Source organism: Coloeus monedula, assembly GCF_965178545.1.
Source record: "Coloeus monedula genome assembly, chromosome: 21".
Classification (NCBI taxonomy): domain Eukaryota; kingdom Metazoa; phylum Chordata; class Aves; order Passeriformes; family Corvidae; genus Coloeus; species Coloeus monedula.
In genome coordinates, this window is record NC_138801.1 from 2,519,210 (window position 1) to 2,575,061 (window position 55,852).

The window sequence follows — 55,852 nt, forward strand, 5'->3', positions numbered from 1 at the left end:
CCTTTATATTAAAGAATTACTTTAGGCTTTACACCCTCTCTTCCTGCTCACCCCCCTGCCTTTTCCCAGGAAGTTGGCACAAACTGATAATGAGTTCTAGTTTCTGAAACAAATGCAGGATTCCAGAAAGGATGAATCAAGAGTTTGACTGAGCAGAGGAAATCCTGCATTCCCACAGCCATGTGTGCACACATGTGGAACCCCTCTCCCTGGAACTGCAGAGCTCCTCCAAGTAATGGAAGCTCTGAAAGTAATCACATGAGCTGCAGCACACACTAATGGGCTCTGACACTGCAAGGCAGCCCTTCCTTGAGGGCAATCAGAGTTTTTCCCAACTCCAGGACTTGTCTCCAGCTCTGCTTCAAGCAAGGATGATCAGTACTACCCAAAAAACCCAGTCCACCTTGCCTACAAGGCAGCTTTCTGGACTATTTTGTTACACTGGTTATATAATGGAAAGGAGATAGAGAAGCAAGTTAATCTCATGGGATGAAGAAAAGATCTTTTTAATGTCACCTGTAGCTCTGTGGCATCTTCATACTCATTACAGCAAAGAGAAAATAGATTAGAAGCCATGTCAGAATTCACTGTCAATACGTTTCATTGGAAATGAAAAGGCAGGTTTACTAGTTAATTAAGAACCATATCAAAAGGCAGCTAAAATTACATGGAAAGAAAAACTTGAAATTTCTCTGGCCCCAGAATGACCTCGACTCCTGCCTGCAGCTCCCTTTGTATTCGGTTTAGCCAAACCTCTGTGTGTTTCTTGCCTGGAGAATCAGGAATGTAGCTGAGAGTGCCAGGAAGCATAATAACAGTGGTTGGCATAATAAATGAATGCAGAGTTAAAACTCCTAGCATGGAGAGAGTTTAAATAATTGTACGTTCAATGATTTTATCTCCTTGTGCAAGAATCAGGAGGTAAAATAAAACCTGATACTGCTAGAATGAAATAGTGTCTTCTGACAATTCCAGTGTGGTAAAAGCTGGTGAGTGCTGAGCATTCGTGTTTTAATTATTGGACACACATAAATCATTTATTACACATTGATTTGTTTTTTAAGAATGTTTTGGTAGTGTGAAAATAGCTGGTAATTAACTCATGATTAGATAGATTTACCCCCTTAGCAAAGCAGGGGGAACATCTGAAAGCTTGTGTTTATCAACCATTTCACTTTTAATTCTAAAAAAGTCCAAAGCTCATAGGTTCCTGCTAAAGACATGGAGATACTCACGTGGAAAGTCATTTAAAAATTGTCAGAATTCTCCCTGTCTGGAAGAAACAAAAGTAAAGGTTTCAGATTCATAAGAATTTGGATTGTTCCAGTGATTTTTATTCTGTTCCTAAGCTGTATTCAGAGGAACAGCTAATTGGATACTAGGAGTTCATTATTTGTTCAGAAAAGCAATATTGGTAGAAATAGCTGAATCCTGGCCACAGCAGAAGCTGTTGGTTTGACAGTTTTGCAAAATATACCACAACATCAAATCCAAATTCTCCAGCGATCTTAAACCCAGCGGCTGCTGATCCCCACCACTGCTGTGGAAAATGCAATTTATCAACTGTGTGAACTCAGCAAGGAAAAAAGACACAGGGAAATGTCAACAGTGTTTTTATTCATTCAAAAATGGAATGTTTTTTCCATGAGATGGCTGCTACTGGTACTGGTTTCAGCTACTGTTTGCCCTGCAGTAAAGATCACTGTTCTCTCAGAGTGTATTTGGTTGTTCTGGATGGGGATATTTGGGGAAAATCTGACATTACTGCCTTTTGTGAGTTCACTTTCTGAAGCTGGAGGTGTGAGGTGGCAGCCTCTACATTTCTGCATCCTGGAAGAATTATTATTTCTACTTCTGTAACAATTTTCAGCCAAGGATTTCAAATCCCCTACTAGCCACAGATGGATTAAACTTCCACCTGGCAGGTACGGAAATATTACTATCCATTGTTTTAAGAAAGGGAGGTTTTTGAGGAAACAGAACCCACATTTTCCAGCTTCCTATCTTCTGCTTTATTCCAAGATCATCCTTCTGGGAGCAGGTTCAAAATTAAGCATTTTGGGTAAAATCCCAGGTTCACTGAGGGCAAGGGCCAGACTTCTACTGGCTTGCCTTGGTCAAGGTTTCACCCAAAGACTTGAAAGCTTGTCAGATGAGAAGTTGTTTTATTTACTGCACTTTTACAATGAAACTCTTAATAAAGAGACTTTCCTCTAAAAACAAGCAAGGAGGAACGGAAATGAGCTGCTTTGTAATCAGCCAAGTCAAAGCAGCAAATGAACCTGGCTGGTTTGAGTTTCTCATTCGGATGCTATTCAATGCCGCTGTTATTTCTGAGCACGATGGTGCAGCCAAGTCTGGAAATGGAGGGATTTGGAAAACAGCAGGAAGAAATTCCATATCCCCTACCTGTCCTGTGAAATGTTACAGGAGACCCGTGGATAATTATTACAGGGCTGTGCTCATGGCAATCTGGGGCTGCAGCAGGGGACAGAGGGTTAAGCTCAAGTTATTTCGAAAAATAGATTTCACTTTATTTTCCTGTTTCCTACTTTGCAGACTTACATTCTGAGGCTTTACTACTTAATCCCTGCTGTAGTAATAAAAATTTTTAATCCTGTGTTTAAAATATGAGATTTACTTGTCAAAATCTGGATATACAGCAGGAATTATAATCGCTATTCAGCAAAGCAATTCCCCTCAAGTTCAGGCTGGTGTTTGGGAGAGCCTGTCAGGTGCTTTGTGTCAGCACTGGAGGAAAGTGCAGACTGCAGAGGTCACAGCAGCTTTCCCTGCATGCTGGGGACACAAGTTCACATGCATTTCATAGGTACCAGCTCAGATTTCCCATTTTTCTCTGGTTTTGTGTTTTCATCCCTCTATTCTTGCTGGGGTGTTAATGGCAAATTTTGCTCCCTCAGCCAGCACCTGCCAGGCAATTACTACCTGGCAATTAATGGGTAAAGCATTCATCCAGCACAGAAATGAAGAGCAGGTCGCAGACAACATCACAGCCACAGCTGGGCACTGCTCAGCTTCGCACAGAGTCAGGGAATTTTTGGCTCTGATGGCACCAGGAAAGCCTTGGACACCTCAGCAGGAATCACTCCCCTGCACCAGGCACCCTGAGCAGGCCCAGGATGCCCAGACCAGCCAGGCACTGCCCCAAAGAGTCAAGGTTAAACTTCTCCTGAATCAAAGTTTAGATGATGATAAGGAGCAGATGTGGGATCTAACACAGATTAACATCCAATTGCCAGCACTGCCTCTCCAGGAGAGGGAATTCCAGGCTGACCTCACCACTTTAATCATAATCTGGAAATATATTCCTCTCTGGAACAAAATTTATTTTCCTCACCCAATGTTTATTCAGAGCAGATTTGGAACATGCCACACCTACCCATCTTGTATTACAATAATGTGACAAAAAATATGAAATTCCTTATGTTCTAGTGTGGTAAAATTAATGCCAATATCCCAGAGCTGTTTGCAGGATTCCTAGACAGCTCTAAGCTCCCACTCAGGTATACAGATATTGGAATAATTCTGTTTCCAACAAAGGCATCTCCAGGAAAAGGGTGAAGTGCTGATTTATCAGTGGTTATTCTGGATTTTCTTACGTTTGATTGGTTTTGAGACAATAAGATGGGAATATTGTATTTATCCCAGTGCCACCTTTCCCAGTGTTAATCTTCTCCCAACTGGAGAAAAAGAGAAGTTACTCCTTGGATTATTTTTTTCCTTTAAAAGCAAAACCTTCCACTTTGGTAATTGCACCATTCCCTTTGCATTTTTGCAGCTCATCTCCCTTATTAATTAAAAAATTTGGTGCTAGGAAAAGAACATACAATGAGCCAACTTGCGGCAGGGAAGGGTCATTACTCTGGCGTGTTTCCAGAGTACCGGGTTATTTCAGCATTGCTTTGAGATTGTTTCTAACCAGCAGCCCTTTGTCTTGTTCAATGGCAAGAACCCTCTCCTTTCCTGGCTAAAAGAAGGTTTAAATCTCAGTGAGGAAAAGAAAACCTAGGAATAGCGATTATTTTTTCTTAATGGAAAATTATAACTATCAACTAAATCATCCTTCATGCTAGAAATGACAGACTTAAGCACTTTGAAATGATTGATTTTTAAATTATATTATGATTTCATGGTTGAAGCAGTAATACTCTTTGCTTCTCCAGACCCTGTGTATCATCCTATTCCTTACTCAGTGGAGACACCACTAAGTAGCAATTTGGGACATTTATTACTAGAGGTGGAGATAAAATTACATTATTTTAGTTGTAAAATGCCCACGTGTCTCTGCCATATCAGGTCACGTGCACTACCCACGTCTGGTTTTACCCAGGACATGGTGCTGCCCTGCTTTTTACTGTTTTCCTGAGAACTTCTCCAGTGTCCTCTTTCCAACCAGGAAGTGAGGACACAGCTGCTGGATGGGCCACCCAAATCCCACCTGCAGCCAGCCCTGGCTTTCACCCTGTTGGTTAAACCACTGCTTCACTCAGGAAAAGAATCTCCAGGGAACACATCAAAAGCCTTTAAAATACAATCAGCTCTCAGCCAAATATCATCTCACTTGTTTATCCTGACTTGAAAACCTGTGCTGCAGAATCAATGTTGGGCTCCAGCTCCAGCAGCTGGATAAAATAAAGATATTCTCTCTGCCTCATTGGAGCCAGCACAGACTCCCTTCCCGGCACATCTTTGTCCAAACACCGTGACCTAAACTGCAACAAATGGAGCCAACCTTTCCATCAAGAAAGCCTTAATTTATGGTGAGCAAAGAACAACAAATCACAGCCCCTCAGATTTATGACCCCCAGGATCTGAATTGACCATACAGCACAACAACCTTTCCAGCACTCCAGTCATTTCTTTAATAAAGTTGAAAATATCAAATCTGCATACATGCAGAGCCACGCCATCTGAATTTTATGTAAAGTGCACAGTAAGTTTATGGATGGTAGTAACGTATTACTCCTTGTAATTTCATTATGTAAAAAGACACAGTTGGGATCTCTTAGGCCCCTATTTCAACATTTATGAATTAAATAACAGAATGTATGCAAGACTGGAATTGGAGAACAACATCTTCCAACAGGCAGAATTGATGGGGAAGGGTTCTCAGTATTTTATGAGGTTGTAACAAACTCTTTGCTGCCTAATTAGAGAGAATCTGACAGAAAATGAGGGGGAAAAAAACACCCACAAAGAAAAGCAGAAATCTGTCAAGATGGGGAGAAAGCAAAACTTAATGCAAATTTAGGACCTTGGAACAAATCCACCCTGGACTGCAGATAGTTCTAGGATCAGACCTGGGTGCAAACTTGAAGACTTGTGTCTGTCTGCTGGAGAGCTGGGAACCCCCTGTGGGTCAATCCAGAAGCCCTAATGGTTACTCCAGCAGCTCTGTGGATAAGCCTTTGGTGTATCTTGTCAAACTATAAAAATGTGTTCATGCCCTGGGTCTCTTCCTCCCCTCACCCCCACCCCCTGAGATCATGTGTTTAATTTCATTAAAAGTTTAGTAGTTTGCTCACGGTGGTGTACAACCAAGGGAGGAAAAGCCTCGAGTAGATTGTGGGTTTATGATTGTATGCATGGGACATCTCATGCCCTGAGTTAAGTAAACGCTAACCTGTTTGGGCAATACCTTTTGGTCCATAGAAATGCCGTTATTTAGACTATCACAATCAATAAATTGGATTTTGCTTTTGCAAGTGAAAGGACTGTTATTTTTCATACAGTTTGTCAATAGGCTCCAGCTTAGGAGATATATGAAAGATATTCTACATAGCCCAGAGAGTTATGAGCTCTCAGGCAGATGAATTATTTAAGTTCTTTTCACTTCTATAAAAAAATAAATACAGAGATGGCCAAAACAGATGCCATAAATTGTGGGTTTGATGCAGGATTTCCATCTTTCCTTGTCTGGTCTAAAAAGCCTGGGTTCTTTGTGCTGAAAATCCTTTTACCATTTGCATCTGTGCAGTGAAAGACATTATTTTACACTGAAATAGTGTCCTGTGAACTGGACTTACAGGTCAAGACTTACTGCACTTACAGCTCTTGGGTCACCCTGGGAACTGAAGCACCCAAGGACATTTCCTTCCCTCCTGCTTGCTCTCTCCCAGCTCCTGTCCCCAGGAAAAGGCAAGAGGGCACAGTACCTTCCATTTTTTCTGGCATTCCTTTAATTCCTGCCTTTCTGCCAGTCTGGCAATTACCCGCCCCCATGAGCTACTGTAAAGAAATCTCAAAGGAAGCCATAATTAATTGCAAAAACCCCCAAATTATTTGCGAATACAACAAACCCTGTGTGATCTGGACAGAGCACTCCTGTGTTCCCACGGTTTGAAATCTGTCATCCAACCTGCCCCTTCTCTTTGCCCCCAGTAACTCTCCAGCCCTCACACCCCCATTCACCAGAATTTCTGCCCTGCCGTTCCACTCCGACATGATCCATTATTTAATGTGTTCCATACACCTCATCAGCATGTTCAATATGTATATTTTCATTTACAAGTGTGCTCTCAAAAGCCAGGACAGAGAACAAGGCCTCTTTGCTGCCAGATGCTGCGGGGATGCTTAAGCAGGAGGGGAATTCTTACATCCAATCTCATGTATTAGGATATTGGTTCCTTTTCCCCACCAGCACATGCTTGGAGCACTCGAAGCCAGCCAGCACTGCCCTTGCTGTTTCCTTACCCAATCCACTCTAGTTAAATACCTTTTTCATAAGGAGTTTTAAATTATAAGTCTAAATGAGGCCAATAAATTACACTTCATAAAATCCTGTGCACATCATTTCCTCACAGAAAAGGCTCCAAAGAAATATCTTCCATGCCACCACCTATGTTCCCATCCCTTTGCAATATAACATTTATTCTAATATTAAAATGGCAGCTGCTCTATAAATTGTGAATCATTAGCACTCTTCATTGATTTTTCCCTTGCAGCCTGCAACCCTGGGCAGCAACTGCGTGTGAATATCAGTCTATTGGATTGAGATTCATATCCTATTTGAGGGTCAAAGACCAAGACCTTGTGAGCTTGAACTTCTATCAGCCTAAAGCTGATCAATACCTGGAGATGTATTTGATCCTGGCTGCTAGCACAGATTAAGTGGCCATAAATACAATCAAAAATGTGAGGCTGCTGGGGGAGTGGGAGCCCAGCCGCAGAGATGCCAGCTCCAGTGGGATTTCTGGGAGCAGGGACAAGCCTGCGGGGCTGGGTCCTGTAATTTTGGGGACGGGGCTGAAGACTCAGCCCAGCACGCAGCTGGTGGAGGAAGAAAGGAGGATTTGAAGCAGAGACAGAATGCAGCATTGTTTTCCAAGATGTTCCTGTTGGACATGGGACTGCTTCAAGGTCCCACACAGTCCACACCCCAGGTATCCCAGGAGGTGAGGGGACAGCTCCTGGCAAGGATCAAAACCAGCTGCACAACCACTGCTCAGCTTGGCATGAACACCACGGGTGGAGATACAGGGAGGATTAATTGAAAAGCATCAAACAGATCAAATAAGTTCCTTTTCTTCCTGTGTCCCCTCTCCCCCTCTATCTCCAAGTGAAACTTTAAATATATGATGAAAATGACCTATTAAAGAGAAGAGACTCATTCTATTTGAGTATATTAATGGTGATTCTCTGCCAGCTGAGGAAGAAAAAAATCCATAATCATAAGCCTTATTAAAGAACAATATCCTTTGAGGGCTTATTGTTTTTCCCTTTAGAGAGTGCGAAGCCTTGAAAAATAGACATAGAAACAGAGAGAAATAGAGACACTGTGTCGCACTGCTCCAGACACCATGGCACTCAGGGAAATTACCTCCTATTTTTAGGCATGTTTACAACACGCCTATTTGCAGTATTACCTTTGATTCAAAACGCTAATTTAAATTATTCTTTTAAACGCTTGGGAGATCCAGAGGGGAAATAATTAGAAGTGGCAGGAGGTCTGAAAAAGCAAGAGGCTCTCGTCTGCAGAAAGTGGCTGTGAGATGGCATTGAGGGTGTAACTCGGGGCAAGCAGCAAAGGGCAAAAAACCATCCCTTGCCATGTGTGGAGGGACCGGTGGCACCATGGGGGCACCTGCAGGATGCAGCTCCCTCCACCAGCAGCCCTTGGTGCTGATTTTAGGAGAGAAGCCACTGCCTGGCTATAATCAAATACAAGCTGGTGTTTATATTTATGTGGTTTCATGTCCTTGCAGTGTCCTTGGGGGAAGAGACTTCATTATCATAAAGAATATGTTTTTATTCCACTACATAAGTACTACTTATTATAGTCTCATATATTTTCTGACACTACCAAGGGGTCTTTATTGTTGTACATCAAGGTCACTGACAAGTAATATATTCAATCTATTAAGTTATTAGGGAGATAAATAATTTGGATGCAAGCTGAACTCTGAACTTTTACCTTTTCCCCTGACAGCCGGGTAGTTTCTTGGCATTCATACTAATCTCAGCTCTGCTTGAATAGTAATTCCATTAGGGTTATGGCTGCAGCTATACATATGCAATGACCTCAAACACAATTTCTTTATGGACATGGGCAATAGGAATATTAAAATTTTAAGCCAAAGAGGATGTAATGTAACTTTACATTATTTATTGTAGACACAAATCCTTTATAATATTAAGGGATAAAGAATTAATAAAAGAAAGATCCCATAAACAATCCATAAAGTCAAATGTAGTTCTTGATTTAATGCAATTGCTTTTTAGTGTCTTCTGGTTACAGACTTACACTTCATTAAAAAAAATCTAGTCAAGAATCAGGAGCATCCTGGTAACTCAGTGGTCCCTGGGTGGTTTGGAAAGCAGCTTTAACCCTCTGGTTCTGCTTGTGACAATCTACCCAGGGATGGTCACAAAGCAAGGAGAGGGTAAGCTTAATCCACAGTTATTACAGTTATTTTAGTCCCTGAAACCAGGACCTCTGCACCTGCTAAGCAAAGTATCACCCTCTGTGAGACCACACAAGCCAGTTCTTCCTGCTGTCAGGATTGGCTTTAACCTGGCAGCGCCCCAGAGAAAGGCTCTAGAACTTGGGAGTTGCTGTTTCTCCCCACCCAAATATTCTACCAAGTAGTTTCACTCCTGATAAGCCTGGCTGCAGGGACTGGATGCCTCTGAAATTGCAGTGTGGGAATGTCATGCGCCAGATTCAGGGAACAGAAGCATTTTGGAGCATCATCCCTGAACACTGCAGCAAGGACGCTGCTTCCTCCAGGCGGATGTCGCGTGGTCCTGGTATCCTGAGCTTTAACTATGCCAAAATCACATCATATTTAATAGGTGTTGACAACCAACATGTTAAAGCTGCTTTCATGTCAATTCTTTCTAATTTAGACTTCTGATGTCAAGAGAATGTAAACCTTGCTGAAAACACCAGTAATCTGAATAATTAGCTACACTTTGGAGGGAGCTTTTCACTGATGAGAACAGAATGAAAGTGGAGGAAATAAACCAATGAGACATTCCTATTAAATTTTATACTGCAAATACCTGCTGCTGTAACATGTGGGAAGAGAACAGCTATGATTATAAGGTTTTTTTCTGTGTTTATTTGGGACTGGAGCTTAGTTTACATATGAGAGTGTGTTCTAATTACCTCCTGGGCATTCTAGAACTACCACTGTTAACTAACCTGGATTATTTTTCCAGAGAGAGGAATAGCTGTGTGATCCTGCCTCTAATTGTCCAGGGAAATGTTTTATTCCTGCTGCTGAAGACAGAAGTCAAACCCATCTGGGGTGTAACACTGCCACAGTCAGAGTTCAAGCATTTCTTTTCACATTCTCCATTCTCACTTCTTTTTTTCTCCCCTCCTCCCTCATTCATCATCCCCTGCCCACATCCTTTCACCACTCCTCAGTGTCTTCTTCCAACTGGGAAATCTCTCAGGGGCTCAGACCAAGTTGTTCCCCAGGCACCCGCAGCCCCCACCCTGCTGTCCCTGGGGATCTGGGCACAAAACAGCCCCCCCAGCACCCAGCCCATACAGAGCTGCCCAAATTCCCCCCTCAGCCTCAGAAGAGCAGGAGCTTTGCCCACAGGTCATGTTTGTGTATGATGTTTTCACACTGCTATGTGCCAATAAATCAGCTTGATCCAAATTTGAGGGTTTTTCTCAGTTTTCCTTTTTTGTTGTTAGTGCCTCTTGGACATCTGGCCTGCTCCAGCTCTGCCCCAAGCTTCTGTATTGCAATAAGCAAAATTCCCTTTACATCACCACTTTTAAACCAAATCTCTCACACGCGCTATTGAATTAGATTTAATATAACAATTGCTGATCAAATGATTGCCCATGGATGATAATAGTGAATTGGGGGTTACTGAACTTGGGAAAAGAGCCTTTAAGTAGTTAGATTGCGATAGTGAAGCTGTTCTGCCCAGAAGAACTTGTAGTGACCTGTTCTTGAGTGGGCACAAAGCCAAGCAGAGCGAGGAGCTTTGGGACTCCCCCCCAGCAGCTGGTCCCTTCCCCAAATCTGCTGTTCAATAAATTTGTGATGGATGGGTCTGTCAGGTAGGCACAGCCCTAAAGAACACCACTGAAATCTGCGGAATGGCTCTCTGGATGCCCCCAGGAATAGAGTTTGGCCTTTCCAAATGAGCATTCCAGCCTGAGGAGGGGGTCCCTCCAGCCAGGGTGGGCTGGGATGTTCCTGCAGCGTGCTGAGGAGCACAACCCCCCTCTGTTCAGGGAGGGACACATGAGGGTTTAGCTCTGCTGCTGCAAATCAAACGAATGACATGGATTTGTAGCCTATCATCTTGACAGCCTCCTTTAAACTGCTTATTTTAAAACAGGATAAACAGAGGATTAATAACCTTGCAGAACACAGGGAGCCTGGTTCCTCCCAGGGAAGCCTCTGTAACATCCCTCCCCAGAAGCTGGGTGAGGATCTCATCCCTCTCCTGCCCTGCACCCTGGAAATCGTGTCCCCAGGAGTGAGCTGTGTCCCCCTCAGCCTACAAAAATATTTCAGGATATGACACTGATTCAGTTATAGGAATAAGGTTGTACTGAAAGATGATTTTCCTCTGCACTGCTTGATTTAGGGAGGAAGAGATCTGTGTAGTAAATCTAAATATTTTTTTAATCATCAGAATAAGATCATTTCAAGGCCAACCCATGTTCCAACACTGAGGAGCAGTCTGCTACCCCCACCTCTCACTCAAGCTGGATAGAAGTGCTCTTTCAAAACACACTTGCAAGTTAAACTCTGAAAAATTCACAGATCCTTTCCAATAAACACAAACTCACTTGTATTTACAAGTGAGTAGCTGCACCGAGCAGCACAGGGGGGATTTTATCCACGTTCTCATGTCACTCAGTCATTTCAGGGCAGATTTTCCATGCCGTGCTGCTGGACAGCCCCACAGAGCCTGCGGGTGGAAGGGTGAGCAAGGAACACCAGGAAGGTCCCTTTCACACTTCTGCCAGACCTTGCCGACTTGAAAATGCCACATTTGCAGCAAAGCAGCAGCACATCTAATAAATCACATCTGTACACTGCTTTATTCACAGGCACTGACAGTTTAGGATTGACGACACCCAGGGCAACCTAATGTCAAGCACTCCTAATGAAAACTATCCCATTTTGCTCCAGTAGCAGCAGCTGCCAACAGACATAATCTACTGGCATATGGAGAAGGCCATGCTAATCCCTGCAAGGTCATTAACAAGAGGGTGAAAATTACATGCAAAGCACCAGCTGTGGCATCCGCGCTGCCTCACACTTGCTGTAGCAGGGGCAACAGAGGTGAAAAATGCAGCTACATCTCAGCAAGCCAAGAGTTCTGCTAGAGCAGAGCTATTTCCCCCCTTCCTTCCCCAAAGCAGGGGTCAGTGCTGCTGAAATTCTTCCTGTGCAGAGGAGCTTGGGGCCTTTCAAGTGTCACCTGTTTTCACAGTCTGCAGTGACTCGAGGAGAGATGAGCTCCAGGAAGGCTGGAGCACACAGGAGAACAAGGGGGTCTTGGCTCATCTTGTCACGTGGGCAGGAGCCTTGTCCCACATTCCCAACAGCTGCCCTCAGTGGAACAGATGCAAAGAGCATCTTTGCACCCACCTTCCAAGCAAAACCGTGGAGGTGCGGTGCTTGGGGACGTGGTTTAGTGGTGGACTTGGCAGTGCTGGCTTAACAGTTGGGCTTGATGATCTTAAAGAGCTCTTTTTTCCCCACAGAGCACAGAGTTCCCAATGTCCTCCCAGTACTGAAGAGCAGCATTACACAGGGACAAGGGGAAGCAAAGTCTCCAACCTGTCTTTCCTCCAACCCCTAATTCACAAATAAGGCCCCTATCTCTCCAGGCTCACCTCAGGTTTGTACATTTTGATGCTTACATGCACATGAGCTCTGCTTCTGTAATCCCAAACTCACTCCCAAAGAACATCCTACTCCCATATTTACATGGGAATTCAGGATCACAGTTTGTCTTTCCATTAAATCACACAAACATTTTTATAAGCCATAAATCAAAAAGTCTGTTAAAATCCCTCAGCAACAACTACCTAAAACAAATCTTTTCCAATTTAAATCCCAGCCTGCATAACAATCAATCCCATAAACCCCATAATTGTTAACATTACTTTGGGTAATGTTTAAAAACATTAATTTCAAAAAATGTAATAGGAAAAAAGCTCTTTAAATAGGCCAAAAGATAAATGGTCTCCAGCAGCATGACCTTTCCCCGTACCACAGTGACATTGAATCATTTTAAAGTTATTTACATTTTCATTCTTCCCTGGAAAAATGTTGACAAGGCTTTCACCGACCATAATGGATACACAGTAACATCTGTGGGAAGTGTAACTGCATCAAGAGCCCTTCCTGGATTCCTCTTCACACCAACCAGCTTTAATTAATAGAGGAGAGGGAACTCCAGAGCCAGCTGGCTGAGCTGTGGGAGGTGCCACAGCTCCCCAAAACGTAAGAGGGGTTTAACCACCAGTGTCTCCCTGCCTCAAGTCCGTGTGCTTTCAACTCTGCTTTTCCAAGACAAATTTGGCTCATAATCACCATCAGGCTGCAGGCTGGGCTGTGACAGCACAAGAATACCTGATATAAGTCTTGGCTTTTCTTTCCAGTCTGTAATGGAGCATCCCCCCAGCAGCTCCCTGGGCAGAGGCTGTGTTGTGGTGTGCACACACCATCCCCAACATACAAAATGCACTAAAAAGTGCTGCTACAGAGACCTGTTACCTTACCGAGGCATTCCCTGGGGTAGGCTAAAGTCTGCCACCATCCCTGCAACAACTCACAGCAGGAGCAGGGATGGGCTTAAGAATAATGAAGGGAACTCTGGTTTTCCCCTCCTGCATCCTCTGCTGAGCACTTGGGTCTTTAGAAAGCAAAACATCTGCCCTGGTAGAAGCAGGAGGTGACTCCTAAGTGACTCATGTCCCCACAGCTGCAGCAAGCCAGGGATAGTGGGGCCAGACTCAGCCCTGACTCACGAGCCTTCAGCAGCCTTCCTTGATATTCCTGCTGCCTGTTCCAGCCCAGGCATCCCAGCCCTGTCCCTGCAGCCCACTGGACGCAGCTGTACCAAGGCTCCCCATGCTGCAACTCGAGCCCTGCTTGGCCTGTTCTAATATTAATGACAAGTAATGTGTCAGCCCCCAGAGCCACCAAGTGATCATATTCCAACAGTGCAGTGCCCAAAGGGGTGACACAGGCTCACCTGAGCTCCAGGGTCATGCAAGGGACCAGGACAGGTGCCAGGGCACAGGGACACATCCTGTGGCTGCACATCATGGACAGACTGCAAATGTCTGAGCTGCTGCTTCTGTGTTATTTTGGTGACAGCTCCTGCAAACACTCACTGAGGGGTGGCTCAGGACTCGCTGCATCCCTGCACTTGGTCCAAACACTTCAACTCACACACAGGACACAACCCTCATACTGAAGTGGGACAGAAATATCCCACCTGATCAAAGCACGTCAATTAGTGTTCATCTAAGTTAATGAGATGCTTCAACTAACACAAGGGAATTTATTTTGGAACATAATGATTTTCCTGTTGGCAAATCTAGTAATAAAAACCTGCACAAATCTGTATTTCAATGGAGCTGGGCTGCAGCCTGGCTCGGGGTGGTTGTGCTGCCCTGCTGCTGTGGCATGGAAATATCAGCATCCTACAATTAGCATGCAGCTTATTAATCCCTGCAAATAAATGAGCCTGGTCCTCCAGTCCAGAAAAACACTTGGGGGACCAATTCTTTATTTCTGAGTGTATGATTAGTACAAATTAAAAGCAGAATAAGTTATAATTTTGCCACATCAAGCAGGTTCATCAAAACACCCTTAACCCCCAGAGTCAAATCCCAATAAAGGCATAACAAGGGAATGTTTTAACTAGAATGATTAGGATAGTCCAGGAAAATTAATTTTGAAGTTCATGGCAGCCTCCTGTCAGGAACAGGCCACAGTGAGAAGGGAATTTTCAGGAAATGAAAATGAAAAGGCTGTGCTAAGTACTGCTGGTGGCAAGGAACAGGCAGGACCTGGCTCTGCTCCTTCTCAAACACTCTCATAAAAGAACCACATCCTATGAAGCCAATTCGATGTGATACACTCAACAACTGGAGCCCAATTCCCAGATACTGAGCTCTGCTGCCCAAATCCTCCCTCATTTACTAAAGGCTCCCCGTGGCTCTGATTAGGGCTGGTCAGAGCCATCAGAGCAGGTGCTGCTGGAGAGGGGCCCGAGAGGCTGCACATTGACCAACACAAATGGGGCACCGAGGACAACACGGGATGTTCAGCTTCACTTTCCAAAAAGCATTGTTCAAACCAACACTGCTGCCTTCTGCCACCCTGGCTCTGCCCAGCACACACAGCCTTGCTTTGCTCTATCAAGACACCACCTGGGCTGTGGGACCTTCTTCCCACTGCACCCAGGGATGGTTCTGGTGCAGTGATCCCCAGTGCTCAGCCCTTCCTCAGCCCCAAGAAAACACCAGCCCTCCTCTTCTGCACGCACAGACGCAGCTTGGCTTGTCCGTCTATTTGTCAGGACTCTCCTGTCCCCAGAGATGAAGCAGCAGCAGGATTCCCTCCAGGAACAGGAAAGCAGGAATTTCAGCATCCAGTCTCCAGAAAATATTATAACTCCTTTCAAATTATAATGCACATTTGAGAAAACAAAACAAAGCCCAACGAATCCTAACACAGCCAGCAGCACACAGAGGGAAAAACAGCCACAGCTCAGTGTTGTGAAGCCTCAGGAAAAAGGAGCCAGCAAACAAGTCTAGCCTCTCAAACCAGGCTGTGGTAAAGTAAAGGCTCGTTATACAGCAAGCTGAGATCATCTGAGCTTTGGAGTTTTTCGGTTTTTTTTTTTCACTTGAGAAAAGAATCACATGTTGGGAACCAGCCCCTCTATCTGCTTCATTTATGGTCCACACAAATGCCAGGACAGATTCTCAGGAAACACCCAGCACCACGTCCTGAGATGAAATCAACCCCACACCTCATGATTGTGCAACAAGCTCTCCCAAACACAACCAGCACAACTGACCTTCGGTCCAGAGAGAGGGCTCAATCCCAGATGCCACATGGTCAATAGAGAGTGACCCCATGATGGTTGAGGGAAGTGAGAAATCAGCAAGAACACAGCCGTGGATAAGGGGAGCCAGGGGCCATTAAATAACTCCCCTGTGGCCTCACCTGCAGAGCCCTTGGTGAGGCCCATCCCTCTTTCCAGGCAAATTTGAGGAAATCAGCTGTTTCAAGTGGAAACCAACCTCCCACCCCAAACCCTGCCAGCCCTCTGTGGGTGTCTTTGGGAGGGAGGCCCTGTCCCTGCACTTCCTTTCCCTCCTGTGCTTTGCACTTCTGTTCCCTGCCCCTGATTTACCCCACCACGGGCAAGGGGAGCCTGGCCTCGCACCCTGTCCCTGCTGTTAATGAGTATTCCAATGGGCTGTTTCCATAGATTGAGGACAGCCTCCTCCCTCGGCAAAACAGAAGTGATTCCTGAATTAATTTAGATTTCCCGCTGCCTTGTTAGACCAGCTGGATATGGCACGCTTCATCTTCCCTGCAAACAGTGCTGCTGTCCCTGGGGGACACTCAGCACTTTATAAACCTGTCAAGCCCTTAAAGCCGGTGACCGTGAGGCTTCACAACAAAACGTGGGGAGGTTTATGGCCACACACACGCCAGCCAGCCCCAGAGAGGAGCTCCAGCACGGATGGGCTGGGAAGTGAGGGGATGTTGTTTTGTGCTGTGCTTTCATTTAAAAGCGAGCAAGCAAAAAAAAAAAAGAAAGCACTGCATGATTTATTTTAAAGCATCCAAGCTGCTGCAGCCTGCGATGCTGTGAGAGCGTGTGTATATACATGGGAAATGGGAGATCGTCTCCAAAGTCATTTGCATTCATTCCCCTCGCTCCCTCCTCCATGCAGGGAGTGTTTTTAAAAGGCCTTATCCCTCAAACGGCTGAACACCTGCAACTTGTGCAGAAATCTGACTTTTGGGTGCAGAGCACCTGATCGAGCTGTTTTTTATTTAGAAAACATATTGTTCCGCCAGTTTCCCCTTCCAGTGCTGATTTAGTTCTCTACTCTTCTGACAAGCTTCATAAAATATTTTTTTACACAAATAACATCTTTCAGCATCTCTGTGACCTGCTCAGGCCGAGCACTCCCCGAACTCCGGGCAGAGCAGCACAGGCAGTGCCCGGTGATCCCCTGGGATGCTCCCCCTGTTCAGAGCTGTGCCCATCCCTGGAGCGTGGGGACACAGGGATTTGGGCTCCGGGCTCGGCTCTGTCCCTGGAGCCGTGCTCAGCTGCCGGACGCTGGCTGTCTCCCAGCTGGAGGGGCTGCCAGCTCCCGGCCACTCCGCTGTCCCTCGCTGTCCCCACCCGGCCGTTTGCTCAGCCTGACAAGTCGGCATCTGATGGAGTCGCTGCCGTTTGGGTCCCTCAGGGATTATAAGATGACTGCAGCAGGTCCCAGCTATTCTCTGCAGCCCAGCATGTTGTTGCTTCATTAAACGCCAAATTGTTACATTAATTCTAACTGCCCTGTAGAGATGTAGCTGTCAGGAATGATTTACTCGCCTCCAGCTGACTCGGAGCCTTTTTCCAGGCTCTGCAGAGGCGCTGGAAGAGGCCAGGGCCTGGGTGGGAGTGGGATGCAGGACTTGCGTCCAGCCAGATACTGGCAGCCCGTGGCTTTGCCCTCCCTGGAGAGACAGGACGCTCTTCAGACCTCAGTGGAAGAAGAACCAGGGAGCTAAAAAACGTTTGGAGCTTGGTTTTGGCCGAACTGTGGGTGGCTGGTGAGATAAGTCTCCTGTAAACAGGCAGCATCTTTGCTGGAATATTTACTGAAACCAAATCTCTGGGATCTCTCCTTCATCCTACCCAGCAGCTCTGCCTGTGCTGCAGAAGAGGATCCAGAGGTTTTCCTGTCTTGTTCCTGAGGCTCATGATTTGGCCAGGGGGAGGTGAGGTGGGACCTGAGGGCAGTGGGAACACCTTTGCTCAGATGCTCTGATAATTCTGGGAGAAGCCACCAGAGGGGACCTGAGGATGACCTGGCCCTGTCCACCTTCCCTGCTCCCCGTGGATGAGGGGTTTCACCTGGCCCACACCCCCAGAGGGGCATTGAGGTCCCCAAGCTCTGTGCCCAAGCTCTTGGCCCCTTTTTGTCACCCTCTCTCGTGGATCTGACTCGTCCCCTGGGCACGAGGGATTTCATTTCATTGGCCTCGCAAAGGAAATCCGAATAAGAAATAAATAAGTTGCTTCTAGTATTTGATGTAAAATCTAAACATTTCTGTAGGGAACACAAGTTCAGGCACAAAGGTGAATATGCAGTGTGGAAAAAAAAAAAAAAGATTGCTACAGTAGATTCTCCTCATTGAGAAGACAAAAAAATTCCTGCCTCCCTTGTCATGCACTGATGGAAATCACTGGCGGTTGTAAAGCCACCTGCAAACTGAGAAGTGCAAACCTCTTCTTCCTAATTCTGCCTGGGTTTTACAAGCTGTCAGTCAGTTAGACAGCATTAGTTTTATTTGCCTCTTTCAAATTGGTTTTCTTTTTAACAGGAAGAAAGCATTTATATTAATGGAATCCTTGAGCCTCGGCCCTGAAAGGAGAGGCTGAAACGCAATCCCTGAATTTGAGCTCAGGACACTCGGGGAGCTCTTCTCCCTGTTCAGAGCAGCACAAGCGCCGGCAACTTCCAGCCCCGTTCTGCCTTTCAGAGCAAAGCACAAAGGCACGGGGGAGATTTGCATTTCTTCCTTTCTTAAATTCAGCCACCTCCTGGGAATTCCCAGGGGGAAAGGAACAACAGTGCCCCTTATTTACTGGGAGGGAAAGGATGAGGGAAATATTTATAAAACACAGGTTCAATTACTACAGGTTTTAGACTGGGTTTATAACGACAGAATTATCCTAAAATCAACTGCATTTCTGTCTTTCTGTTGTTATTTCTCAATTTTTAGGAAATAAGAGTATTTCAAAGTGTTTTTTTAGTCTTCTATACGAAAATATTATGAATACTTGAACTGCCAAAATATTTTGATGCAAAATACCTGCCCAGATTTGGTGACACACAGAATTCCAGACACAGAATTCTTGAAAATAAAAACTCTTCTTTTCTCTTTAGGTGAAGTTCTGCAACCTGCTTGTTTTAAACCCCGTAGTTTTCTATTTACTCCACAAATTTCAGTAAGAAACGTCCTTGTGATGTAACTCCAGGCTGGCAGCAACAGTTGTCTCTTTATTGCTCACTTCTGGAGAAGGAAGGAGAAGCCGCCAAGCCCAGCTCTGGGCTCAGACTCAGGAGCTCAGAACTGAAAGAGGCAAAGCTTTGCCTGGGGTTTCTCCCATCCCTACCGTGGCTCTTGGAGTGGGTCTCCTGGAGAGAAGAGAGGGAGTTTCTCCTTTGAGTGAGCAATTCCTCCTCAGGCGAGTGAGAACCTCAAAGCTCACATGAGTTTAAAAGCGTCTGTCACCAGATGCTCAAACCAGAGAGCTCAGCACAGCCCTTCAGTGTGACCACGGCCATGTGGATGTGTGTGTTTATCTGGATATATATTTGTGTTTAAATATCTATGTCTATATCTATATATGCATATGTTTGGTCAAACTGACTCCCCTTACGGATTTTCCCCCTTTCTTTCTGATTTCTCTTTGAAATATTTCAACATCTGACTCTGTGTTTCACATTCACAACTTTCTGCTCGCAGACAGACAACATCAGACTCCATTTCCTGTTGCTTTATCAGCCCACTACCTCTGCCACAAATGCTGAAAAATAAAAGTGACCCATCAAAAACATGATCAAAGCCAGAACAATCCTGTTCAGGTCTCCCAAGGACTGCCACCCTCCCACCTCATTTTATTTTGTTTCAAAGCCTTTGCACATCAGTGGGTTTGCTCCCCTATGGAAAGGAAATATTTCAACACTTTGGCATCAAGTTTTAGGAGCTTTTCGTTTCAGGGTTTTTTATTTACTGATATTGATGTGAATTTAGCAAAAGACTGTTCAAAGTTTAGCTGACAAATTTATTTGTTATCTTGAAGTATTTGATCATCAGAGAGAAAGCGAGAATATAAATAAAAGACACTGGACACCCACATAATCTACAGTTAATTCCATAATTTTTACAGATAACAATATACATATTGTCTTGCCTTTCCTCACAATCAGCTTGCACGATATCCGTGGAAACACACAAATGTCTGGAACAAAGGTGTGTCCCCAGGGAAGGGGGGACACTCCAGCAGTGACTGGGGAATGGCTTGTCCTAAACCAGCCCAACCCCCCGAGAAGGTATTTGGCAACAAGACATCAGGGTGATTTTTGAGACACTTTGCAGTAAAACTGATGCGAAGAAATTTGAAGGAAAAGCATAAGATCCACAACCCAGAGCCACCAGTGTCCCTGGGTCAAGAAAATTCACCTCTTGACCTCGTGATAAACGTGGAATTACTTGGTAATAAATACATCTATTCACGGTTTAATGCTTATATGGAAGAGTCAAACTAGCAATCTACAAATTAAAAAGGGGAGAAGCAGAATTAACATATGATTTTCATTTTACAAAGGAAAAGGGCTGTTGATAAATGATTGGCATATTAAAGAACATTTCATTTTAGAAAAGTTAATGTAAATTCAAAATAAAACAAAACATACCGCATCGGTGCGCTTTTAAAAAATCTGCTGGAAGAACAGAGAAGTTTCCTACCATGGGTTTCTGAAGTGATTCACTATGAACATTTCTCCTATAGAAATATAGACATTGTCACACCTTTCACCGTGGATGAGGACTTTATTTTCCCTTAAAAATGTTTCGGTGTGGATGGGTGATGGAGCAAGTCCTTGCTTTGGAGAATGCACTGACAACAGAACGCAAAATACCTCATATCAAATCTGTAAAGCACAAGTCCTGGTGTTTGGTAAAGACACGAGAATCAGTTTGGTTTGGACGCTCCGGGTGCCAACGGTTGCAGTGCCAGGGCCTTTGTCCACCATCCTCTGCCAGGGTCATCTCCGAAATCCCCTCTGCTCCCTCCGTGTCGTCACATTCCTGCCCCGCTCAGCACTCACGGCTCATCCCTCTTTCCTTTCCAAGAGCAGGTGACATTTAACAGCACCGAGTCCTTTCCCTTCCCACTGCCCGGGGGTGGCCCCGTATCAAAACTGAGCATGGTCGACCTCATCCAGCCAGGAGGCCGGGCTGGCCGGGAAATCCGGGTACCCCCCGCTGCTGCCGGTGGAGAGGTCGGAGCTCGGTCCATTCCCGGCCAGGACCCTCATGGACTGGGGCACCCCTTGTCCGCTCTGTCCCATGATGCCCAAGCCGTTGTCTGGGTAAACCAAGCTGGAGATTAAGGGCTGGTGGCCTGGCAGTGCTTGCAGGGACGCTGGGGACTGGGGGATCCCATAGGGGCTGTTGGATCGCAGGTCGTGGTACTGGTCCTGAGCCGGGATCCCGCTGTGATCCAGCGCGAAGCTCCCGTTGGTCCCCGCCTGCCTCCCCAGCGCAGGAGATGCTTCGTTGAGATTGCTGTAAATCCCATTGGAATGGCTCATTTCGGACATGGAGGGCTCATCTGAAAGGGAAACGGACTGGTTTTACTGGGGGAGCCATGGGCAGTGCTGGAGTGGACTGGTTTTACTGGGAGAGCCCCGGTCACAGCTGGCAGCGGCCACCCGGGAACTCCGCAAGCTCCGGGTATAAATAGATTAAAAGGATGGGAGCTGAGCAGCCACGCTCTTCCACTTGTAATTCCTTATTATTCCCATCCTTGTTGAGAGATCTTCATGGGCAGCCACGGGATTATTGTTTTTTCTGAGCACAAACATCTAATACATCTTGGATTTTAAAAATGTGCATGAAAAGTACATGTTAAAATATAAGACCGCGATTTTAAAATAATTCTTTAAAGAGGAAGAGAGTTCAATGTCTCTCCAGATTTTGTTTCTATTTGGTTTTGAGGTTTATTTTGAATTGTGGTATCACTTTTAGGAGCTACCTGAACCATTGCCAGATAAATTCCCTATTGCTCAGGAAAAGAGATAATAAATTATTTATCTGCTCAGGAACAGGCTAATGAAATCACAAGAACATAGAATGTATTTGTATGACTTAAAAACACTCCTCAAAAATGAACAATATTTTTTAAGTTCCCAGCAAAAATTGTTTGTATTCGTTAGGAGCTTTAGGGACAGTGAGAGCTGCTCTGTTGCCTGGGATACAAACCTGTTTGTGGCATCAAGCTCTCAATAATTTTCCGACATTTTTTAGTTATTATTTATAGAATATTCATATTTAATGAGCTGATACACAGTGTGTATAAACAGACTCGAAAATCAAATAGTTTTTAGGAGCAGGGGAGAGGAGCTGAGATGGAAAACTGTGTTTGTATAAATACACAGTTTGTGTAAATACATACACAGGTTGGCATTTCCTTTTCTCTCCCATTCCTAAAAATTATACAAAAATTTGGGATGGAGGTCTGGGCTCCAGACTGTGTAGAACACGTCCCTGCAAATGCCACAGGCACCGACCTCCCCACCCTGCACGGGGCCCTGTCCCTGTTCCTGTGGGTTTGGAGCGTGCGAGATGAGGCTGCACAGGACAAGAGCTGCTCTTGGTCTGTCCTGGGTTTGTCACCAGAAATGTGGGCTCCAAAAAGGGGACAGACTGCTGCAGAAGTCCCCTAATACACAACAATCTCTCTTTTGCAGCACAGGAACAGTTCCCACAGGACTGAGGAGTCCTAGAAAGCAACTGCACAAATAAAACCACCCCTAAATAAGATTTTTAAAAATGTATAAAATCACACACGTTTACCCACAGAAACATTCAGTGGTTCTGGGATTCCTGTTTTTTGTATTTCCAAGAATCCCTTGAAAAGGCCGTGTCTGGGCCGCGGCTCTGACATTGCAGCGCCTGCCCGGGGAGTTCTCCCTTCTCCTCCCGCAGCTTTCCGGGCCCGGCCGGAGGCGGAGCGGAGCTTCCCCCGCCGCTCCTCAGCCCCGGCTGCCCCTCGGTGCCGCGGCTCCGGTTCCCCCGCCGAGGGCCGGGCAGCCGGGACCGCCCCGCGGTGAATCCCGCAGCTCTGCCCCTCTCCCGCCTCGGCCGCTTGGTTTCACCCCCTGTTTTTTTGCCGAAAATTCTGACTGTGGCACCGAAAGGGGGAAAAGAGCCCGGGCACGGCAGCAGCTCTGCGGGGAGGGCACAGACCGCGCTCGGCAAAGCGGGGACCGACCTGTGAAGGAGACCTCGGCGTCGCTGTCGGGCCCCTCCTCCTGGATGCTGTCCTTGTCGGACTTGGATGTCCCCCGGGATCTCTTCATGTTCCTGAAGTACTGCCCCCACCGCTGCCTCCCCGCGTCCTTCTTCAGCCTTTTCTCCTTGGCCCTGCGGTTCTGGAACCAGACCTGCGAGCAGGGCACGCCGGGGAGCTCCGTGGCTGCGGGGCCGGTCCCTGCCCGCCGCCCCCGCCCCCGGCCCTCCCGGACCCCGCTCTCACCTGCACCACACGCATGTCCAGCCCCGTCTCCGACGAAAGCTGCTCCCGGACGTGCCGCGCCGGTTTGGGCGAGTTGTTATAAGCGTTTTTGAGGGTCTCCAGCTGCTTGGCCGTGATGGTGGTGCGGGGCCTCTTGGCCGTGGACTCAGCCTCTGCCGACACGGGGCGAGTTAGGGGTGAAGTGACCACGGAGCGGCCCCGGGGACGCGGGACCCCCGACCCTCCCCAGGCGCTCCCGGAACCCTCCCGCCAGGTGTGTGAGCCTGTCCCGGAGGTCAGGAGAGCCCCGAGCCGCCTCCCTACTGCCCTCGGGGGTGGAAAGGACAGGGCAAGGGGTACCTCTCTGCTTGGCCGTCTCGTAGTCCGCCTTGCAGACCAGCCTGCTGTCCTCCATGAGGTAGAACTCATCGCCGGTGGCCAGCTGCCGTTTGCAGACGATGCAGGCGAAGCAGTGCAGGTGGTAAACGAAGTCCTGGGCCCGGCGCACCACCTGGGTCGGGGGGATGCCCTGCTGGCAGGCGGCACACTTCGTCCCGAAGCGCCTGAGCAGGGGGGACAAGCGGCGGCCGCTGAGCTGGCGGAGGCCGGGGACGGTCCCGGCGCTGTCCGCGGTGCCGCGCCCGGTGCCGCTGTCCCGGTGCTGAACCCCAAAGGCTCCCGCGCTGCCCGCGCTATGACACCCCCCGGGCCGGCCGCCCCCCGTCCCGTCCCCACGCACTTGAAGAAGTCTTCCTTGCAGTAGACGCCGTCCCCGCGGCTGAAGCACTTCTCGGCCAGCTGCGTCTGGCAGTCGGAGCATTTCAGGCACTTGCTGTGCCAGTGGCGGTCCAGGACCTTGAGGATGAACCTGTCCACGATGTGCTGGTTGCAGCCGGCGCACAGCGGGATCTCTGCGGGGAGGCAGCCCCCGTCAGTCCCCGTCGATGGCCCCGCCGCCTCCCCGACCGGCCCGGCCCGGCCCGCCGCCCTCGGGGCTGCTGCCGACCGACGGCGGAGCCCGGGCTGGCCCGGGGAACAGCACGAAAAAAATCATTATTCGTTCAAATTCGTTGTCGCGGCACCGCGGAGAGCAGCGAAACCCCGGGTCAAGCACCCTGCTGGGAAAGCCCCCGGGAGAACCGGGATAAACAAGAAGGGAAGTGATGGAAACGGAATGAACCCCCCAAGCGAGCCGCCGGCAAAGCTGCAATTCTCCCAGGGTCTTTTTCCTTTTCCTAAACTTCCAAAATTCACCTGCGAACAACGGCGGGATACCCGGACGGGGTGGGGAAAAAAACTACCAAAAATTATGAGAATTGCACTGAAAATAAAAACGCGGTAGTTTTGTCCCGTCCCCCTCTAGATACCGACAGAGATTATGCAGGAGGAGATAAGGATACAGACATGGAGAAATAGAGATATAAAACCAAACAGATACAGCAGATAGAGAACGAAATGTACAGATATATAGGCATAAATATATAGATTTCAGTATACAGGTATAGATAGAGATAAGTAGGTAAAAATATGGATATGAGGTACGTGAATAGAGATATATCGGTATAAATAGAGGCGGAGAGATGCATGACACGGCTGTACAGATACAGATGGATACGGACATGAGAGTATCTCTATGTAAAGATAATTATATTTAGAGATACAGAGCTGGATCGCCGTGCACAGGGGTAAGAGGTGGAGGCGATAATCGTTATCCTTAACAATTCACCGCGTTCAGACAAGCAACCCCAACAGCGGCAGCACTAAAGGCAGCGGCCCCTGCCAGGACGGAGCTCCGGCACCGGCACCGGGCACGGTAACACGGCACAGCCCCGCAAGGTCCCGGTCCAGCCCGGTCCGCGGCTCTTACGCTGCATGGCGACCCGCGGCAGCTCCGCTCCCTCAGGCGGGCCGCGGGCTCTGGCGCATCTTCCGCGGGGCGCGGGCGCAGCCCCCGCCGGCCCCAGCCCCGCGCCCGCCGCCGCCGGGCCGGGTGCGGAACCTCCGCGCTCCCCCCCGCCTGTCCCCCCCCAGATCACGACGGCTGCTCTCCCCCGCCTCGGCCGCTGCCACCCCCGCGGCGCCGGGGATTTAATTCGCTAAAGCGGGTTATTTTTAGACGCCGGCCCTCGCTGCCGGTGCCGGTCTGAAGCGCCGGGCAGGGCATCGCGGGGCGCTGTATTTAATCCCCCCCGCCCCCGGGGCCGGCGGCACATCCCCTCCCGCCGCCCCTTCCCGGCTGCGCTCGGCGGGAGGGACGCGGCTCCGGGGCGCCCGGAAACGAACCCCGACGGGGCCGGCGGCGGGCGGGGGTCGCGCCGGGGGAGGCAGCGCCGGCCGCTGCCCCGAGCTCGTTGTGAGCCGCAACCCCGGGATTTGCCCCCGGCCCGGGCAAAGCACCGCACGGTTCGGGCCCCCGGCGGTGCGAACCCCCCGGGACCGGCCCTCGGCCACGGTAAGCACCGCCGGACCCCGCCGAGCCCCGCCGCTCCCTTCCCGCTGCCTCCCCGGGCCCCGACGGACCCGAGGACCGCGGGGCCGTGAACGAGGGTCGTGTCCTGCAGGACAGCGGTGTTCGCGCGTCCTTCGTTCTACCGGGGGTTCGATTTCGGCGGTGTCGCCTCCGCCCCCGGAGTGCAGAAGCAGGTCCCGGTTGCCGGGTCAAACGCGCAGCTGCCGCGGCCGCGATGTGCGCCCCGCGGAGAGCCCACGGGGACAGCCACGGAAAGGCGAACCGGGGTAGGACCGGGGGCACCGGCCCGTTCACGGCGGCTGCGGGGCCGCGCGGTCGGTCCCGCTCACGGGGACACCTCTGTCCCCGCACACCGGCGGGGACCCCGCCCCGGCTCCTCGTTGATTTTTCTCTAAGCCCCGTCGACCGCGTTCGATGTTGGCGAGAACCGGGACAGCCCCGCACCGGGACCGGACCCGCTGCTCCGAATCCGGCTCGGCCTCCCCCGCTGAGACCCGGAACCCGGCCACGCCGGGGAGCGCAGCCCGGCTCCCCCCGCCCCGACAGGGCTGTCCCCCGTTAGTTAAAAGGGAGGAAAAAAACATTTAAAAGAAGAATTAACGGAGTTTTTCTAAAGTCGGGAAAAAGCCGTGTGGGAGCCGGGCAGCGGGGGGCGGGTGGTCTCCGCAGTCGGAGGGAACCGTCGGGCAGTGGGAAGTCCTCGTTTCGTCCCTGTCCTCGTTGCACGGGGAACGGGGCGACCCCGGGGCAGCCGCCGCTTTTCCCCTGGGATCGACGGGGAGCCAAACGGGTGCCTGGAGTGGCCGCGGGGCCGCCAGCGTACGGGGGGCAGCGAGGGGGGCTCTGATATCGGGGAAGAGGCAGGAGAGAGCGAGAGAGAGCGAGGGGCGGGCGGGATGAACCGGGACGGATCCCCCGGTGCCGTCGGGCCGCCTTTCCCCGCAGCCAGCCCCGACCGCGGCTACGACGGTGCCCCCGGAGTGCGGAACCGGCACAAACGGAGCCCACCCGGGCCCGGGGCTCCCAGAACAGCCGCCGGTGCCTCCGCAGGGGGACGCGGAGATCTGCGCGCCTCCCCCTCACCTGGGCTCCGCGGGAAGGGACAGAGCTCCGCTGTCTTCTCCGAACCGGCGCGGACCCGCTCCAGCAGCATCGCGGCCTCCGTGGGCGCCGTCCGAAGTGCGCGGGTGGCTGCGGAGGAGTGGCGGAGCGGCGCGGAGGGGCGCGCAGGGAGCGGCGCGGGGCTGGGCGGAGCGGGGGGGCGCGGGGGGCGGGCCGGGGGCGGCACCGGGCCGCAGCTGGGCCCCGGTTCACCGCCGGGCTCTTTAGCATCACAAAAGCGGCGGGGGGAGCGCTGTCCCCGCCGTCCCACGCGTGGCCGCGCCCGACGCGCGGGCTGGGGCTGCAGCCGCCGCCCTCGGGGGCAAAGCGGCCCCGGGGCCCCCGCGAACCCCCCGGCGGCCGCACGAAGGGGTCGGGGGAGCCGCCGTCTGGGGGACCCTCCCACCGGGCCCGGTCGTCCCCCGGCCGCCCCCGCGCCCGGATTTCGTTTGTCCCCGCGGTGCGGGGCTGCCCCGACACCGCCCGTGGGCGCGGGGGGGGGGCTCTTCCCCCGCCGCTAATTAATTAACAAACGCGGAGAGGTAGTGGGTGTCTGACCCCCGGCCAGCGGCGCGCGGCGGCTGCAGGAGGTTAATTGCCCTGACCGGAGACGGGGCGGACACGGACGGGCTGTGCGTGTGCGGAACACGCGTGTGCGCACGGCGGCGCCGGCGCGGGCACACGCGGGGCTGCGGGTGGGGCTGCGCGGGGTTTTTGCGAGTGCGGGGCTGTGCGGGAGCGCAGGTGGGGCCGGGCCCGTGTCTGGTGCGTGCCTGTACCCGGACCCCTGGCACAGGTTCTGTTCCGTGGCACCTCGCCTTTCTGCGTGTGCGGAGCTGCCGGTGCTGCCACAGGGGCGCGGGGGCCGTGTTTGTCTGCGGAGAGCGCCGTGCGTGTGTGCACCGCTTGCCGCAGGCAGCCGGAGCTGATAATTGTGGTTGTTACTGTGAGCCCGTTAATCCCCCGAATCCCTTTACCTCCTGCTCGCAGGGGATTACAAATTAATAAAAGCAGCTTAGGGGCGGGAGCCTCCAAATACACATATGGTCCTGCCGACGGCAGCACCGGGACTTTCGCCGGCTCCTGGGGGCGGCGGGGGAGCCCCCACCGAGCCCCCGACCTCGAGGCACCCACCCCGGGGTGCCAGACCGCCTTGTCCCCCTCCGGGTCCTGCGGGGCCGAGGGCTGGGTCAGGGCTGTCCCCTGGGATGGTTCCTCTGGCCGGGGACAGGCTGCAGTCTGCGGGACAGCTCAGCCCTGCGTGGTTGGGAAACACTGCAGGGAGACACTTCGGGGACCAGGATTGGGGTCCCCAAACAAAGCACCCAGAAATGCCAGGCTGGAGTTGGGATCCAGATGCTGCCCGAGTGCGACAGGTGCCGTGCTGCAGTGCCACCGGGTGCCACCGGCACCTGGCCCTCCCCAGAACCAGGAACAGCTCCTGGGGGGAGGCTTGGTGACACACATGGTCCCTTTTAAGCTCGGTTTTTAAGTGGATTTTTAGTCTGAGCCTCTAAGGAAGCACTTTAAGCAAACCCGTGTGCGGTGGTGCCGCTTCCCCCGGGCACGGGACAGGGGTGGGGCAGCTGTGCCGGGCAGGAGGGAGGGCAGGGGCTGGGTCCCACTCAGGACCCTGGCACCTGCCAGCCCCGTGGTCCCTCACACTGTGACACCCAGGACCCCACAAACCCCCTGGTGCTGATCTCCCCCTGCACACCCTCCTGTGCCCTCCTGCCCAGGGTGCAGCAGGCACCAGACCTGTCCCTGGATTTCTTCGCTTGGGGTTCTGCCATTAATAAACCCCAACTGTTAATAAAAACCAACCCACCCAAACATTTCTTTCTTCCTGGTTCATTTTCTCTTCCCTCGTTCAAATTCCTTAGCAGCTCCTGAGAAGTCTGGGCTTAAAAATACACCTTCCCAAGATGAAGGATATGGTTTATAATGGACATGTTCATGAGCTGTCCTGGCAACAGAGTTCAGCTAAAGACAATTTGCAAACACAGGTAAAGAGCCCAAATGCATCCACTTTGCCCAAACGTTTGCAGTTTATTTTAAACAAGCACATTAATTTACAATTTAGTACAAAACAGTCACTTTTCCTTCCAAGAGAGGAACGAGACAATAAAAACCCAACCAAACCAGAACAGACTTGGAAATGTCAAGTTAATGACTTCAAATAAATAGAACATTTAAATTACTGAAATGGTATCATCACTATTTTCAACACCTCATGTGCAACAACACACCTGGGACCTTCGTTCCCATCCAGTTCTGTGCAGGAACAGCAGGATGGATACACTGCTGGAAACAGAAAATCAGGAGTTCTCACAAATAACTTCACCAGGTTTCTTTAGCACTTGCAGCTTTTGTCTCTCCTGGCACATTCTACTCCTTTTATTTTAATATTTCCTGTTTGAAAACATCCCGAGAGCAAGGAAAGCTCCATGAATTACAAAGGGCCAAGAAATCCCTCTTGGAGCTGGCTGCCCCCAGCACAGCACGATCCTCCCAGGGAAGTGGCATTGCAGGAACCTCCGTGGACAACACACCACACAAATAAACCCTTCAAGATTGAGGAGATGGGGTTTGGAGGCAATTTTTAAACCAGAAACACTTTCCTGGCAGCATCACCCATCCCCCAGCACAGACTGGCTCATTACAGAGACATAAAATGATATAATTTGTCATTAGAAAATACAGAAAATAAAACCAAGCAAACCAAGTTTACACAAGTGAATTCAAAGTCAAGAAAACCTTCCTAGATGAGGACATTGAAGTGAAAGCCTTGGCTGGTTCACTGGCAAGAGCTGGAGCACCAACACAGGCAAGCAACATCCTAATTTCACACTTTTATACTCTGAAGAGACAAAAATAATCCACTGAAGTTTGAGTGTTGATTCATTTTTGTTGTGTCACAGCAATGTGGAAGTTAAATGTGTGTAGCAAAACCCCTCCATTAATCCAAACCCACACTTGCTTTTTAATGGCAAAATCATCCCTACAACTTTCCAAAGTCTTTTGCTTTCATGTGCAGATGACAAAGAGCAGAATGAGTCAAAGCTAATGAAACCAGGTCTGTGTGTTTGGTAGAATTCTAAACAACAGCAGTAATGACTGAATTTCAACTTGAGAACGTGCAACAATACTGACAGCAGGAATAAACTGGCCCAGTTTTCCAGATCCAACATTGCTGTGCTGGGTTAGGTCTTCCTGGTGTTTGGATTTGCTTTTAAAGCTAAGTGTCCTTGCTGGTGGGCTGGGAACACCTGCCCAGATTAGGCCTCCCAAAAGTTACCTGATTTTCAACACTAAATGTGGAATCTCCAGGTTTTCCTCTGAATGGATTCCTCTCACTGGATTCCAGCCCAAACCCAAGGGCCCTGATGAGCCTGGACTCCCCTTCCCCATGGGCTCACCATCCCTCTCATGCTTGCAGGGTGTTTGCATATCCAAGCCCAGGTGCTCTAACGATAGGGAGTCATAAATTCCTGAAGAGACAAGGCCCAGGATGGCTCCTTGTGCCAGAACTCTGGAACTGTGAGGGTCCTCAAAGAGCACAGACCCAGCACCTCTGCAGGAATGTTGGACTGACACAGTCATGTGAACTGAGATTTTTGCCTCTGACACGTTCACAACACCCCCAGAAAGTTGTTCCTCTACGTGGGTGTTATTTTGATAAACTTAAGCTACAAGGGACAGTGAATCTCTGCAGCTCAGTTCTGTTATTCCAATTGGATGCTGCAGAGACACAGCAGAAATACTCAATTTTGTGAACAACCAACATCTGATTGTGAAAAAATAATCCTGTGGAGTTTTTGTGCTTTTTTGTTGCCAGGCTTCAAACTTTCTCTGCTGGGGCTTATAAGGGAAATCAGAGGAGGACACACCAATGGTAAAATCCAGGGAATTGGCCAGGGACTCCTTATTCCTTCTCGTGTAACAGAGGAGCCAGCAAACATTCAATTAAATTAAAAGTTGCAAATGCAGAATTGAAAGGAAAAGCCTTTTTATATAACATAATTAATCTGGAGAACTCACTGCCATGAGAAAACATTGAGGCCAAAACCTATTAGGATTAACTAAAGATTAGGTAATGGATAACTAGAACATGCTCAATTACATTGGATAGGATTATAAACTTCACTATCCAGGACGTGAATTATCCCCCCCCCAGCCAGGATCACAGCAACTCCTACTCCCAAGGATGATTTTGTAATGTTTTCATGGCTTCTTCTCACTGCTGCCCCAAGGACCCCAGACTGACCTGTAGAGGGAACTGCCACATCCCAGAACGGGGCAGCTCTGGGCCTTACCCATTGGGAACCTTCCTGATCCCAGCAGGGCACTCCAGCAGCAGGGATGGAGGAAGGGCTGTTCTCTGCACTGCACAGACAGCTTTACCCCTGACACTCAGTGAGCTCAGAGCTGGAAATACCAGGGGAAGTGTTAATTGCCCTGTTGTGATGGAGAAATTCGACAGAAGAAACTCAGTGTTTGCAGATTTTTCCATCTGTTCTGCCATGGTAACACAAATCTTGCTGTCCTTCACTAAAAGCATCATTTTCCTTTCCTAGACTTCATCAGGATTGGCTTCCACCTGGGTAACACCATAATTACTTAGCAGTCAGAGTCAGGCTGCTCAGTGCTGCAAAACTCTCATCCTAGTGATGGCACACACAGATCCTTGGCTGGGATGCACCAGAGGATGGATGAACGACTGGAACATGGAATGCTTCCTACTTCAAATATGCCATGTAAATAACTTTTCAGAAAGTCATAGAGGTTTAAAGTGATTTAACCAGAAAGAGAACTCTTGTTTCCTGAAAAAAAAAATCAGAATTCCTGCTTCTCCCAATGAAGTAGCCAAGGTACCACTCAGAGGAACCGTTCAGCACTCGGGGAGGTGAAATCAGCTCTGGATAAATTAAAAAAAAAGTAACACCTGACTTGAAAATACACAAAACAATATCCAATTTCCTTCTCCAGCAGGCACAGTGGATTGCATAATGCAATGTTTACTCTGGAAATGAGTAAAGGATGTTGGTGGGAAGTCATGGAAAAATCTTAATTGACAAATGCAACGCTCCCTTGCGAGGACATTGACGTGGCCTCGGGCACAGCCTGGGGATCTCAAGGCCAGCTCCACCTGTTCAGCTGAACACCTGGGAAATGCCTCGGGAAGAAAGGGGTCTGGAACAAGGAATACTGCATATAAAATCCCTGATCATAAATATTAAAGCTGTGTCTGGGACTGAACAGCCATGTACAACGAGAACTCCTACACCGAGGAACGATAATACTTCACTTTCCAGCGCTTGGATCTCATCCGGAAAAAAAAGTACATGATCATTAAAAACAAGGAGGATGCCACATAGAGGATGACACACAGACTCATGTCTAGGTTGGAAAATCCAATCCCTAGGAAGGACACAGCCTGCCTCGTCCCTTTGAGGTTCACGGATGCGGCCGCGCTTTTCCCGCTACCTTGGACAGCTCCAGGATTTCCCACCGGCTTCTCCAACACCCTGGAGCCTGAATCGACTGGGTTTTCCTTATCCTGGAGCTTATTTTCTCCATTTCCCCCTGGGTTCTTCAGCAGGCTTTTGTCTTTCACCTCTCTTGTGTCTCCTTGCTCGTTGTCACTGGGGTCAGCCTGGCTCTCGGTGTATTTATAGAGAATATTTTCACTGCTGTAGTGGGACTTGAGGAACTGCAGAACTTGGTCTTCATTCCAGCTGTGCAGCCCTTTGATTTCTTCATGACATGCAGGACAAATGTCTGGAGTTGGCCACTGAACTTTGGGAAATTTTGGATCTTCAGTCAAATCACCTAATTGAGAGGAGAAAAATAAAAATAAAAAAACACCAGGAGGAATGAACTGGGAAAGCTGCACCATCAGACACCTCACAGGGAGTCGTTCCCACTTCCAGTGAGGTTGGCATAAAAAGCCACAGCACAATAATGTTTGAATTAAACCAAGACAATCACAAATTTGTGATTTCCCATCAATTTTCTCATCAATTCTGACCCGAAACACGTCAAAGTACAAACACTGAATCACAATTATTTCCCTTTTCTCACAGCAAAAGCTGCAGCATTTCAATCCCAACCCGACTCCTGCAATTGCTGCTTTTAGAAGGCAGGAACACACAGCTGTCTGGGCCCTCGAGGGTTAACCTGAATTATGGTGCAAAACAAGCTGCTCTTTTCACTCAGTGCTCCTTAATCCCCGTTTTCTGCCTGGTTTGCAGGAGCAGCTCCAAGGCCAGACACTCAGATATTTTCATGTTTCTGGGTTGGGAACCATTTCCATCCCAAGCTTGCTTTTCCACAGCTCTGCATCATTACCAGAGCAAACTGTCTGCAGTACTTTAAAAGCCATGTTTAAAATACATTTAAGATGTATTTTTCAGCTAAAAACCAAGTCTTTAAACATGTAACACTGTCTTGAATTAGATCTAATTTTACCATTTCAGATGCTCACAGCTCTGGCCACATTTCTGAGCTGAACACTGTTGCTGGTGTCACCCTTTCATCTGAAACCCAACATGTTAAAATGTGAATGGAGATAATTTTTAGAAAAAAAATCTCCATCTGGTAAAAAAACCTAATGTATTTACCTGATTAGTACACTAACACTTAAAGTATTTCAGAAATAAAGATTCTCATATTATTATTATTATTATTATTATTATTATTATTATTATTTTTAAAGGCAGGAAACTTCCCCATGATTTTGGGTAAAATAGGGCTTCAAAAGACATTTAAAAATAGTTGTCTCCTTGATATTTACGAGCGAGAGAGCACATTTGCTTTTTTATCCTAAAGATCACTCAGCAATCAATTTGTTTCAACAGAAAATGCAGAAACAAAATGTGTTACAGCAAGGTTACAAACAGAAACCTCCCTGTACTTGGTGTTTTCCTGCCAAAGAGGGAAATGCTGTAAATCCTGTGCATTCTGAAGGAACAGGGAATAATTCAATAGGGCAGAGCCATATCCAGCCACCTCCTGACCCAACTCCAAGGCTGCCCCAAGGTGTTCTCATTGACCAAACATCATTTCTCACATGGGGCCACAAATACAGATGCAGCTTTTAAGGGTGAAAATATATCACTGTCCCACTGAGAAATTTTAGCAAACTTAAAAAGCATAATTTAACATTATTATTTATTCCAGTGTGTTTATACTTCTTACTAAAAGGGTATTTTAGCTGGCTGCTGCATCACCTAAATCAATATCCATGTGAGTTTTCCAATACCTTAATGTTCTAAATAAGTGCATTGCTCCACCACTTAGCAACTCCAAGTCCACAGGAGTTGCCTGCTCCTGTGTTCAGCCCAGCAAAAGGAACCAAAATTAGGGGATGCTTTTATTTAATCTCTAATTATTTACTTTTTTTCTCCTCAGAGAAAGGAGGCAAACTGTTTGTACTCACAACAGTATTTAATACTTCATAAATCTTGGGAATTCAGCATGAGCATAATAAGAACACAATGTAGCATATTTAAATTGTAACCAATGCTGCATTACCCAGATCCATAACAGCAGACAGGGATTTAGTGCAAAGAGAAACCAATTTTCTTTAGTGCTTTAGTTACCTGATATCCCCATAACAGAATGGATTAAACACAACCAGTATTTTAACAGCACTTTTGGTCTAACTGCAAACACAGGGATCTGGAGGGGGCACAGATTTCCTTTATACAGTAATTTTATTTTATTCAGCTGCTGATCTGCCAAGAGTTGAGGCTCTTTTATCCTGAGAAAGCCTCTTGTTCAATTGCCATCGTTTTGCAAAACAAAACAAAGGCAGGTTTTAACCCTAAACTGTTACAGGAAGAAATGTAATTATTTTTTATCCACTGCTAAGCAGCTGAACTGCTCTTTTTGGAGAAGGCTTTGATTTGTGCTCCAGAAAGAGCCTCTCACCAAGCAACAGGTGAAATCTCAGAAGCAACCAGCTCTGAGCACGATGTTTTTCATTCTGCAGAAAGGCCCAGCTCTGTCTCAGGTGTTTCTCTGCCCTACCTGCCAGCCTGTTGTTCACCACGTTGTGCTTCTCCCACAGCCACAGAACAGCCTGGTCCAAGCTTTTCACGGAATCCATGGATTCTTTGGCCATCTCCTCAAAGTGCTGAGCACAAGCCTTGCACCCAAAGAAGTGCTGGATGTATCTCCTCATGACCTGCAGCACAATCTGGGGGTTGTCCTCAAGACCTACAAGACAAGTGACAGACACAGCTCCAACAGCAGGAAAGTGAAGTGGGGGAGAAGGAAAGGAAAAGTTGCTCAATTTTTGTTCCATAGACTTGACACCTGACTTCAGAGATCTGAAACAAATGACTTTTGCAATTGAAAGTGGCTGTTTATACCAATACATACAGCACGTTCAGTCTGTACAACTGCGCTCAAAGTTACCCTGAACAACACAATAAAATAAAACTGTTCTCTAAATGAAATTTCTCCTTTCAGAGTATCTTAAAATTTGAGGGGAAAACCAAACTTAGTTAAACGAAAACCAGGCATTATTTTTATCATTATTTGTGAAATTGTTAAAATATGCAAAGTTCACACTTTCTGTATGTCACAACTCCTGTGGAAGTAGAGGCTTTCTCCAAGCTCTTGCCCAATAACTAAATGAATATTTAAGTTGTGCATTCACCACTGCATTCATGCCCAGGCACTGAAGTTATGGTGACCTTGCTACTGAAAAACCAAGAGTCAAACCCTCCTCTGGTGAGTGCTGCACGAGGTGCCTGTGGTGGCTGTTACTCCACAATTGTGAGGAATTAGAGAGCACCACAATCTCATTACAGTTATTAATTCCACGGCTTTTTTGGCAGGCTCTGAATGCACGGAGCAGCTGCTGAGCAACATTTGCACTTCCAAGAGTAAATCAGGAATTCTTCCTAAAATAAACACCAACACGTGATTCTTTCTATAACATTCTCACTTTCACCCTAAAGATAATGCAAAAGGATAATTAATTCAGCAGGAAGATAAGGCCTGCACAGGTTGAGGACTTTGTGGCCTTTATTGTGTCAGCAGGTAGCTCCTTACATCTCTAAGTGGTTTGAAAACCTGATATAATTTGTTGAAATCCTAATGGTTTCATCTCAGTCTCAAAGAATTTCTGATTCATGCTTAATTGACCCAGTAAATTATGTCAAAATGTATTTTAAAATGTACTGTGTGTTACCACGAACACACACTTGTCAAATTAAACACATTTTATGGTGCAGATTGATCAAATTACAGACTCCTGCTGCTGAACACCACGAGTAATTTACTATTGCTTTGTTTTCTTGGGAAAAAAAATCATCCTCAACAAAACCTGCTCAAACTATCAGAGCACTCATCTGTTATAGATATGGGAAATACATCAAGACTGTCATCAACACCTTTATTTAGAACAACAACGGGATATTCTTAAAAACAGCAGCAAAAATAAGTCTTGAAAGCCCAAAAGAAATCCTAAAAAACAAATGATTTCTCCCCAGCCATTCAATATCTGTGATTGAACAGACATGTATAAATAAAAGCTATAAGATTAAAGCAGATTAAATTACTGCATTAAAAGAAAGGCTGGAAAATTATTTTGGAAGTTGAAACGAATTTCAGGCAGAACAGTTTTACCATTTATACGGAAATATGTATTTAGGAAAAAACCCAACAACAAACACAACAGAAGTAACTACCAGCCAATTATGTCTTTGTGGAGAAACAGATTCATACACAAATTTATTATTTATTTAGTTACATCTGTTCTCCTGTGCAATGTTACACCCCTGGAAATTCATTTTGTGGGGAGATCTGCCAAATTCACCAACAGATTTAAAAAGAATCCAGATAATTTATGATAAAATCCACAAGTTTGTCTTATTCCCACCAACACATCCTGTTACCTAATACCACATTTCTTGTAATTAAGTGTGCTCAGGAAATGATTTCTACGATGATTTTACACATCCTTGGTTGTGAGCAGTTCTGTCCCGAGTTCCTTTGGATCCCTCCTGCTGCTCCCACTCCTGGTTCAAATTTCCCCGTTCAGCATTAAAATGTATCAAAAATAGCCCAAAAAATCATTTCATCAAGAAAGCCACAGCAAGTTCACCCAGAGTGCCAGGCCCTCGAGCACAGGGGACGATCAAGAAAAATACATCTGCTTTAGAAAGAAAACAATTGCAAAATGGCTCATTTTGTTTGTTTTTCTTTTATCAGCCCCGAGATGAATCTTCTATTAACATCTGCCATGTATCATCGTGTAATCCTCCTTTTCTCTTTCCTCCCAAACTACTGCAATTCAGGGTAACCCTAATCTTTAAAGTGGACAAGAACCATAAAACCCTACCTGTGGTGGGAAGGATTAGGGAGTACATCATGCTTTTTAGTAGATGGGATTTAAACAAGCAATAAGGAGAGGAAAACCTCCCAAGACATAATCCCACAGTCTCAGACTGACCCAATTCTTTCACCATAAGAAGTGATCATCACATATCTGGCCCGATTTACAGCCAGGGTTAACTGTGCCAAAGAATTCTCAGGTTCTACAATGTATTTTTAACTTCAGGCTCATGCCTGAAACAATTTGAGGTGCAACTTCGTTTAGTTAAATATTAAGAATTTTTTTTAGATTTAATCAGAACACTTTGGGACTAAAAGGGGAAATTTAAGTTATGCAGGATCCTGCTGAACAGCTCAAAATCATCCAGTGCAAACCCCTCAAACTCACCAGGCAGTGAAAGCACTAAATAGAAGAAATTCAATCTACTGCCCCATGAACAACAAACAAAACAAAGAGAGAAATAAAAATCAACAACAGGATGATTTGCTATCAAAAAATGCAAGAGAATTAGTCAGATTTGAAGGATTTTCACCCTGACTGCAAATAATGCTGGACAAATGTATGTATTTATAGTGTGAAATAATAAAATACTTTCTAACATACAATCAACAACTGGTAAATTGAAAATTTCTGAGTTTTATGATGTCCATGTAGAATTCTCATATTCCTTGGAAAAGATATTTAAAAGGCTTTAAATGAAAACTAAATAGAACTGTAACCGAACAAAGCAATGTCCTGGCAGGAATAAAAACATATGAAGGCCAAAATTTTAGCATTAGTAATTCTATTTTCGTTGGGTGAGGAAAATAGATTTTATAACCAGCATGTTTCTTAAACAGGAATCATCACCAGAATATTAACAATCAGCTTCACAAGATGCTGCAAGTCTAAAAATAAGCAATTTTACAGAGTGCTGGCAAAGTAGTAAATCACTGCAGGGATTAATGACAGGTACATTCAGCTGAAAAAAAAACCCCTCAAACAGTCATAACATACAGTATTTAGGAAATAACATTACAGAAGGATCAGCTAATGGCTGTACATCTTTCATAGCTACTGAAGTGAAAGGCTAAACCTCATTTTCCTCAAATTTCACTCCCAGTGCAACCTCAGGTAACCTGAATCATTTTCATCCCTTTTCAGGGAGCTCAAAATTTTTTTGTTTGAAATTCTATTTTTTTTTTTTCTTTTTCTGCTTTTTTACTCCCAGCTTTAGGGCCACTCACTTTATTTAGCACATTTCCAAGGCTTCCTGCTGCAGCCGAGCTCTGACCCCTGCTGGTGCAGCCCTGCAGCCACTCTTCTCCACAAATGGATTTCTTGAGGATTTACACACCAGAAATATTTGCTGCTCACCTGTGTTTATCAAAGCTTTTGGTCTCAGTGCAGCCTGAACAGTGAGGGTATGGAACAGCTTCCAGAAGGAGCAGCTGTAGCCCCTCAGCTCTGGTCTGCTGCCCTGGCAGCCAACCCACTGGACTTTCCTGGTGAGAAATATCCCAGAAATCTGAAAAAAAAAGAGATGCATTTTAAGTATGTGCTGCTCTGGGGCCTAAATGTACCACTGAACACAGCAGCACAGTTGATCCCACATGGGATTGAGGTGATCCAGGGTAAAGATCAATAAATGACTCTGCACTTGTTGCTGATGAATTCATGCTTAAGGCAAACAAACTTTTAAAAATCCTTAAGTCTCAGATACTCTGAAGCATCATCATAAAACTCATCCCTCTTGGACATGTACTATGTGACACAAAATGTTCAGTCACTGACATCAGACCTACTAAAATTAGCCTGACAGAACACACAAAGTAGTTTAACCTATGAGGGTTTTTTTTTAAGAACACAGCACACAAAAATATTCCTGTACACTGACAGAGCTCCAGCTTCCCTGGGCACATTCAAAATTCCCAACTGCTCCACAAGGTTTACATGATTTACAGTGCAAAGCCTTAACTGGCTGTAAAATTCAGTATTATTTCTTCTTAGAACAAACCCACTCCTTATTTGTTGCACCTAAAATCCAGTGCAAGATTTTTGTTTCTGAGACTTCTCTCTCCTCTTCCTAAAACACACAAAGGAGGTTTCCAAATTTCAGGCAGAAACAGGGAAGAAAGACTTGCTAAGTTCTGCACAAAGACAGCCCTATCACAGGGCCTTGCCCAAGTGGGAGGGGATTCCAGCAAGGAAACGGAAGAATATTTGGGGAAACTCTTCAGAAATAATGCACATTGCAGTGAATAAATTCCCCATCACTTAAACTCTGACCTTCAAGAGAATCATGCTGATAGCAGGCACAGCAAAAGCAAGTCAAAAATATCCTCTGGGAATCCTGCATCCCTGGGGATGACATTAGGGAACAAGTATTGCTTGCTCATTATAAAACCCAGCCAGGACTGTGTGTTTCAATTCCTCTCATTTCAATTTCTTCCTGTGGATGTGGTTTTTATTTTCTGCTAATGATTTCACTTTATTTTCATTTTAACCTTCTTATAACTCCATTATGACTGAGGGAGCATCAGTAAGTGATGTCTGAGATTGATATAGAATCTTATCCTTTCCTAATGCCGTGTTTTATGCTGGAACTGGGAACAGCTTACCCGCATTTTGTTGTTGACCAGATCCAGGATAGCATCATAAGGGATTTTGTCTAATGGAAGGCTCACCAGCCACTCCTGCAAGGTCTCTAACAACTTCACCACAGGCTGACGGCCAGGAAAAAGCTGAGAAAAATAAAAAAAAACAAGGAAGAAAATATTTCCAAGTACAAATCTCATTAGCAGCGAGATGCTTTCGGCTTTATCTAGATGTTTTTCCTGTCTGTAAAATGCTTCATTTTGTTTTCTGATGAGCAAATAAATTACTTGTTCTGCTTTCAGTAAAAAGCCATCTCACACCAGCTTTTGTTTATGAAATTCAACAAGTTTTTTGGTGCAAAATGTTAAAAATAAAGCAGGCAGGAATGTTACAGAACAACTTGACATTCTATAGGATTTCATATGAATATAATTCAGTTCACAATGTTGCTCAAAACAGAGTATAACACCTCAGTGAAACAGAGAGGCTGAAATCCTTCTCATTTTTGGAAGATCAATCACAAAAATTAGTTCTTCTTAGTCAGATTTCTGTCAATTTAGGAGTTGTTATCCAGAAGAACATTTTCCCTTTCATATGTGTAAGAGTGATTTCCAAAGTGATCTGGAATCAGGGACTTCCTTAACTTGGAATTTACAGGAGCCACCGCCTGGCAGATGAGTGTGAGGAACTGTAAATCAGTGCTCAGGCCATTATTTCACAGCAGAAATGCTTTGATGAGGGTTGTAATTACTACAGAATTAAGTCCAGTATGATTGCCATCCTTTAGGACCCTTCCAGAAGGAGCAGGATTTCAGTCATGAAAATTCCCCAAGCAGGGAATCAAAGACCTCTGTGCCTTTTGGATTGATCACCACTATAAACAGGAGAAGAGTATAAAAAGGTCTTCTAACAGAAACCCCTGAAAATATGAATGAGAGCTGCAAGAAAAGTGTTAGATGACTTAAAAAATGCAAATAAAGGACAGCAACCCCTGGTGTGAGAGGGCAGGTGGAGATGAGCAGGCACCCAAAGAGAACATTCCCCATTTATCACCAACAGCCAGGGAAGCAAACGACATCAGCTGGCCAGGAGCCATCAGGAAGAACAGAGGATGTTTTAGGGATAATATGATGGAAAGATTACCACCACACTTTCTTAAAGAAATGAGGCCAGCTGGAGATTTCTGACCTCTGATGGCTGCAGGGGGGAGCTGGCTGGGTAAGGAACTGTCTGTCTGATTTTCAGATAAACCCAGATATTTGGAAATGGTTCATATAGGCCTTATTATTCCCTTAAGTGTTATTGATTCACTTTTTAAAAGTAAAACGTAGTGTTAGCTACACAATAAGTAAATATAACAAGTTATTGGTCATTTCAGGAAGCTGGCATTATAAAGCAAAATCATTTAAATTTTTTCCAACTCATATCACATTTTATTACATATATTTTCATGTAAATGTAACATGTAAGCATTTTTAATTTTTAAATACTCAATTATATTCCATATCTCAGTTACTTCTGAATACCTATTTAATTAAAAACAGTACCTGAATTATATTCAAAATTTAGACAGAAGCTAACATCTCTAAGTAGAACACCATTTGCCAAGTATGCATTAATGAAATCTAAAAGTCAAGAATGAAAAACAAAGGTTGGTTTAATCCCACTGGGTTACAATAGCTACTTATCCTGAAAATCTGATAAATGGACTATATTTACAATGTTAGTTCAATATGTTGCAGACTACTTAAGCTTTATTTAATTTTGAGCCCCCTAAGGTGAAATTAAATTGCATTTTAACCCTGTAAGTATGTCAGAACAGCAAACAATACCTCAAAAATAGCCTTTAAATAAACCCACCAAACCCTTTTTTAAGCTACTGAGGACGCACACACTTAAACACTGTGCAAGACATTTTGGGAGACTTATGTCCCATGATAAATCTTACGGTGGAGGAGTTGCTTCATCCTCACAAATAATCAAAGCCCAGAAGTGCCTACCTTGGCAGAGATGGTGACAAAGTCCTTGAAGGTCTTTAGCTCAGCTCCCTCGAGTGCCTTGTGCGTGGCGAGCTCCACCCGGAGCAGGAAATGCAATCCCGACTCAAGGTCAGCCATGTACAGCCTGGACCTGGAACACATCAATCCTGGCATGCACTGGCAGCTCCCTGCCACTCGTTTCCTCACCAGTCACAGAGGTAAAATTGATGGAGAGGAGGTGTCATTAAAGCTCCTCCAGCACTGGCCACCCCACAGTGATTGCAGCGTCCTGCCCGGCAGGGACTGCTCCGTTGGAGTGTCACACGCAGGGTTTGGATAACTGAGGCACAACCACACATAAGAAAATTTTTTTTTACGTTTGACTGAACTTGTTGCCTCCCAACCAGCTTTACCTTGTAATGGAATTATAGCCCTGGTGTAAGGAAATTACAGCTTCTCTGCTGGGCTGACCACGAACAGAAACAGGACATGCTCTGAACAAAGGGAGGCTTTTGTTCAACAACAGCGGATTAAACACAGGGCAGGGGTGCAAACAAGGCTGAAAATGTCAGTGTTGAAAAGGACTGAATTAGAAATCCTCTCTCAAATGCAGCAATTTTACTGCAGATCCTTTCCCTATGAGCTAAATCACAGCAGCTCTTAAGACAAGAGTTATGACAGGTACAAGTAAACAACATAAACCGAATCAAACATTTTCACAGGTCCTTCTCACAACCAAATATCTTCATAATCAAACCCACTTTACAAAGTACAAATGCACCAGGCACACAGCCCCAACTTTCAATGCTTTTCAGGCAGACTGAGACAGAGCAACAGAACTGAGCAAACAGAAGTTCACAGAGTTAACATTTCTTGCAAGAGTTCAGCAGCACTATTGTTTCTAAAAAAACAGAATTAAAAACCAATCATTCAAAACGCTGGCTGATGCCACCTCCTAAATAACATGCAGGAAAGAACATATTAAAAGACAGAATAATCTATAATCATATATACCACATCTATAACTTAATTTAAACCACAGGCTTACTGTGAATTTATCTCCTTAATTAATAAAGTACTCACTTAAAATTTTAAAAACCAGCAAAATTCTGCTTCAAGTTTCTTAAATAAAGGGACATCCACATGAATGCAGGAGGTTCTCCAAAAGGATCCTATTTAGAAGATACTTGGAGTGGAGATTCATGTCAACAAGATTTTGCCTTGCTGGAAAGCAGCTCAATTTAACTAAGTTGTTTTGCTAACAGAATGTTTCATGTCAAGTATTTTATAATAGTCACTGAAAGAAGATGACACTAATAGTGTCTGTGAAAGGAAAATACGTATTATATGAAAGCACTCAGTCCCACATCTTTTCCATCTAAAGATGCTGAGGGATTATCTCTCCGCAAAGGCTTTGCATCCTTCTCTCAAAGAGGGAAAGAGGGTGAAGATAAACCTTAGAGGATTTGGTGTGATAAACATCTTTTGCAGTGACTTCAGTATTTTCTATTATACTTGCACTTGACAAGCCCTTTTTAGTGGGTACTGCTTCACTACTACAGACAGAGAATTTCCCACAGAAATGTTACAGCTTGGTATTTTACTATTTTTTTTTTTCAGGGACACTGATGACTCCTGAGGTTTTCCACCAATTCAAATCACATTTCAGTAATGGGTGATAAATCCTCGGTATTTTCAAGGCAATTGAATATTTAACAATACTTTTGGTAAAAACATTCCTTCCATAGCAGTGCAGATGTTTGCTGCTAAAAATACTGGCAGCCCTCAGTACTTTCACCTGTGAATAGTTTGAAAAGCTGCTCACAACTGAACTGAGTAAAATGAAGTAAAATATGGAACTGCACTAGGATTTTATAATAAATTACAGCACAGCTTCCCACATGGCAAGAAAAAGCTGCAGGTAAGTTTTAGTAACTAAATTTATCAAAACCAAGGGCATCACTTACTTATCAAACTCTTTCCACACCTTGATTTCTGTGCTCTCCTCTTTGTTTTCTGGAGCAGGCAGCTGGAGTGGCAAAAGGAGTTTTTTCCTTACACCTGGCAGTGACTTTAAATACGAAGAAAAGAAAGACCGTAGAGGCTTCAAACTGCAAATGGACAGAGAGAGATCACTTTTAATCTCAGACTAAGTGGATGTCCAAAGCAAATTAGTGTATTTATAAAATAAGATATTCACTTTGGTTTCTGCTTTACAATCCTACCACAGCATGGTCTGTTTTGATACAAAGTGAAAAGAAATAATGTTGAATTTATGAATAACAAATCACTTGCATTAGTGGTGTGACATTCCATTCAAAATAAGAGCAAATAATGCTTACCCAAATGTCAATTCACATCACACAAGAAAAGGGATTTTTTTAAGAACTCTGATGCTTCGTTTATTTTTTCCACTTTTGTTTTGAAGCTTTTTCCTTTCAGAAATACCACAGTAATAAATTAAAGCTATAAATGGCCAAAGGTGGTAAATAAAAGTAGTATTAGGTCTTTTATTGATAACACAGGGAACACACAACTTCAGTCAGTACAATGTATTGATGAGGTGTCAGGACATCAAATCCTGACATTTTTCTAAGTTAAGTGAACCTCCCCATAACCCTCTTACAGATAATTACTTGTTAATTAATCCATGGCTGCCATTGGGCTGTATCAGGTAGCATGAGGGGACTGAGGTGACCCCCAGTTTCTCCAGGAAAGGTTTATCAAAATTCAACGCTCTCCTCACCACGATGTTTTCATACTGGATCAAGTCTAAGATAACCTGGGTAATGAAAGGATGACATGAATTACACATTGTTCAAGGAACATCCAATCTTGCAGGACAAGACACATAAACAGGTGAAGTGCATCATCCTTTAAGGGCATCATTAAGCTGGTTGCAGGAAACGCAGCTATGGCTGCTCCATGCACATGAACAATTTCACTTGAAGAAGATTTACTCTTCTCTAGAAATTATTACTCCCATCTTCCTTTTTTTTTTATTTTTCTTGTCTATCCTGGTCTTTTCCTCCTGCCTTTCAGCACTGATGAGACATGGCCTCCTTTTCTTCAGCAGTATGGGAAGGTTTGTCCATATTGTCTCGTGTTGTAAACATGAAAACAATGCTATCTTCTGTTTCACTATTCTCTAAAGCTCAAATACTACATAACACCAGCAAACATTTTTTATCCTGAAAGCAGACTGCACTTTGTGTTAATCCAACGACTCTGTCTTCCTCTCTAATAAAAACAAAGTGAGTGTGATAAAAAGCTGAAGAACTTTATAACCTTCACATTTCTTCAGTAATGCCCACTTGTATCACCACAGCAGCTTCCAGAGAACAAATGTCTGGAAGCAGCCTGCTTCCCAAAGTGATTCCCACTTTTGGCAGCACAGTCTCCTCCACTCATGACACTGGGCCATGTCAGCACCAAATCTAATCAGAAACATTTTGCAGACACTGGATGTTTCCACACAGATTATGCCTAGATAATTGTGCAATTTTTTTTTCTTCACTTCTCTTCCTGCCAAGATCTAGGATAAAAGTAACAGTTGTTTGAGCTAAGAGCAGGCTCATTAGGAGGGGAAAGGATGCCCACTCTAATAGTCTATTGGGAAGCAAAACTGAAAGATTTCCACTTCCTCTGTGTTTCTGAACTGTGCAAATAGTTTCATGCTACCATCTTAATTTCCCAAAATTTACATATGAAGAAAGAGAACTGGAGAATTTAGATTATTATAAACAGCTGCCCAGAAGAATGACTATTATAAATGGTTCTCTAGCAGTAACAAAACAAGAATGTAATCTGACAATATTTTTGTCGTGATCTTTCAAATCTTGAAAGAAAATTGTGCTTGACAATTGATAAATTAATCTACTAAAACAGGAATGCAAGAAGTTAACATGACATCACATTCTTTTGTAAGCAAGTTACCACAGCCCTATAAAATCCCTGGGTTTTATGATCCCCCAAATATGTGTGACCTGCTCTAGTGCTATAATCAGAGAGTGGTTGCTTGGCTAAATAAGCTCAAATCCAGCTGGTTTATGGTAAAATCATTCAGAGTCACTCTGTCCCCCACAAGTCACACGTTACCTCTCGGCCAACGTAGGAGCTGTTGCTCTCAAACACAATGGCTGTATAGTGGTGGCTGTTCTTGTCAAAAAGAGATGTAACATCACTGGACCTTTGAAGAAAAGAGAAGCAATTTAGCACAGAATGCAATACACTCATGGAATTTCCTTTTATAATCTCATAGCAGAACTGATAGTAAGAAAAAACAAACTCACTTCATTTTTAATCTTCTACAATTTATTTAATGAACTGAATAAACAGGGAGCAGCTACATTTGAAAGAAGGAACTTACAGCACTGGATCCAGTGGTGGGCAGGCAGGAGGTCTCACCTCCTGGGAATGGTTCTGCAGGAAGTCAATCATCATCTGACGAACTGTTTGCAGCTCTCGATCTGCTCCTGCTGGGAACAGGTTCCAAAAAACCACAACCCTTCAGAAAACTGGGAAAAAATGACTCACATGCAGGTTTTCTGTGCATGTGAGTTTTCTCATGCTTTTCTGGGTCAGGTTTCTGCTTAAAATTTGGAAAAGCCCGCATTATATTTGGCTGAACAACAGGATTTAGTTGTAGGATTTCATTTTAATGTTGATGTGAGATCATACTTAAAAGCTGTCATCCCACCCCAACATTAATAAAACATCAAGACTTTTCCAAATGTATCCATCTGCCTGCCTTGATGATTTTCTCTTCAAACAAAGCTTGATTCTCAATGTGAACATTTTCACAGTAGTTGCTGTGGGCAACTTCAGCAGTTTTACTGCAATAAGGATATTAATCATGAATTAAAATCTGCCAAGGTGTATCATTCCTACCAAATGGAGAGGCCCCAAAGCCATGAACAAGAGGAGGAAATAACTGAAGTGTGAGAATATTTTATTTGCTTTAAAAGAACCACATTAAAAAGCAGAAAATATCTCAAATGCCCGAAAGGTATCACTAAGGTTCTCTTGTACAGGAAGGGTTAATGGTGCAGGTGGTCTCTCCTCTGACCTCTGGCCTTTTAAATGTTCATCCATAGAAAGGGACAACATTACTTTTGTCCCAGACAAACCACCTCAAGCTGTGATCCTGTCAAACCCTGGGATAAGCCTATTTTCAGTGAGTCACCATCTGAATAGGGGCTCTCCCAGTGCAACTCAGGATGCCTGGAAAGTGGCCAAGGGATCAAAAGGCACCGGAGTCAGGCCTGAGCAAATTGGATCTCCTGCTGATGAGGGGTGTGGTGGAAAAAAAAGGGATTAAAAAAAATTAACAAGCCATTTGTGAAATTAAGAGCTACGTTAAAAAAAAAAAAAATTAGGAAGGTGATCCCTAAGTTCTTGAAGAAATGTTTTTCCTGCCTAAAATTCTGATTAGCACTTCATAGAGTACGTGAAATATTCTGTTTTAAATCAGTGTCCATCCCATTCCTGTCCAAAGTAACTGACAGGCAAAGGGATTTTGCTTGTTGTGTGACACAGCCCTGGCTGACAGGAAAACTGCTCTGGGAATTTCTCACAGTAAAATGTTCTTACCTTGGTAATTTTCTCCAGTTGTAAACTGCTTTGTAAATGCTTTGAAGTACTGCGTGGGAGAAAAGAGAAGTCACCATCAGACAAAAAAGCCCAATTTAGGAACAAAAATGGCTTTCAAGAGTTCTCACTTTTACAGCTCTAACTACAAAACATTTTAATTTATCTGGTCAGGAAACAGTTTTCCCTCTTAGCCTATGAGTTTGAAAAAGCTGCTTCTCACCTACCCGAGGGCAAGAGGAAAAATACCGTAGTGCATAATTCAGTGGTGTATATTGATCCTGCACTGCAAACATTAACCCAAACACAAATTAACTGATCACCAAATCAGTGCTACCAACTGTGTGTGCACTCAGAACACTGTTCACATTTTCCCAACTCCCTCCAGTGGTTAAACAGGAGATCTAAGGGAGCTTGGCTGCCTTCTGCTACAAAAAATAAAACGGAAAAGATTCAGTGTTTAATAAAGAGGATATCACAATTTACACCTAAAACTTTGAAGAGTAAAAGAAAATAAATTGTTCTTATTATCAGGGTAAAAATATTGTTCTTATTATCAGGGTAAAAGATCACAAATCCTACAGTAAAATGTCTCCTGTTCCCTCTCCTGTCATCACAAACAGTTTATTCAACCCTCTCCATCCACCACATTCTGCTCATACTTAAAAATGTGATTATACAGACTGACTGAGAAGGTAAAAATTGCATTTAGACTTAAAAATGAGCAATGGCAGATACTTTTGGCTAATGTGGCATCCCCTTTAAAAAGCAGTTTAAGCAAATTATGAAATTAATCACAAAAATAGTGAAGGATCAGTCAACAGTAAATTTTTAACTGGTCATGCAATCAGCTGTTTTCATGAGGCAATTTCAATGTGTTCCCTTTACTTTCACACACCAAAACTAAAAACCCTATTAATAATCCTGTAACATGTGAATTTGAAAAATATTTATACAAATGATTATCTAATGAACCTACTGAAACTAGGTGTTATATACATGTGATAACATGATACTTTATAGAATGATACCTTCTTTCAATAAGAATTTTTCATATTCAGAACTGAGAACTGAATTACTGCTCAAAACAGCTGCATTAGCTCTTGCATTCAGCAAAAACCCCTCAAATTAATCTTTTATCAACTCTGCCATTTTCTCAGCAAAGCAAAGCAAAACTCCAGCTACAGAACAATGAGTTACACATCACTTTATGGTTTTAATTACTATAAAACATGCATCATTTGCCTAAGGCAGGATGTTCTGCCACTTACCCTAAAAGTTGGGTAATAGTGAATCCCATATTCTTTGCACGTCTCGTAGTTCCCTTCTTCCCCACAATCCAGCACTCCAACTCTAATTGCAGATTCCCAGTCTGGAAACAAAGATATCTTTCAATTTGCAGCAGAAGTGACCACGGATCCCAGCTGATGAATTACCTTGCTTCCCATGGAAACCAGCAACAGAACTCTGAGAGATTCCAGTGGCATAAAAATCCAGCCCTGGGTCGATTCTCATTTGCCATTCGTTTCCATCCCCCAGTGTAATACAATCTACTGATTTTTAAAATAACTAAAACCTCCCTGTTTTTCTTGGCTGCACCAGTGTTTTCAATGCACCTAAACAAGAGGAATCCCAACACACAATGCAGCAGTTGCAGGGGTGAATCCAGGAAGATGAGATCGGGGCCAACCCAACACTTGCAAGGAACTGGATTGAATTCCTTAGCTTTTCCCATTAGCTGTGCTCATAAAATAGAGCATGTAGAATATATATAACTGAATAAAATTCATCCAACAGTTACTCATCCACATGGCTGTCAATTACAAACCCATCAATTTGATGCACCTTGTACTAGAGCCTTTTTGACAAGCTGCTTTTTCTCCAACTTAAAATTTTCTGAGAGGCCTCAGAATTACACACAGCCCCCAGTTCATATAGTGTCAGCTGAAAGATGTATGTATCTGGCAGTATTGTTCAGAAATGCATTAGTTATACCCCAAAAAATACTTGAGTTTTAACCAGAGTGTTAAACAGTTGAGTTTGAGCACCACTCTGGGTTTTCTTTACAGCAATAACCACAAGAGTTCAAGTATTTCCATAAATATGCTTATATAACTTCAGTAAAAGCTTTCAACTAACTTACAGCTTTTTCCTTCTCTTTTTGCTGGGAATTTATCTTTTTGAGCCAGGCTCTGCTGCAGCAATCACTTTAAGGAAGAACCACTCCAAGAGAATCCTTAGACAGCTGCTTCTTAAAGCAAAGTTAAATCACACCAGCCGTGGGCAGAATTTGAAGGCCCCCCACAACTCCCAATAAAATTTAAAAAGCACTAAAATTAAACCTGCTTTTATAGCAAAGAGCATGAAAGCTTCATCAAGTTCAAGAGCTGACAGACAGTTCTGGCCTAGCTGCCTCTGAAATTTAGCTTGACCTTTATGTGTCTTTGGAGGAGCTGGGGCAGCTGATGGAGAGGTTTGTGCTGAACGTGCCAAGAGCTGAGTGGGCACCAGGAGAGCCCTCAAACACGCTGGAGCAGATGGGCACCCATTCACAGCAGCACAAAGGACACAACAGCCCATTTCATCACATAAAATGCAAAATACAAAAGAAAAGTTTGGCTTCTGGGTATCTCCCTCATTCAACCTTCACCACTCCTCCTCCTTTTTCCACCTGTCTGGATCCTCCTCCACGCCATGAATAGGGGCTCTCTGAACACAATGCAAATAACCCAGCACAACAAAGCAGCCCCACCCCAGCTAAACACCCGGGTTAAAGAAACCAGCTGGGATGTGCTGCTGAGCATTCCTGCTGCTGGAAACGGAGCTCTTCCTTTCCAAGGGATGCCAGAGTTGCTGCAGTGTGCAGCCTACACTCTGGAGTTACAGCGGCACTGTAGCCTGGGTCGGCTTGTTTTAAAATGCTGATTAACATTAAATTAGCATCAGTGGTTTTGAAATACTGACTCACAAACGATGGGAAAGAGGCAGATGAATGATGCATTAACCAATACAATCTCTGTTTATGCTAAACAAGTTCCAGTGAATGACAGGAGACTGTGCTGGACAAACTGGAAACCTGCAGGTGGGTCAAACCTCCTGCCTGAGAAGTGCCACAGAGCAGGAACCAGGGAATTACAAGGAATATGCTTTCTTTTCACAAACCTGGAGCATCCTCTCCAGCTGGGTGTTTTCCATCAGGAAGTTTCAGTCAGGGAGGTAAAAGGCTCATGGCAAGGCACCTCTCCCTCACAGCTACTTGAGAGTTGCCTATTTTGACACTAGGCTGTTTCCTGAATGATGACAAGGTGATTTGGTTCCCCACCAAATGTATTCAAAGAACAATTTGTAGTAGGAAATCATTATTGCTGAATTTGGAACAGTTATTCCAGATCCTGAGGAGTGGATTGATTCTGTGTGTAGTTCACAGGTTGTTCCATGTGGGATTTCCAAGGGTTTGTTACTACGCATAATTCCAGCCCAGAGATATTTTTCTGGATAGACTTAATCATCTTTTAGACAGAAAAAGGACAATTAACTCTAATGGCCACTTTGGCCACTGCTGTAATAAAATGAAATGTGTGATTAGGAAAGCAGCAGCACTGACTGAGCTTAAAGCCTGTTCTGAGAGGGAGTATCAAAATAAAAACATAAATTACACAAAAGCAAGCACTGATCCTATTTTTCAGGAGGATTATGTTCTGCTGTGAAGTCTGCAATGGTAGTATTGCCAAGATTTAGCAAATGAGAAATGAAATAAAAATTAAGTCTATTAGCACAGGCCTTTTTTGGACAAAGCTGTTGCGCCAATTTAACCGGATTTTGTTTGGACACCAAATCAGCAAACGTAACCCCAGTGACCCAGGAGTTCCCTAATGTAAATGAACCTGCATCCTCAAGGATATCTTTAATATCCTAGCAGATGAGTAAATATTTTTGAAAAAGAAATATTGAGACAGATTAAGTGGGCAAAATGTTTTGGGTTTGGTTTCTTTGATGAAGCTACCAATGAAAAGTGTGACTGTTCTCAGCCTCCTCCTAAAAGCCACTCATCCCAACTTGAAAATAGAAACATTTTGCAGACAAGTAACATCAAAAGCCAATTGCATTTGCTGGTAGTGCCAATGTCCACAAAGTTTCAAAATCCACTTTCTAAATGAAAGTCTTCATAAAAATGTAATGGTTAAAGGAGAGAGAGGCCTTTAACTGGCTGCAGTAATACAAGTGCATAACAGTATTTGCAGTTACCATGACTGCAGGTGAGAAAGAAAATACGTATTTGAAGAAGCCTTTACGAGTTACAAAGGTACCACACTGCTGTAATCCTGTGTAAATTCCCGTTTTATTTTGACCAAAGCTCTGGCCAGTTTGGGCTCTTATGCTCTCCACTGCTGTGCTCAAAGACCTCCCTGTTACTTCAAAGGAGGAGAAGATCTAATATTATTTTGGCCACAAGCAGATCAAAGCAGTAGACAAAATGTTACATAAATCTATGCAAATTAAACAGAAAAAAGCTACTGGTTTATAAACAAACCCTTCATGCAAGTAAGGAGCACGTGAAGTGCTCTGAAAACCATGACTGCTCTCTTTCTCTCTGAGTTTTTGCTCATCAATCACAACTCCTCAGTGTGTGATGAGTTCATCAGGACCTATTTTTGGGTTGGTTTCCACTTCCATATATCTAAACATACACCTAATACTGCACCTACATTTCATGTGAGTTGTTAACACTTTTCAGAGTGTCACAGAACAGCCAGAGCTCTTCACTCTCTCTCAAAGCGAAATGATGAGTGCATTAGAACTGCTGTCTCCATCCTAGAAACGTCTCTTGGGTGAAATGTGAAATTAAGAGTAGTTCAAAAGCCTTTTACACTGCTATATTAAGCATAACATTTCCTACAAATTTGATCTCAGGTTTCCTCCCCAGCAGAAGTACTGAACTTTAATCGATACCTCAGGGGCCTGTTTGTTTCCCTACATCTACAAATAGAGTAAAACACTTCAGCACCTGCCAAAAAAAACTGAGCAGGCTAAGACACAGCAAGGCAGGTCCCTCAGCATAAACTGTGGAGGCCACCATTTCTTTTTAAGTCACTAATTGATAAATCTGAAAACCTGGTTCTCACTTTGCTTGATTTTTGTGTTATTTCCTGGTGATCCTTTTCCCCCTTTGAGCCCATCCACACTACACTGAATTTGCAAGATATAAATCAAGTGTGTGCCTGGCCTCTCCAGTACCACAGTATTTTCTTGTTTATTCTCTGAAAAAAACCTGTTCTCTTTATAAAACATTTAGAAGATATACATCGTGCCTTCAAGAGCTCAGTCTAAACAAACCTCGGGTACACAGGGACACTTGCATGCAAACCCACAGCTGGACTGCTGTGTGCGTGCAAGGTGATGTTTTATCCCTGGATTCCTTCAAAACCTTTAATTTGGAATTGTGCTTCCACCACCCACCCCTTGCTCTGTCCCATGTGCTACTTTGGCTGTGTGGCACCACCAGAGCAGAGGGATGAGGGTGATGCTCACACACCGAGGCACAACCAGAGCAGGGGATGAGGGTGATGCTCACACACCAAGGCACAACCAGAGCAGAGGGATGAGGGTGATGCTCACACACCAAGGCACAACCAGAGCAGAGGGATGAGGGTGACGCTCACACGCCGAGGCACCGCGGCTCACACAACCCCCGGGCACACGTGGCATGGCCCACAGGTGACACAGTGACCGAGGCCCCGCGGTCACCCAGCCCAGAGTCTCTCGGGGCACCGCGAGGCACCGCCGCGGCCCTGCACCAGCTCCGGGCACCGCGGGAGGCCGCGAAGGGCCGCAGGACAGCGGCCAGGCCGGTGGGCCCGTGCGCGGTGACCCGGTCCGAGCCTCACCTTTGACGTCCCCCGCCAGCGCTCGCCAGGTGGGCGCGAAGGCGATGCAGTGGCCGCAGGACGAGCTGTAGAACTGCACCACCCAGGCGGCCGAGGAGTTGAGCAGCGCCGGCCGCACGGAGCCGGCCGTCAGCACGGTCAGCGGGTCGTGCCCGGGTCGGTACAGCCGCGCCGTGGCGGCAGCCGCCAGCAGCACCGGGATCAGCGCCGGGAACAGCACCGGGAGCGGGAGCGGGAGCGGGAGCAGGGCCCGCCGGCCCCCGCCCGCCGCCGCCATGTTGGGACGCGCGGAGAGGGGCGGGGCGGGGCCGCGCCATAGCAACGCGCCGGCCATGGCGGCCCGGCGGGAGGGGAGCGGCGGTGCCCCGAGGGCAACGGGGAGTGTCCCGTGGCCCTGAGAGGAGCCGGGATTGCCCGTGGCTCTGAGGGGACCGTCCCGTGGCTCTGAGGGGATCGGGAACTGTCCCGCGTCCCATGAGGGGAGCAGGGATTGTCCGTGTTCCTGACGGGACCGTCCGTGTCCCTAAGGGAAGCGGGGATGCCCCGTGTCCCTGAGGGGAGTGAGGACTGTCCGTGTCCCCTGAGCGTTGCAAAATACGGAATAGATAACATTTTTATTTAAAAAGAATGTTCTTTGATGCTTGATTTAATCCGTGAAACAGAGCACCCAACAAGGTCTAAGTGAGGTCCAAGTGTTAGAAAAATGCTCGTCACTGAAGTCGCCACACAAGGGAACAGGTTGTCCAGAGACGGTGTGGAGTCTCCCTCTTTGGAGATATCCCAAAGCCATCGGGACACAATCCCGTGCCATGTGCTCTGGGATAACCCTGCTAGAGCAGGGAGGTTGCACTCCGTGACCCACTGTGGTCCCTTTCAGTCTTACCCGTTCTGACCTTCTGTGAGAGCGCTTGGTGGCCAAATTTATGTGACAATTGGTATAGAAAGAGACATTTTAACTTCACGAATCTTCTCATTGAGTAGAGATGAAAGCAGGGCAGCCTTGAGGTCGAGAGCTCTTTCATCCCAAAGTACCTCTCTCGGCAGGGAAGAGCCATCTCTCCTCAAACTGAAGCTCTGATAAAAGGCTGTGCGGAGGCAGCTTGATAGAAGCTCTGTCCTTTCTGTAAATTCAGGCTGCATGAGCACTAGTAATGGATTTTAACACCTTTTATAGCTCTAGCCCAGTATGGAAGTCTCCTTTCATTTCTAAATACAGGCTCAAGAATTTTCATTACATTAACAAGAAGCAGAAACCCAACAACGGCCCCCGAGAAGGGTTTCAGAGGAGTTTAAAACTCAGATAATGAAAGACTGAGGTCTCTGAAAAGATAATTCTTGCTTCTGTTACTCACAAACGCTTCTTTTAATCCTTGAAGAACAAGTGGGAACCAAGGGAGCTTAGATTCTTACTTCAGGCCCAGCAGGGTGAAGTCAGGGTTAGAATCTAATTAATCATTGTTGTGTCCAATAACTCACAAACAGTACAAGAGTCAAATTCTGCCACTTTTGCCTTTTCCCAATCCTTTCCTTTATTTGACTATTAGTATCTGAAGTGGTTCAGACATATCTTTTGATCCATATCCACAGCTACAACCTAAATGGTTTCTCATATCACAGCCCAGCTTTGGGGTTTTCTGTCTCTATTTTTCCTCGGTACAGCAAGCAACAAAATAGGTGGTTACAATAGCAGAGCCCAACAGCTTCCAAGAATTGAAAAATCTTGAAGCAGCTGCTAATTAGGATTTTTAAAATCTGCAGTGCCTAAGATATTTTGGAGCACATTTTATTCAGAAGAATTGTTAAATGTATGAAGATGAAAGAGATGGATTACAGGAGAATTAAATGTAGGGTTTAACTGAGAAGTAATCATTTTCTATGAAAGATAATGACTCCTCTTGAGGCTAGTATCAAGATTTATTGACCCAGGAGGTTAATATTGATCAAACCCAAGGCAAACAAAATATTAGACCTTGAAGGAGAGTAATCTTGATATTGAAGCCTTGCCACCAAGTGAACAGGTCAATATATCTGGGTGCCAGAATCTCAGGTTTTGAACACAGAATGGTGGGGGATATTAAACATGTCTGACATGTTCTGTGTACACACTTTTTATTCTCATCAGCAGGAGATACTTTATAGCTGTGTCCTTCCCTGCAGAGCAGTGTGGGAGAGTTCAGGCTTCACTCACACTCCTCATTGCAAATGTGATGGGTCTCTGCCTCAGGTGTAACATAAGGCTGAAATCAAACAACTCCTTCAGCTATTTATTCATATCTAAGTGATATTTTTAATAGCTTTCACTCCAAACAGAAGGAGGCTGCTGCTGCTGCAAAACCAGAGTGAGAATAAATTGAAAAACCAGAGTACTGCAATATATAGATTTGTTATTGTATCCAACACTCTGGAAAGCCAGGAGAGAAAAAAAAAAAAAGAGTTAAATTCTGCTATAAATTGACAACAAGAAAACAAGTCACTTACGTGGATTAACTAATCAATGAGTCAGAGACAAGGAAATGTACCACTAGAGACATGAAAATAGTCTATAGGATAAGATCACCAGTTAAATGTGCTGGGGGCAGAAGTTGCCTTTTTATTTCTGTTCATATGGCAACAAGCAGAGGAGGGTTTAATGTACCCAGCAAAACAAAAGTGCACCCATTCACTGCTGAGAAGAGCAGTGTGTACAATATAACCTGCAATTCTAACTGATTTCAGTGAAAATAAATAAAATATCATACAGATGGCTTATTTTGTTTATTCAGAAAACACGTACAAAACCAACTAAGCCAGCAGTATTTAAAAATACAAACATAAAATGTCTTTCTATTCCACCAATCAGATTTTAAGTATTGTATTTTTAAATCTTAAGTTTATATATAAT

At 45.6% G+C, this 55,852-nt stretch overlaps 2 protein-coding genes across 2 annotated transcripts; both read right to left on the reverse strand.

Annotated features, from left to right (window-relative positions):
* Positions 1–20,695: 20,695 nt before the first annotated feature.
* LHX3 (LIM homeobox 3) lies at positions 20,696–26,642 on the reverse strand (the record flags this gene model as incomplete). Its single annotated transcript, XM_082295313.1, has 6 exons — positions 20,696–21,114; positions 22,777–22,948; positions 23,041–23,192; positions 23,380–23,582; positions 23,759–23,930; positions 26,573–26,642. 6 exons carry the CDS (start codon positions 26,640–26,642, stop codon positions 20,696–20,698), a joined length of 1,188 nt encoding a protein of 395 aa, XP_082151439.1.
* Positions 26,643–28,708: 2,066 nt separating this feature from the next.
* Positions 28,709–53,305, reverse strand: QSOX2 (quiescin sulfhydryl oxidase 2; the record flags this gene model as incomplete). The annotated part of the gene is made up of 12 exons (XM_082295371.1): positions 28,709–32,422; positions 34,625–34,813; positions 38,298–38,448; positions 39,542–39,664; positions 41,519–41,648; positions 43,465–43,608; positions 44,134–44,279; positions 45,596–45,686; positions 45,867–45,975; positions 47,090–47,138; positions 48,358–48,458; positions 52,972–53,305. 12 exons carry the CDS (start codon positions 53,303–53,305, stop codon positions 31,872–31,874), a joined length of 2,118 nt encoding a protein of 705 aa, XP_082151497.1. The 3' UTR covers positions 28,709–31,871.
* Positions 53,306–55,852: the final 2,547 nt, after the last annotated feature.